We start from the raw sequence: 72089 nt of genomic DNA, 5'->3' as shown, positions 1-72089 counted from the left end.
ACTGGTCAGGAGGGTGTCCTCGTCTACTGGTCAGGAGAGGGTGTCCTAATGTACTGGTCAGGAGAGGGTGTCTTAGTCTACTGGTCAGGAGGGTGTCCTAATCTACTGGTCAGGAGGGGGTGTCCTAGTTTACTGGTCAGGAGGGGGTGTCCTAGTCTACTGGTCAGGAGGGTGTCCTAATCTACTGGTCAGGAGGGGGTGTCCTAGTTTACTGGTCAGGAGGGGGTGTCCTAGTCTACTGGTCTGGAGGGTGTCCTCGTCTACTGGTCAGGAGGGTGTCCTAATGTACTGGTCAGGAGAGGGTGTCCTAGTCTACTGGTCAGGAGGGTGTCCTAGTCTACTGGTCAGGAGGGTGTCCTAGTCTACTGGTCAGGAGAGGGTGTCCTAGTCTACTGGTCAGGAGGGTGTCCTCGTCTACTGGTCAGGAGAGGGTGTCCTAATGTACTGGTCAGGAGAGGGTGTCTTAGTCTACTGGTCAGGAGGGTGTCCTAATCTACTGGTCAGGAGGGGGTGTCCTAGTTTACTGGTCAGGAGGGGGTGTCCTAGTCTACTGGTCAGGAGGGTGTCCTAATCTACTGGTCAGGAGGGGGTGTCCTAGTTTACTGGTCAGGAGGGGGTGTCCTAGTCTACTGGTCTGGAGGCTGTCCTCGTCTACTGGTCAGGAGGGTGTCCTAATGTACTGGTCAGGAGAGGGTGTCTTAGTCTACTGGTCAGGAGGGTGTCCTAGTCTACTGGTCAGGAGGGGGTGTCCTAGTCTACTTACTCCGACTGGCCAGGAGGTCGTCCAGCGATTCAGCCCACTTATCAAGTTCTACCCGACTGAACTTGGCGTTGCTGTGGCCCACCTGACTCCACTGGTGCATCAACGGGAGGCGAGACCTCCGCTCTTTATCACTGTTAGGGAGGAGAGGGGGGAGAGGAAGGGTGAGAGAGATACAGAGGAGAGGAGGGGTAAGGAGAGAGACAGGAAGAGATAGGGGGTGAGGGAGGGAGATGGAGAGATAGGGAGACAGTTGGAGAGGGGTGAGAGGGAGAGACAGGGAGAGGGAGGGATAGGGAGAGGGAGGGAGAAATAGGGAGACAGGAGGAGAAAGGGAGAGAGGGGGGAGAGACGGAGACAAAGGGAGAGAGGAGACAGGCATCAGATTTCATGATAACACAACCCCTCATTTCCACAGCTGTTTGGTAAATGAGGTCCGGATGGGTATCGTTTCAAACGGAACTTCTTAGGATACGTCCCAAATGGCACCCCATTCCCTATGTAGTGCACTACTTTTTACCAGGGAAAGTACCTCATATTCCCTATTTAGTGCACTAATCTTTACCAGAGCCCAAAGGGCTACGTAGGGAATGGGATGCCATTTGGCCAGGGACTGCTTTAGACATCTCCCTCTTAGAATGCTACCTTGTCCACAGTCTATTGCCCACAGTCTATTACCCACAGTCTATTGTCCACAGTCTATTGTCCACAGTCTATTGCCCACAGTCTATTGTCCTCATTATATTGTCTACAGTCTATTGTCCTCATTATATTGTCTACAGTCTATTGTCCTCATTATATTGTCCACAGTCTATTGTCCACAGTCTATTGTCCAGTCTATTGTCCACAGTCTATTGTCCACAGTCTATTGCCCACAGTCTATTGTCCACAGTCTATTGTCCTCATTATATTGTCCACAGTCTATTGCCTACAGTCTATTGTCCACAGTCTATTGTCCACAGTCTATTGTCCAGTCTATTGTCCACAGTCTATTGTCCACAGTCTATTGCCCACAGTCTATTGCCCACAGTCTATTGTCCTCATTATATTGTCCACAGTCTATTGCCTACAGTCTATTGTCCACAGTCTATTGTCCACAGTCTATTGTCCACAGTCTATTACCCACAGTCTATTGTCCACAGTCTATTGTCCACAGTCTATTACCCACAGTCTATTGTCCACAGTCTATTGCCTACAGTCTATTGTCCACAGTCTATTGTCCACAGTCTATTGCCCACAGTCTATTGCCCACAGTCTATTGTCCACAGTCTATTGTCCACAGTCTATTGTCCACAGTCTATTGTCCACAGTCTATTGTCCACAGTCTATTGCCCACAGTCTATTGTCCACAGTCTATTACCCACAGTCTATTGTCCACAGTCTATTGTCCACAGTCTATTGTCCACAGTCTATTGCCCACAGTCTATTGCCCACAGTCTATTGCCCACAGTCTATTGTCCACAGTCTATTGTCCACAGTCTATTGTCCACAGTCTATTGTCCACAGTCTATTGTCCACAGTCTATTGTCCACAGTCTATTGCCCACAGTCTATTGCCCACAGTCTATTGCCCACAGTCTATTGCCCACAGTCTATTGTCCACAGTCTATTGACCACAGTCTATTGTCCACAGTCTATTGTCCACAGTCTATTGCCCACAGTCTATTGTCCACAGTCTATTGTCCATAGTCTATTGTCCACAGTCTATTGCCCACAGTCTATTGTCCACAGTCTATTGCCCACAGTCTATTGTCCTCATTATATTGTCCACAGTCTATTGCCTACAGTCTATTGTCCACAGTCTATTGTCCACAGTCTATTGTCCAGTCTATTACCCACAGTCTATTGTCCACAGTCTATTGTCCACAGTCTATTGCCCACAGTCTATTGTCCTCATTATATTGTCCACAGTCTATTGCCTACAGTCTATTGTCCACAGTCTATTGTCCACAGTCTATTGTCCACAGTCTATTGCCCACAGTCTATTGCCCACAGTCTATTGTCCACAGTCTATTGCCCACAGTCTATTGTCCACAGTCTATTGTCCACAGTCTATTACCCACAGTCTATTGTCCACAGTCTATTGCCCACAGTCTATTGCCCACAGTCTATTGCCCACAGTCTATTGTCCACAGTCTATTGTCCACAGTCTATTGTCCACAGTCTATTACCCACAGTCTATTGTCCACAGTCTATTGCCCACAGTCTATTGCCCACAGTCTATTGCCCACAGTCTATTGCCCACAGTCTATTGTCCACAGTCTATTGTCCACAGTCTATTGTCCACAGTCTATTGCCCACAGTCTATTGCCCACAGTCTATTGCCCACAGTCTATTGCCCACAGTCTATTGTCCACAGTCTATTGTCCACAGTCTATTGCCCACAGTCTATTGCCCACAGTCTATTGCCCACAGTTCCCACAGTCTATTGCCCACAGTCTATTGCCCACAGTCTATTGTCCACAGTCTATTGTCCACAGTCTATTGCCCACAGTCTATTGCCCACAGTCTATTGCCCACAGTCTATTGCCCACAGTCTATTGCCCACAGTCTATTGCCCACAGTCTATTGCCCACAGTCTATTACCCACAGTCTATTACCCACAGTCTATTACCCACAGTCTATTACCCACAGTCTATTACCCACAGTCTATTGCCCACAGTCTATTGCCCACAGTCTATTACCCACAGTCTATTACCCACAGTCTATTACCCACAGTCTATTACCCACAGTCTATTACCCACAGTCTATTGTCCACAGTCTATTGCCCACAGTCTATTACCCACAGTCTATTGCCCACAGTCGATGACCTCACCTGTCTCTCTGTTCTTTCTGTTCTGGGTTAAACAGGTTGGAATGTGATGAATGGGGACTCTGGAAATACAGACACAATTAGTTTGTTTCCAAGTTGAAATGATTGGCATGTGCCACTCCTACAGTCAACACACACACACACACACACACACACACACACACACACACACACACACACACACATATACAACATTTTTAAGAAGTTCTGTTTGAGCAATATTTTCCTGTATCGAGTCATTGTCGCCATTTAAAAAAAACATTCAACATTCCAAACCTAAAGCATTAAAACATGACGTAGTGGATGTCAATGTGGATGATATAGGAGAAATAGGAGAGGAGGGGGACTCGCTATTCATTGGTTTTGCCATTTGGCAGATGCTTTTATCTAAAAGAACAAAAGGAAAGACTAGATGAGTGTCTAATGAGTTACACAATGACAGGAATAATATGCATGTGTAACAGTATAACTTTAGACCGTTCCCCTCGCCCATACTCGGGCGCGAACCAGGGACCCTCTGCACACATCAACAACAGTCACCCACCGAAGTATCGTTGCCCATCGCTCCACAAAAGCAGCGGCCCTTGCAGAGCAAAGGGAACTACTACTTCAAGGTCTCAGAGGAAGGGGAACTACTACTTCAAGGTCTCAGAGGAAGGGGAACTACTACTTCAAGGTCTCAGAGCAAGTGACGTCACCGATTAAAACGCTATTTAGCGCGAACCACCGCTAACTAAGCTAGCCGTTTCACATCCGTGACAATATTTAAATCAAATTGAGAATATTTGAGGTAAATGTGTGCTGTTGAGCATGATTATTTAATCCTTTGTCAACTTAGTGTGACCTTGACATTAACAAAACCTCTTTATAAGTAACACTCTGTCAGATGAATCTCAAGGTTGGAATTACTACTGAGAGGAACCAGAAAGGGTGCATTTCTTTATTAGCTCATACACTTCCCTGATTGGAGTAGAGATTTCACAAGGTCCAATGGAATGGTCTGAAATGGTGCACCCGGAAATCTAGAACTAACGCACCTAGTCAAAACCCATCTAACACACACAGGCTATCCATTCCCATACTGCCAGTCCTAAAACACCCAATACCCTAAACACTGCCAGGGACCACTCCTCTAGTGATCCTGACCTCCCACATCCCCCTTTACCTGCCCAAACAGGCTCTTCAGGTGTAGCTTGGCTGCTGACAGCTTGGCTCTGGTGTGGGACCGTTGCTGTGACTTCAAGGACAAGGGGCTGAAGCCAGAGGTTGAGAGCGAGGGAGAGGGCGGTGGCAGGTTGTCGCTGCCCACGCTCTCTGTGCTGCGGCCCGTCGTCCCCGGCGCCAACTGCCCGTCACTATATGCCCTACATCCTTCATTGAGGTTCACCACTCCAAGAAATCCCTTACCCTCTAGCTTCCCCAGTTCTGTGAAGTTCTCCACACTGACGCTGTGGTCCCTGCTCAGCTCCCCCCTCCCGTGGCTGGCTCCAGGCTCCACGATGATAGGGGTAGGGGGGAAAGAGGTGGTTCGCCCATCCAATTCGTCACCTTCCAGGTCGGGGTTGCAGGTACCTGACTCCCCGTCCCGGCTGTGGTAGTTGTGGCCCTTCGCGGATACTTTCCTCCGTGGCAGGAAATCCATATCGAGTAGAGACCCCTCGGAGCTGTACCGTCGCATGATGGCAGTGGTGGAGTTAAGAGACCAGGAAGGATGGAGGGACTGATGTGCAGGTGGAGTTAAGAGACCAGGAAGGATGGAGGGACTGATGTGCAGGTGGAGTTAAGAGACCAGGAAGGATGGAGGGACTGATGTGCAGGTGGAGTTAAGAGACCAGGAAGGATGGAGGGACTGATGTGCAGGTGGAGTTAAGAGAGTGAAGGGAAAGGGAGGATGAAAGAGAGAAATAGTCTGGAGGGAGGACCCCAGAACAGCCTATAAAAGATGAAAACAGAGAGAGGGGGAATTGGACATGATAGATTTGGACAATCACAGAAAATGGGTGAAATGGGTCAATTCATCCGGACCACAGTGTGCTGTTCCATATCATTGGTACACTTTTACAGAGTGCAGCTGGTCGGACTCATGATCTGTGTCCCAAATGGCACCCTATTCCCTACATAGTGCCCTATTTTTTTGACCAGGGCCCATAGAGTAGTGCACCATGTAGGGAATAGGGTGCCATTTGGGATGTAGATCATGAGTCAGACCAGCTGCAGTATGTATGATAACAACTGCTATGTCCAATGCTGTCAAGTCCACTCTACATGCAATGTGGGTTAACGAGAAAGCTTTTTTTCTGATATTCATATGTGACATATTGAAACCACCTATTCGTTTTCAACTGACATGAGAGACATATTAACATTAATGTGTTGGCCCCTTGGCTGCAAAAATGTGATGAACTGTAGTCATTGAATTCAGCAGATTTTTACTGATTCGACTGACTTGAAATATTGATTTGAGTGAAATGGTCTTCCTGCAACTTGACCCACATCTAAATGACATATGACTGGTGTGAAGAGTAACATGTATTATCCATACTATCATATAACTGATTTAAACAGCAACATTTATTCTCCATACTATCATCAGTAACATTTATTCTCCATACTATCATATAACTGATTTAAACAGCAACATTTATTCTCCATACTATCATCAGCAACATTTATTCTCCATACTATCATCAGCAACATTTATTCTCCATACTATAATATAACTGATTTAAACAGCAACATGTATTCTCCATACTATCATCAGCAACATGTATTCTCCATACTATCATCAGCAACATGTATTCTCCATACTATCATATAACTGATTTAAACAGCAACATGTATTCTCCATACTATCATATAACTGATTTAAACAGCAACATGTATTCTCCATACTATCATATAACTGATTTAAACAGCAACATTTATTCTCCATACTATCATGTTTAATTATGTTTTTAACTTGGTGTTTTAATTGTGTATTAACGTGATAACCACACATGTCAGTGTTTATGCTGTGTATAACTCAAATGTTGAACTTGGGCTGTCTAGAAGACATTACATAACTGTTGAGACTGCCGATGAGAACTTTAAACAGAAGTATTATCTATGTCCCACAGGAGGGGAGCTGAATTCCTTGCAGTAAATCTAACAACAACAGAAAAGAGCCGGGGTAAAATGTATTACCTCGATGTCCTGCGGTTACTCTGCCACCTGTGCTTTCATGATTTTGGCTCCAAACAAAGAGTTCTCTGTCCCGGGAAGTATATCCACTGATTGAACCATAATCTATATATATATTCGTTTAGGCTTGCTTTAGTTGAGAGTCTCACTTGTGACGTCAGAGCATTGCCTGTTGTGTATTGTTAACTAGGAACCAAAACGGAAGCAAACGGAACGAAACGGGGAGAGACCTAGCTGGATTTGTCCAATATAAAGTCTCGTTTTAATGCGAAACGTTTTCGTTTGTAGTAAATGGTTCCGGTTGCAAAACGTTTTGTATTAATGATTACACCCGTGCCAAGACACGGAGTCGCGGATGCCCCCTCTCTCTCTCTCCACCGAGTGCTCTCAATAATCAACAGAGTCCTGACGCTGCATGTGTTACTGAATATCTATGAATACGTAGCAAGCATACAGACAGACGAAACGAAATCACTAGCACCAAGAAAGTTTCTCTGTCTCAAACTTCATTCAGACCTTTTTTAAATCTCACACTTGCATGAACCAGAAACGCCTATTGTCTGTGTTGCCACCCACAACTCCGTCTCAGCTTGCCGTGTTGTCTCTTGAAGCGCTCTGTACAATACAACATCATTCACATATTTTAGGTGTGTCGTGGAAAAACACTTCTGAACTCCCCGGGGTTAGGAAGCTTACTTTGAATGGAACTACCGAAGGGAGGAAACTTTTCTGTAGCTGCCTGAGCTATTTTAATAATGTCAGTGTCAGTGACGGAATGGAAGATCATTCAAAATAGGTTGTTTATATTGAATAAAATGTTCAAATTAACTTCAATAATTTGAAAAATGATCTTATTTTGTTATTTAAACAGTATGTTTTTATTATCCATATCTTTGGTTTTAACAACGTTGGCCAACAAAGGACTTTGCACATGGTGTCATGCCATCTCTGAACTGTACTCTAAATGTATTTTATTTATTTTATTTTACCTTTATTTAACCAGGTAGGCAAGTTGAGAACAAGTTCTCATTTACAATTGCGACCTGGCCAAGATAAAGCAAAGCAGTTCGACAGATAAAACGACACAGAGTTACACATGGAGTAAAAACAAACATACAGTCAATAATGCAGTATAAACAAGTCTATATACAATGTGAGCAAATGAGGTGAGAAGGGAGGTAAAGGCAAAAAAGGCCATGATGGCAAAGTAAATACAATATAGCAAGTAAAATACTGGAATGGTAGTTTTGCAATGGAAGAATGTGCAAAGTAGAAATAAAAAATAATGGGATGCAAAGGAGCAAAATAAATAAATAAATTAAAATTAAATACAGTTGGGAAAGAGGTAGTTGTTTGGGCTAAATTATAGGTGGGCTATGTACAGGTGCAGTAATCTGTGAGCTGCTCTGACAGTTGGTGCTTAAAGCTAGTGAGGGAGATAAGTGTTTCCAGTTTCAGAGATTTTTGTAGTTCGTTCCAGTCATTGGCAGCAGAGAACTGGAAGGAGAGGCGGCCAAAGAAAGAATTGGCTTTGGGGGTGACTAGAGAGATATACCTGCTGGAGCGTGTGCTACAGGTGGGAGATGCTATGGTGACCAGCGAGCTGAGATAAGGGGGGACTTTACCTAGCAGGGTCTTGTAGATGACATGGAGCCAGTGGGTTTGGCGACGAGTATGAAGCGAGGGCCAGCCAACGAGAGCGTACAGGTCGCAATGGTGGGTAGTATATGGGGCTTTGGTGATAAAACGGATTGCACTGTGATAGACTGCATCCAATTTGTTGAGTAGGGTATTGGAGGCTATTTTGTAAATGACATCGCCAAAGTCGAGGATTGGTAGGATGGTCAGTTTTACAAGGGTATGTTTGGCAGCATGAGTGAAGGATGCTTTGTTGCGAAATAGGAAGCCAATTCTAGATTTAACTTTGGATTGGAGATGTTTGATATGGGTCTGGAAGGAGAGTTTACAGTCTAACCAGACACCTAAGTATTTGTAGTTGTCCACGTATTCTAAGTCAGAGCCGTCCAGAGTAGTGATGTTGGACAGGCGGGTAGGTGCAGGTAGCGATCGGTTGAAGAGCATGCATTTAGTTTTACTTGTATTTAAGAGCAATTGGAGGCCACGGAAGGAGAGTTGTATGGCATTGAAGCTTGCCTGGAGGGTTGTTAACACAGTGTCCAAAGAAGGGCCGGAAGTATACAGAATGGTGTCATCTGCGTAGAGGTGGATCAGGGACTCACCAGCAGCAAGAGCGACCTCATTGATGTATACAGAGAAGAGAGTCGGTCCAAGAATTGAACCCTGTGGCACCCCCATAGAGACTGCCAGAGGTCCGGACAGCAGACCCTCCGATTTGACACACTGAACTCTATCAGAGAAGTAGTTGGTGAACCAGGCGAGGCAATCATTTGAGAAACCAAGGCTGTCGAGTCTGCCGATGAGGATATGGTGATTGACAGAGTCGAAAGCCTTGGCCAGATCAATGAATACGGCTGCACAGTAATGTTTCTTATCGATGGCGGTTAAGATATCGTTTAGGACCTTGAGCGTGGCTGAGGTGCACCCATGACCAGCTCTGAAACCGGATTGCATAGCAGAGAAGGTATGGTGAGATTCGAAATGGTCGGTAATCTGTTTGTTGACTTGGCTTTCGAAGACCTTAGAAAGGCACGGTAGGATATATATAGGTCTGTAGCAGTTTGGGTCAAGAGTGTCCCCCCCTTTGAAGAGGGGGATGACCGCAGCTGCAAATAACTGCACTGTACTGCATTACGCTGTTCATCACTCTGCATTTAGATATAGTCATACTGATACTGTAAATACACGGAATATCAACCATATACCTATTGGATATTAACTATATACCCACCATATATTAACCATATACCTATTGGATATCAACCATATACCCACTATATAGCCAGCAGCGTCCCACCCTGCATCCCACTCCTGGCTTGCTTCTGAAGCTAAGCAGGGTTGGTCCTGGTCAGTTCCTGGATGGGAGACCAGATGCTGCTGGAAGTGGTGTTGGGGGGACAGTAGGAGGCACTCTTTCCTCTGGTCTAAAAAAATATCCCAATGCCCCAGGGCAGTGATTGGGGACACTGCCCTGTGTAGAGTGCTGTCTTTCGGATGGGATGTTAAACAGGTGTCCTGACTCCCTGAGGTCGCTAAAGATATCTTAAGAGTAGGGGTATTAACCCTGATGTCCTGGCTAAATTCCCAATCTGGCCCTCAAACCATCACGGTCACCTAATAATCCCCAGTTTACAATTAGCTCATTCATCCTCCTCCTCTCCCCTGTAACTATACCCCAGGTCATTGCAGTAAATGAGAAGGTGTTCTCAGTCAACTTACTGGGTAAAATAATGGATAAATAAAGAAAAACATATCAACTATATACCCACTCTATCTGTTCATTCTCTTACAGATCTATGCTCACTCTAACTAGTTGTATATAATGTATGTAAACTTTGTTTAAACTCCTTTGCTTGTAGTCTGTCTCTAAATGTTGCCTATCACTAGCAGCACCATATCACCAGGTAACATTCTGAGTATATTGTCGATCACTAGCAGCACCATATCACCAGGTAACATTCTGAGTATGTTGAATAACAGCACCATATCACCAGGTAACATTCTGAGTATGTTGTCTAACAGCACCATATCACCAGGTAACATTCTGAGTATATTGTCGATCACTAGCAGCACCATATCATCAGGTAACATTCTGAGTATGTTGTCTATCACTAGCAGCACCATATCACCAGGTAACATTCTGAGTATATTGTCGATCACTAGCAGCACCATATCATCAGGTAACATTCTGAGTATTTTGTCTATCACTAGCAGCACCATATCACCAGGTAACATGCTGAGTATGTTGTCTAGCAGCACCATATCACCTGGTAACATTCTGAGTATGTTGTCTAACAGCACCATATCACCAGGTAACATTCTGAGTATGTTGTCTAACAGCACCATATCACCAGGTAACATTCTGAGTATGTTGTCTAACAGCACCATATCACCAGGTAACATTCTGAGTATGTTGTCTAACAGCACCATATCACCAGGTAACATTCTGAGGATGTTGTCTAGCAGCACCATATCACCAGGTAACATTCTGAGTATGTTGTCTAACAGCACCATATCACCAGGTAACATTCTGAGTATGTTGTCTAACAGCACCATATCACCAGGTAACATCCTGAGTATGTTTTCTATCACTATCGGCACCATATCACCAGGTAACATTCTGAGTATGTTGTCTAGCAGCACCATATCACCAGGTAACATTCTGAGTATGTTGTCTAACAGCACCATATCACCAGGTAACATTCTGAGTATGTTGTCTAACAGCACCATATCACCAGGTAACATTCTGAGTATGTTGTCTAACAGCACCATATCACCAGGTAACATTCTGAGTATGTTGTCTAACAGCACCATATCACCAGGTAACATTCTGAGTATGTTGTCTAGCAGCACCATATCACCAGGTAACAATCTGAGTATGTTGTCTAGCAGCACCATATCACCAGGTAACATTCTGAGTATGTTGTCTAGCAGCACCATATCACCAGGTAACATTCTGAGTATGTTGTCTAGCAGCACCATATCACCAGGAGACATTATCAGTATGTTGTCTAACAGCACCATATCACCAGGTAACATTCTGAGTATGTTGTCTAACAGCACCATATCACCAGGTAACAATCTGAGTATGTTGTCTAGCAGCACCATATCACCAGGTAACATTCTGAGTATGTTGTCTAGCAGCACCATATCACCAGGTAACATTCTGAGTATGTTGTCTAGCAGCACCACATCACCAGGTAACATTCTGAGGATGTTGTCTAACAGCACCATATCACCAGGTAACATTCTGAGTATGTTGTCTAGCAGCACCATATCACCAGGTAACATTCTGAGTATGTTGTCTAGCAGCACCATATCACCAGGTAACAATCTGAGTATGTTGTCTAGCAGCACCATATCACCAGGTAACATTCTGAGTATGTTGTCTAGCAGCACCATATCACCAGGTAACATTCTGAGTATGTTGTCTAGCAGCACCATATCACCAGGTAACATTCTGAGTATGTTGTCTAGCAGCACCATATCACCAGGTAACATTCTGAGTATGTTGTCTAGCAGCACCATATCACCAGGTAACATTCGGAGTATGTTGTCTAACAGCACCATATCACCAGGTAACATTCTGAGTATATTGTCGATCACTAGCAGCACCAGGTAACATTCTGAGTATATTGTTGATCACTAGCAGCACCATATCACCAGGTAACATTCTGAGTATGTTGTCTAACAGCACCATATCACCAGGTAACATTCTGAGTATGTTGTCTAACAGCACCATATCACCTGGTAACATTCTGAGTATGTTGTCTAACAGCACCATATCACCAGGTAACATTCTGAGGATGTTGTCTAGCAGCACCATATCACCAGGTAACATTCTGAGTATGTTGTCTAGCAGCACCATATCACCAGGTAACATTCCGAGGATGTTGTCTAACAGCACCATATCACCAGGTAACATTCTGAGTATGTTGTCTAGCAGCACCATATCACCAGGTAACATTCTGAGTATGTTGTCTAACAGCACCATATCACCAGGTAACATTCTGAGTATGTTGTCTAACAGCACCATATCACCAGGTAACATTCTGAGTATGTTGTCTAACAGCACCATATCACCAGGTAACATTCTGAGTATGTTGTCTAGCAGCACCATATCACCAGGTAACATTCTGAGTATGTTGTCTAGCAGCACCATATCACCAGGTAACATTCTGAGTATGTTGTCTAGCAGCACCATATCACCAGGAAACATTCTGAGGATGTTGTCTAACAGCACCATATCACCAGGTAACATTATGAGTATGTTGTCTAGCGGCACCATATCACCAGGTAACATTCTGAGTATGTTGTCTAACAGCACCATATCACCAGGTAACATTCTGAGTATGTTGTCTAACAGCACCATATCACCAGGTAACATTCTGAGTATGTTGTCTAGCAGCACCATATCACCAGGTAACATTCGGAGTATGTTGTCTAGCAGCACCATATCACCAGGTAACATTCGGAGTATGTTGTCTAACAGCACCATATCACCTGGTAACATTCTGAGTATGTTGTCTAACAGCACCATATCACCAGGTAACATTCTGAGTATATTGTCGATCACTAGCAGCACCAGGTAACATTCTGAGTATATTGTTGATCACTATCAGCACCATATCACCAGGTAACATTCTGAGTATGTTGTCTAACAGCACCATATCACCAGGTAACATTCTGAGTATGTTGTCTAACAGCACCATATCACCTGGTAACATTCTGAGTATGTTGTCTAACAGCACCATATCACCAGGTAACATTCTGAGTATATTGTCGATCACTAGCAGCACCAGGTAACATTCTGAGTATATTGTTGATCACTAGCAGCACCATATCACCAGGTAACATTCTGAGTATGTTGTCTAACAGCACCATATCACCAGGTAACATTCTGAGTATATTGTCGATCACTAGCAGCACCAGGTAACATTCTGAGTATATTGTTGATCACTAGCAGCACCATATCACCAGGTAACATTCTGAGTATGTTGAATAACAGCACCATATCACCAGGTAACATTCTGAGTATGTTGTCTAACAGCACCATATCACCAGGTAACATTCTGAGTATATTGTCGATCACTAGCAGCACCATATCATCAGGTAACATTCTGAGTTTTTTGTCTATCACTAGCAGCACCATATCACCAGGTAACATTCTGAGTATGTTGTCTAGCAGCACCATATCACCTGGTAACATTCTGAGTATGTTGTCTAACAGCACCATATCACCAGGTAACATTCTGAGTATGTTGTCTAACAGCACCATATCACCAGGTAACATTCTGAGTATGTTGTCTAACAGCACCATATCACCAGGTAACATTCTGAGTATGTTGTCTAACAGCACCATATCACCAGGTAACAATCTGAGTATGTTGTCTAGCAGCACCATATCACCAGGTAACATCCTGAGTATGTTGTCTAGCAGCACCATATCACCAGGTAACATTCTGAGTATGTTGTCTAGCAGCACCATATCACCAGGTAACATTCTGAGTATGTTGTCTAGCAGCACCATATCACCAGGTAACATTCCGAGGATGTTGTCTAGCAGCACCATATCACCAGGTAACATTCTGAGTATGTTGTCTAACAGCACCATATCACCAGGTAACATTCTGAGTATGTTGTCTAACAGCACCATATCACCAGGTAACATTCTGAGTATGTTGTCTATCACTAGCAGCACCATATCACCAGGTAACATTCTGAGTATATTGTCGATCACTAGCAGCACCATATCATCAGGTAACATTCTGAGTATTTTGTCTATCACTAGCAGCACAGCATAATCACCAGGTAACATTCTGAGTATGTTGTCTAACAGCACCATATCACAGGTAACATTCTGAGTATGTTGTCTAACAGCACCCTATCACCAGGTAACATTCTGAGTATGTTGTCTAACAGCACCATATCACCAGGTAACATTCTGAGGATGTTGTCTAGCAGCACCATATCACCAGGTAACATTCTGAGTATGTTGTCTAACAAGCACCATATCACCACGGTAACATTCTGGTATGTTGTCTAACAGCACCATATCACCAGGTAACATGCTGAGTATGTTTTCTATCACTATCGGCACCATATCACCAGGTAACATTCTGCGTATGTTGTCTAGCAGCACCATATCACCAGGTAACATGCTGAGTATGTTGTCTAAGAGCACCATATCACCAGGGTAACAATCTGAGTATGTTGTCTAACAGCACCATATCACCAGGTAACATTCTGAGTATGTTGTCTAACAGCACCATATCACCAGGTAACATTCTGAGTATGTTGTCTAGCAGCACCATATCACCAGGTAACAATCTGAGTATGTTGTCTAGCAGCACCATATCACCAGGTAACATTCTGAGTATGTTGTCTAGCAGCACCATATCACCAGGTGACATTCTGAGTATGTTGTCTAGCAGCACCATATCACCAGGTAACATTCTGAGGATGTTGTCTAACAGCACCATATCACCAGGTAACAATCTGAGTATGTTGTCTAGCAGCACCATATCACCAGGTAACATTCTGAGTATGTTGTCTAACAGCACCATATCACCAGGTAACATTCTGAGTATGTTGTCTAACAGCACCATATCACCAGGTAACATTCTGAGTATGTTGTCTAGCAGCACCATATCACCAGGTAACATTCTGAGTATGTTGTCTAACAGCACCATATCACCAGGTAACATTCTGAGTATGTTTTCTATCACTATCGGCACCATATCACCAGGTAACATTCTGAGTATGTTGTCTATCACTAGCAGCACCATATCACCAGGTAACATTCTGAGTATATTGTCGATCACTAGCAGCACCATATCATCAGGTAACATTCTGAGTATTTTGTCTATCACTAGCAGCACCATATCACCAGGTAACATCTGAGTATGTTGTCTAGCAGCACCATATCACCTGGTAACATTTTGAGTATGTTGTCTAACAGCAGCATATCACCAGGTAACATTCTGAGTATGTTGTCTAACAGCACCATATCACCAGGTAACATTCTGAGTATGTTGTCTAACAGCACCATATCACCAGGTAACATTCTGAGTATGTTGTCTAACAGCACCATATCACCAGGTAACATTCTGAGGATGTTGTCTAGCAGCACCATATCACCAGGTAACATTCTGAGTATGTTGTCTAACAGCACCATATCACCAGGTAACATTCTGAGTATGTTGTCTAACAGCACCATATCACCAGGTAACATGCTGAGTATGTTTTCTATCACTATCGGCACCATATCACCAGGTAACATTCTGCGTATGTTGTCTAGCAGCACCATATCACCAGGTAACATGTTGAGTATGTTGTCTAAGAGCACCATATCACCAGGTAACAATCTGAGTATGTTGTTTAACAGCACCATATCACCAGGTAACATTCTGAGTATGTTGTCTAACAGCACCATATCACCAGGTAACATTCTGAGTATGTTGTCTAGCAGCACCATATCACCAGGTAACAATCTGAGTATGTTGTCTAGCAGCACCATATCACCAGGTAACATTCTGAGTATGTTGTCTAGCAGCACCATATCACCAGGTAACATTCTGAGTATGTTGTCTAGCAGCACCATATCACCAGGTAACATTCTGAGGATGTTGTCTAACAGCACCATATCACCAGGTAACAATCTGAGTATGTTGTCTAGCAGCACCATATCACCAGGTAACATTCTGAGTATGTTGTCTAACAGCACCATATCACCAGGTAACATTCTGAGATTGTTGTCTAACAGCACCATATCACCAGGTAACATTCTGAGTATGTTGTCTAGCAGCACCATATCACCAGGTAACATTCTGAGTATGTTGTCTAGCAGCACCATATCACCAGGTAACATTCTGAGTATGTTGTCTAACAGCACCATATCACCAGGTAACATTCTGAGTATGTTGTCTAACAGCTCCATATCACCAGGTAACATTCTGAGTATGTTGTCTATCAGCACCATATCACCTGGTAACATTCTGAGTATGTTGTCTAACAGCACCATATCACCAGGTAACATTCTGAGTATGTTGTCTAACAGCACCATATCACCAGGTAACATTCTGAGTATGTTGTCTAACAGCACCATATCACCAGGTAACATTCTGAGTATGTTGTCTAACAGCACCATATCACCAGGTAACATTCTGAGTATGTTGTCTAACAGCACCATATCACCAGGTAACATTCTGAGTATGTTGTCTAACAGCACCATATCACCTGGTAACATTCTGAGTATGTTGTCTAACAGCACCATATCACCAGGTAACATTCTGAGTATGTTGTCTAGCAGCACCATATCACCCGGTAACATTCTGAGTATGTTGTCTAACAGCACCATATCACCAGGTAACATTCTGAGTATGTTGTCTAACAGCACCATATCACCAGGTAACAATCTGAGTATGTTGTCTAGCAGCACCATATCACCAGGTAACATTCTGAGTATGTTGTCTAGCAGCACCATATCACCAGGTAACATTCTGAGTATGTTGTCTAGCAGCACCATATCACCAGGTAACATGCTGAGGATGTTGTCTAACAGCACCATATCACCAGGTAACATTCTGAGTATGTTGTCTAGCAGCACCATATCACCAGGTAACATTCTGAGTATGTTGTCTAACAGCACCATATCACCAGGTAACATTCAGAGTATGTTGTCTAACAGCACCATATCACCAGGTAACATTCTGAGTATGTTGTCTAGCAGCACCATATCACCAGGTAACATTCTGAGTATGTTGTCTAACAGCACCATATCACCAGGTAACATTCTGAGTATGTTGTCTAACAGCACCATATCACCAGGTAACATTCTGAGTATGTTGTCTTACAGCATCATATCACCAGGTAACATTCTGAGTATGTTGTCTAACAGCACCATATCACCAGGTAACATTCTGAGTATGTTGTCTAGCAGCACCATATCACCAGGTAACATTCTGAGTATGTTGTCTAGAAGCACCATATCACCAGGTAACAATCTGAGTATGTTGTCTAGCAGCACCATATCAAATCTGAGAACCTCTGCATGTCACTGTTGTCTCTACGGGTGGGGCTGATGTCAAGGTAACATTCTGAGTATGTTGTCTAGCAGCACCATATCACCAGGTAACATTCTGAGTATGTTGTCTAACAGCACCATATCACCAGGTAACATTCCGAGTATGTTGTCTAACAGCACCATATCACCAGGTAACATTCTGAGTATGTTGTCTAGCAGCACCATATCACCAGGTAACAATCTGAGCATGTTGTCTAACAGCACCATATCACCAGGTAACATTCTGAGTATGTTGTCTAACAGCACCATATCACCTGGTAACATTCTGAGTATGTTGTCTAACAGCACCATATCACCAGGTAACAATCTGAGTATGTTGTCTAACATCACCATATCACCAGGTAACATTCTGAGTATGTTGTCTAACAGCACCATATCACCAGGTAAAATTCTGAGTATGTTGTCTAACAGCACCATATCACCAGGTAACATTCTGAGTATGTTGTCTAACAGCACCATATCACCAGGTAACATCCTGAGTATGTTGTCTAACAGCACCATATCAGCTGGTAACATTCTGAGTATGTTGTCTAACAGCACCATATCACCAGGTAACATCCTGAGTATGTTGTCTAGCAGCACCATATCACCAGGTAACATTCTGAGTATGTTGTCTAACAGCACCATATCACCAGGTAACATTCTGAGTATGTTGTGTAACAGCACCACATCACCAGGTAACATTCTGAGTATGTTGTCTAACAGCACCATATCACCAGGTAACATTCTGAGGATGTTGTCTAGCAGCACCATATCACCAGGTAACATTCTGAGTATGTTGTCTAACAGCACCATATCACCAGGTAACATTCTGAGTATGTTGTCTAACAGCACCATATCACCAGGTAACATTCTGAGTATGCTGTCTATCACCATCAGCACCATATCACCAGGTAACATGCTGAGTATGTTGTCTAGCAGCACCATATCACCAGGTAACATTCTGAGTATGTTGTCTAGCAGCACCATATCACCAGGTAACATTCTGAGTATGTTGTCTAGCAGCACCATATCACCAGGTAACATTCTGAGTATGTTGTCTAACAGCACCATATCATCAGGTAACATTCTGAGGATGTTGTCTAACAGCACCATATCACCAGGTAACATTCTGAGTATGTTGTCTAACAGCACCATATCACCAGGTAACATTCTGAGTATGTTTTCTATCACTATCGGCACCATATCACCAGGTAACATTCTGAGTATATTGTCGATCACTAGCAGCACCATATCATCAGGTAACATTCTGAGTATTTTGTCTATCACTAGCAGCACCATATCACCAGGTAACATTCTGAGTATGTTGTCTAACAGCAGCATATCACCAGGTAACATTCTGAGTATGTTGTCTAACAGCACCATATCACCAGGTAACATTCTGAGTATGTTGTCTAACAGCACCATATCACCAGGTAACATTCTGAGTATGTTGTCTAACAGCACCATATCACCAGGTAACATTCTGAGGATGTTGTCTAGCAGCACCATATCACCAGGTAACATTCTGAGTATGTTGTCTAACAGCACCATATCACCAGGTAACATTCTGAGTATGTTGTCTAACAGCACCATATCACCAGGTAACATGCTGAGTATGTTTTCTATCACTATCGGCACCATATCACCAGGTAACATTCTGCGTATGTTGTCTAGCAGCACCATATCACCAGGTAACATGCTGAGTATGTTGTCTAAGAGCACCATATCACCAGGTAACAATCTGAGTATGTTGTTTAACAGCACCATATCACCAGGTAACATTCTGAGTATGTTGTCTAACAGCACCATATCACCAGGTAACATTCTGAGTATGTTGTCTAGCAGCACCATATCACCAGGTAACAATCTGAGTATGTTGTCTAGCAGCACCATATCACCAGGTAACATTCTGAGTATGTTGTCTAGCAGCACCATATCACCAGGTAACATTCTGAGTATGTTGTCTAGCAGCACCATATCACCAGGTAACATTCTGAGGATGTTGTCTAACAGCACCATATCACCAGGTAACAATCTGAGTATGTTGTCTAGCAGCACCATATCACCAGGTAACATTCTGAGTATGTTGTCTAACAGCACCATATCACCAGGTAACATTCTGAGTATGTTGTCTAACAGCACCATATCACCAGGTAACATTCTGAGTATGTTGTCTAGCAGCACCATATCACCAGGTAACATTCTGAGTATGTTGTCTAGCAGCACCATATCACCAGGTAACATTCTGAGTATGTTGTCTAACAGCACCATATCACCAGGTAACATTCTGAGTATGTTGTCTAACAGCACCATATCACCAGGTAACAATCTGAGTATGTTGTCTAGCAGCACCATATCACCAGGTAACATTCTGAGTATGTTGTCTAGCAGCACCATATCACCAGGTAACATTCTGAGTATGTTGTCTAGCAGCACCATATCACCAGGTATCATTCTGAGGATGTTGTCTAACAGCACCATATCACCAGGTAACATTCTGAGTATGTTGTCTAGAAGCACCATATCACCAGGTAACATTCTGAGTATGTTGTCTAACAGCACCATATCACCAGGTAACATTCTGAGTATGTTGTCTAACAGCACCATATCACCAGGTAACATTCTGAGTATGTTGTCTAGCAGCACCATATCACCAGGTAACATTCTGAGTATGTTGTCTAACAGCACCATATCACCAGGTAACATTCTGAGTATGTTGTCTATCAGCACCATATCACCTGGTAACATTCTGAGTATGTTGTCTAACAGCACCATATCACCAGGTAACATTCTGAGTATGTTGTCTAACAGCACCATATCACCAGGTAACATTCTGAGTATGTTGTCTAACAGCACCATATCACCAGGTAACATTCTGAGTATGTTGTCTAACAGCACCATATCACCAGGTAACATTCTGAGTATGTTGTCTAACAGCACCATATCACCAGGTAACATTCTGAGTATGTTGTCTAACAGCACCATATCACCTGGTAACATTCTGAGTATGTTGTCTAACAGCACCATATCACCAGGTAACATTCTGAGTATGTTGTCTAGCAGCACCATATCACCAGGTAACATTCTGAGTATGTTGTCTAACAGCACCATATCACCAGGTAACATTCTGAGTATGTTGTCTAACAGCACCATATCACCAGGTAACAATCTGAGTATGTTGTCTAGCAGCACCATATCACCAGGTAACATTCTGAGTATGTTGTCTAGCAGCACCATATCACCAGGTAACATTCTGAGTATGTTGTCTAGCAGCACCATATCACCAGGTAACATGCTGAGGATGTTGTCTAACAGCACCATATCACCAGGTAACATTCTGAGTATGTTGTCTAGCAGCACCATATCACCAGGTAACATTCTGAGTATGTTGTCTAACAGCACCATATCACCAGGTAACATTCAGAGTATGTTGTCTAACAGCACCATATCACCAGGTAACATTCTGAGTATGTTGTCTAGCAGCACCATATCACCAGGTAACATTCTGAGTATGTTGTCTAACAGCACCATATCACCAGGTAACATTCTGAGTATGTTGTCTAGCAGCACCATATCACCAGGTAACATTCTGAGTATGTTGTCTAACAGCACCATATCACCAGTTAACATTCTGAGTATGTTGTCTAACAGCACCATATCACCAGGTAACATTCTGAGTATGTTGTCTTACAGCATCATATCACCAGGTAACATTCTGAGTATGTTGTCTAACAGCACCATATCACCAGGTAACATTCTGAGTATGTTGTCTAGCAGCACCATATCACCAGGTAACATTCTGAGTATGTTGTCTAGAAGCACCATATCACCAGGTAACAATCTGAGTATGTTGTCTAGCAGCACCATATCAAATCTGAGAACCTCTGCATGTCACTGTTGTCTCTACGGGTGGGGCTGATGTCAAGGTAACATTCTGAGTATGTTGTCTAGCAGCACCATATCACCAGGTAACATTCTGAGTATGTTGTCTAGCAGCACCATATCACCAGGTAACAATCTGAGCATGTTGTCTAACAGCACCATATCACCAGGTAACATTCTGAGTATGTTGTCTAACAGCACCATATCACCTGGTAACATTCTGAGTATGTTGTCTAACAGCACCATATCACCAGGTAACATTCTGAGTATGTTGTCTAACAGCACCATATCACCAGGTAAAATTCTGAGTATGTTGTCTAACAGCACCATATCACCAGGTAACATTCTGAGTATGTTGTCTAACAGCACCATATCACCAGGTAACATCCTGAGTATGTTGTCTAACAGCACCATATCAGCTGGTAACATTCTGAGTATGTTGTCTAACAGCACCATATCACCAGGTAACATTCTGAGTATGTTGTCTAGCAGCACCATATCACCAGGTAACATTCTGAGTATGTTGTCTAACAGCACCATATCACCAGGTAACATTCTGAGTATGTTGTGTAACAGCACCACATCACCAGGTAACATTCTGAGTATGTTGTCTAACAGCACCATATCACCAGGTAACATTCTGAGGATGTTGTCTAGCAGCACCATATCACCAGGTAACATTCTGAGTATGTTGTCTAACAGCACCATATCACCAGGTAACAAATCTGAGTATGTTGTCTAACAGCACCATATCACCAGGTAACATTCTGAGTATGCTGTCTATCACCATCAGCACCATATCACCAGGTAACATGCTGAGTATGTTGTCTAGCAGCACCATATCACCAGGTAACATTCTGAGTATGTTGTCTAGCAGCACCATATCACCAGGTAACATTCTGAGTATGTTGTCTAGCAGCACCATATCACCAGGTAACATTCTGAGTATGTTGTCTAACAGCACCATATCATCAGGTAACATTCTGAGGATGTTGTCTAACAGCACCATATCACCAGGTAACATTCTGAGTATGTTGTCTAACAGCACCATATCACCAGGTAACATTCTGAGTATGTTGTCTAACAGCACCATATCACCAGGTAACAATCTGAGTATGTTGTCTAACAGCAGCATATCACCAGGTAACATTCTGAGTACGTTGTCTAACAGCACCATATCACCAGGTAACATTCTGAGTGTGTTGTCTAACAGCACCATATCACCAGGTAACATTCTGAGTATGTTGTCTAACAGCACCATATCACCAGGTAACATTCTGAGTATGTTGTGTAACAGCACCACATCACCAGGTAACATTCTGAGTATGTTGTCTAACAGCACCATATCACCAGGTAACATTCTGAGTATGTTGTCTAGCAGCACCATATCACCAGGTAACATTCTGAGTATGTTGTCTAGCAGCACCATATCACCAGGTAACATTCTGAAGATGTGTAATTGTACTTGGCAAATAAAGGTGATTCTGATCAAAAATATTGTAGTGAACAGTGGGTCATGGAAGTGTGATGAGTCCTCAGATATCATGCTCATCCCACTAGGTGTCAATTCTCTGCCTCAATCAGTATTCTGCTGTTCCTAACCAAAATACCAGCAACAGTGTGTGAAAACCTTGTGAAGACTTACAGAAAACATTTGACCTCTGTCATTGCCAACAAAGGGTATATAACAAAGTATTGAGATAAACTTTTGTTATTGACCAAATACTTATTTTCCACCATAATTTGCAAATAAATGCATTAAAAAAATGCTACAATGTGATTTTCTGGATTTCTTTTTCTAATTCTGTCTGTCATAGTTGAAGTGTACCTATGATGAAAATTACAGGCCTCTCTCATCTTTTTAAGTGGGAGAACTTGCACAATTGGTGGCTGACTAAATACTTTTTTGCCCCACTGTATATACATAATATGACATTTGTAATGTCTTTATTGTTTTGAAACTTCTGTGTGTGTAATGTTTACTGTTCATTTTTATGGTTTATTTCACTTTTGTTTATTATCTACCTCACTTGCTTTGGCAATGTTAACACATGTTTCCAATGCCAATAATGCCCCTCGAATTGAATTGAATAATTAGATATAGATAGATTGTTAGTTAGTTAGATAGATAGATAGATAGATAGATAGATAGATAGATAGATAGATAGATAGATAGATAGATAGATAGATAGATAGATAGATAGATAGTCTCCCAAGTGAGGAAGGCTTTCACTTCAGCAGTAAAAAATTCATGAACTTCTTTGAGGAAAATATCATGATCATTAGAAAGCAAATCACAGACTCCTCTTTAAATATGCGTATTCCTCCAAAGCTCAGTTGTTCTGAGTCTGCACAACCCTGCCAGGACCAAGGATTAAGAGAGACACTAGGGTGTTTTAGTACTGTATCTCTTGACACAATGATGAAAATAATCATGGACTCTAAACCTTCAAGCTGTATACTGGACCCTATTCCAACTAAACTACTGAAAGAGCTGCTTCCTGTGCTTGGCCCTCCTATGTTGAACATAATAAACGTCTCTCTATCCACCGGATGTGTAACAAACTCACTAAAAGTGGCAGTAATAAAGCCTCTCTTGAAAAAGCCAAACCTTGACCCAGAAAATATAAAATATATAAATATATACAGTGCCATGCGAAAGTATTCGGCCCCCTTGAACTTTGCGACCTTTTGCCACATTTCAGGCTTCAAACATAAAGATATAAAACTGTATTTTTTTGTGACAAATCAACAACAAGTGGGACACAATCATGAAGTGGAACGACATTTATTGGATATTTCAAACTTTTTTAACAAATCAAAAACAGAAAAATTGGGCGTGCAAAATTATTCAGCCCCCTTAAGTTAATACTTTGTAGCGCCACCTTTTGCTGCGATTACAGCTGTAAGTCGCTTGGGGTATGTCTCTATCAGTTTTGCACATCGAGAGACTGACATTTTTTCCCATTCCTCCTTGCAAAACAGCTCGAGCTCAGTGAGGTTGGATGGAGAGCATTTGTGAACAGCAGTTTTCAGTTCTTTCCACAGATTCTCGATTGGATTCAGGTCTGGACTTTGACTTGGCCATTCTAACACCTGGATATGTTTATTTTTGAACCATTCCATTGTAGATTTTGCTTTATGTTTTGGATCATTGTCTTGTTGGAAGACAAATCTCCGTCCCAGTCTCAGGTCTTTTGCAGACTCCATCAGGTTTTCTTCCAGAATGGTCCTGTATTTGGCTCCATCCATCTTCCCATCAATTTTAACCATCTTCCCTGTCCCTGCTGAAGAAAAGCAGGCCCAAACCATGATGGTGCCACCATCATGTTTGACAGTGGGGATGGTGTGTTCAGGGTGATGAGCTGTGTTGCTTTTACGCCAAACATAACGTTTTGCATTGTTGCCAAAAAGTTCAATTTTGGTTTCATCTGACCAGAGCACCTTCTTCCACATGTTTGGTGTGTCTCCCAGGTGGCTTGTGGCAAACTTTAAACAACACTTTTTATGGATATCTTTAAGAAATGGCTTTCTTCTTTGCCACTCTTCCATAAAGGCCAGATTTGTGCAATATACGACTGATTGTTGTCCTATGGACAGAGTCTCCCACCTCAGCTGTAGATCTCTGCAGTTCATCCAGAGTGATCATGGACCTCTTGGCTGCATCTCTGATCAGTCTTCTCCTTGTATGAGCTGAAAGTTTAGAGGGACGGCCAGGTCTTGGTAGATTTGCAGTGGTCTGATACTCCTTCCATTTCAATATTATCGCTTGCACAGTGCTCCTTGGGATGTTTAAAGCTTGGGAAATCTTTTTGTACAAAAAATACAGTTTTATATCTTTATGTTTGAAGCCTGAAATGTGGCAAAAGGTCGCAAAGTTCAAGGGGGCCGAATACTTTCGCAAGGCACTGTATAAAAAACTATCGGCCTATATCGAATCTTCCATTCCTCAAATTTTTTTTTGAAAAAGCTTGTGCTCAGCAACTCACTGCCTTCCTGAAGACAAACAATGTATACAAAATGCTTCAGTCTGGTTTTAGACCCCATCATAGCACTGAGACTGCACTTGTTAAGGTGGTAAATGACCTTTTAATGGCGTCAGACTGAGGCTCTGCATCTGTCCTCGTGCTCCTAGAGCTTAGTCCTGCTTTTGAGACCATCGATCACCACATTCTTTTGGAGAGATTGGAAACCCATATTGCTCTAAACGGAGAAGTTCTGCCCTGGTTTAGATCTTATCTGTCGGAAAGACATCGGTTTGTCTCTGTGAATGGTTTGTCCTCTGACAAATCAACTGTAAATTTCGGTGTTCCTCAAGGTTCCGTTTTAGGACCACTATTGTTTTCACTATATATTTTACCTCTTGGGAATGTCATTAGAAAACATCATGCTAGCTTTCACTGCTATGTGGATGACACACAGCTGTACATTTCAATGAAACATGGTGAAGCCCCAAAATTTCCCTCGGTAGAAGCCTGTGTTTCAGACATAAGGAAGTGGATGGCTGCAAAAGTTCTACTTTTAAACTCGGACAAAACAGAGATGCTTGTTTTATGTCCCAAGAAACAAAGAGATCTTCTGTTGAATCTGACAATTAATCTTGATGGTTGTGCAGTTGTCTCAAATAAAACTGTGAAGGACCTCGGCGTTACTCTGGACCCTGATCTCTCTTTTGACGAATATATCAAGACCATTTTAAGCAGCTTTTTTCCATCTCCGTAACATTGCAAAAAATAAAAAACTTTCTGTCCAAAAACGATGCAGAAAAATGTATCCATGCTTTTGTTACTTCTAGGTTAGACTACTGCAATGCTCTACTTTCTGGTTACCTGGATAAAGCACTAAATAAACTTCAGTTAGTGCTAAATACAGCTGCTAGAATCCTGACTAGAAACAACAAATTTGATCATATTACTCCAGTGCCTCCCTACACTGGCTTCCTGTTAAGACAAGGGCTGATTTCAAGGTTTTACTGCTAACCTACAAAGCATTACATGGGCTTGCTCCTACCTATCTTTCTGATTTGGTCCTGCCGTACATACCTACACGTACGCTACGGTCACAAGACGCAGGCCTCCTAATTGTCCCTAGAATTTCTAAGCAAACAGCTGGAGGCAGGGCTTTCTCCTATAGAGCTCAATTTTTATGGAAGGGTCTGCCTACCCGTGTGAGAAACGCAGACTCGGTCTCAACCTTTAAGTCTTTACTGAAGACTCATGTCTTCAGTGGGTCATAGGATTGAGTGTAGTCTGCCCAGAAGTGTGAAGGTGAACGGAAGCTCTGGAGCCATTGCTGTCTCTTCCTGGCCGGTTCCCCTCTCTCCACTGGGATTCTCTGCCTCTAACCCTATTACAGGGGCTGAGTCACTGGCTTACTGGTGCTCTTTCATGCCGTCCCTAGGAGGGGTGCGTCACTTGAGTGGGTTGAGTCAGTGACGTGATCTTCCTGTCTGGGTTGGCGACACCCCTTGGGTTGTGCCGTGGCGGAGATCTTTGTGGGCTATACTCGGCCTTGTCTCAGGACGGTAAGTTGGGGGTTGAAGATATCCCTCTAGTGTTGTGGGGGCTGTGCTTTGGCAAAGTGGGTGGGGTTATCTTTCCTGTTTGGCCCTGTCCGGGGGTATCATCGGATGGGGCCACAGTGTCTCCTGACCCCTCCTGTCTCAGCCTCCAGCCAGTGTCCTGTGTGAATTTAAGTATGCTCTCTCTAATTCTTTCTCTCTTTCGCTCTTTCTTTCTCTCTCTCGGAGGACCTGAGCCCTAGTACCATGCCTCAGGACTACCTGGCATGATGACTCCTTGCTGTCCCCAGTCCACCTGGCCGTGCTGCTGCTCCAGTTTCAACTGTTCTGCCTGCGGCTATGGAACCCTGACCTGTTCACCGGATGTGCTACCTGTCCCAGACCTGCTGTTTTCAACTCTCTAGAGACAGCAGGAGCGGTAGAGATACTCTTAATGATCGGCTATGAAAAGCCAACTGACATTTACTCCTGATGTGCTGACCTGTTGCACCATCGACAACCACACCATGCTGGTCATTTATGAACATTTGAACATCTTGGTCATGTTCTGTTATAATCTCCACCCGGCACAGCCAGAAGAGGACTGGCCACCTCTCAGAGCCTGGTTCCTCTCTAGGTTTCTTCCTAGGTTTTTGCCTTTCTAGGGAGTTTTTCCTAGCCACTGTGCTTCTACACCTGCATTGCTTGCTGTTTGGGGTTTTAGGCTGGGTTTCTGTACAGCACTTTGAGATATCAGCTGATGTAAGAAGGGCTATATAAATACATTTGATTTGAGATATATAGTTAATTAGTTAGATAGATCGATAGATAGATAGATAGATTGATAGTTAGTTAGTTAGATAGATAGATAGTTAGTTAGTTAGTTAGATAGATAGATGGAGTTATATACACATTTACAACTGTGTGTGTGTGTGTGTGGGGGGGGGGGTTAAGAGTCCATTAGGGAATGTCCATAAGGGGAGCAGCAGGGAGGGGGGTGGGGGGATGAATGAAACGTAAAAAATTGAATAGAAATAAAGAATACTTTATTTCTGGGGGGGGGGGGGGGGGGCAGGCGGAGCAGGCTATTCAGCAGCCTTATGGTCTCGGGGTAAAAAGTTATTGGCCAGTCTGTCATGACGCTCTGAGTGAAGGAAGCGGGAAGAACAGGCCATGGCTCGCGTGGCTGGGAGTCCCTGATGATCTTCCTCTATCTTCCTCTATCTTCTGACAGTGTTTATTCAACAACACAGCTCTGATGCTCCTTATCCAAATGTTACCCAACACTAATCAGTGTTTCACTCAATAGAATACAATGTCATTTAAATGCTTAACACGTTTTCCCTCAGGGAAACTGTATATCCCTCAGGGAAACTGTATATCTCAGTTTTTGTGCAGGTGGCTGAGTATAAGGAACCTCAGGCTGTAGCTACAGTCCCTGAGAGTATTTCAACATCGCCCGCAGGCAACACCACATACAGTGTTCACAGCATCTATAATCTATAATAAAGTCTATAATCATTGTACTTGTGGTTAAATTTCCATATCAGACAGGTTCTCTTGACGTTATACACTGGGTGTACAAAAAATTAGGAACACCTGCTCCTTCCATGACATAGACTGACCAAGGTGAATCCAGGTGAACTCTATGATCCCTTGTTGATGTCACTTGTTAAATCCACTTCAACAGTGTAGATGAAGGGGAGGAGACAGGTTAAAGAAGGCTTTTAAAGCCTTGAGACAATTGAGACATGGATTGTGTATGTATGTGTGACGTTCAGGGGGTCAATGGGCAGGGCAAAAGATGTATGTGCCTTTGAACGGGATATGGTAGTGGGTGGCATGGCAACCGTCTCGAGTAACTCAAGAACTGCAACGCTGCTGGGTTTTTCATGCTCAACAGTTTCCTCTTGTGTATCAAGAATGGTCTACCAGCCACCTGGATATAACTGTGGGAAGCATTGGAGTCAATATGGGCAAGCATCCCTGTGTCACCGTGTAGAGTCCATGCCCCGGCATATTGGATTTGTTCTGAGGGCAAAAGGAGTTGTAACTCAATATTGGATGGTGTTCCTAATGTTTTTGTACACTCACTGACATTTATGGGGATGGCGCGCCCTCTAGTGGTGGATTTACCACTCTACACCCTGGAATTGCGACGTCAGAAGGAGCCCTGTTGTGTGTAAGCGCACTCTGTACTACAGCTCTTGGAGGTCTGCATCATCCTGCTTGCCTTGTAATCATTGGTGGTTCAAGCCCCACTGTTTATTACAGAGTCTGTAAGGATAGTGTGTGTAGCTAAAATTATATCAAGATCATCATGTGAATTGAATCTAGCAAACTAACCAGCTAGCTAAGTTAGTTATCTTCATCTGAGTGTTTTGCTTCATTAGCTTGTCAGCTAGCTAGCAATAGTTATCTTCATTAGCTTGTCAGCTAGCTAGCAATAGTTACCTTCATTAGCTTGTCAGCTAGCTAGCAATAGTTATCTTCATTAGCTTGTCAGCTAGCTAGCAATAGTTATCTTCATTAGCTTGTCAGCTAGCTAGCAATAGTTATCTTCATTAGCTTGTCAGCTAGCTAGCAATAGTTATCTTCATTAGCTTGTCAGGTAGCTAGTATTAGCTAGCTGGCTTGCTAGTTCAAATGAAGCATAACTGACAACGGTGTGACTATTATAAACTTGTATTCATCATAAACATTACGGGGTCAAAAGGATTTTGACAAATTAACAACAACAAAAATTAGGTAGGACACTATTTGTCATAATAATTGTAAATTTTATCTTACACGAAGAAGAAAAAACACCAATGATATTAGGCAAAGCTAAGCAAGTTAATAAAATATGACCCTGAGAGCCAACTTATAATAGCAACACATCTGCAGTCATTGGCCCACTTCACATTTGGTTCAATATTTTGCTAGCTGGGTAGGCATGTAACTATACGCAAGTATATTAGCTGAATTTCTAATTATATAAGATGCATTAGTATTTGTCAATAACGTTCAGTCATGTTTATATCATGACATGTCTGATGAAGTTCAGAACATATAGGTTAAAGGTTAGTACATTTAGTTTATTTCTGTCACCATCTCTCCACCCCAGTGAGGATTGGGTTCTGCTCAGCAGGGCAGTCCCTGGTCTCCGGAGCCACCCGTAGTTTCTGCCAGAAGACCCCGGTGTACTCCCCAGCTCTGGGCAAGCTGAGGTAGGTTTGTCTCTTCAGCAGCCTCCTCATTCGGTGGTAGGGAGAGAGCTGCTGCTCTGCGATCTCCCCCAGAAACACCAGGATCAACACATCCTTCTGCTCGTCAAACAGACGGAAGCTGGAGAGTAAAGTAGAAAGTCTTTATGAAGTACAGTGTGTGTATGTGTACTGTGTTAGCAGTTGATGTTACTCTTCAATAACACAAACTCCAAAGCAAATCAGGGGGAGAAAAAAAGATTTATTTTAGAAGGACAAATCATACATGTTATACTGGGAGGTAGATATTCAGTCTCCCCTGTCCTCAGCTATTCTCTTCAGAACAAATGGACAGGATACCATTTTATAACCCCCCACCCTAGCATGGGGTTTAGTCCTTGCAGTACAACTGGGCCAATGGCCAAATAACAAGTATCCTGCTCCAGACTCAATATACAGAACGTAGCACACGTAGCTCTGAGTTCAGGACTGACATTCCACAGTTTCTAAACAGCTGTTTAACGGAAACCCAACTCATATTTACAATTCCCTATTGAACATTAGTACTCTAGTTTTTAGTCCTTCCATCCTCTGCGTTGTGTATTTATCGTCAACATATTCTTATAACTGTAATTGAAGATTGTTAGACCCACCTGGCCACCTGTATCTCTCTGGAGCACCACTCACTCTCCAGACAGAGACGGCTGATCACACAGATGGTCTTGCGGCTCCCGTAGATGGCATCTGTGATGTTTTCTATGATGGGTTTGCGTGGCTGGAAGTCCCGGTGTTGCAGACACAGCTTCCAGCCCTACTGCCCCTCCAGCTCTGGCAGAAGCTCCCTCGGGACCCAGGGCTCATCGTGGGTGTTGTAGGAGACGAAGGCATCATACTGATAAGATGCACGCCTGTTCCTCCGCTTGGTGTCGTAGAGAAATGCCACAAAGAAGAAGAAGAAGGAATAGACAACTTGCCGTCTCAGGAGATGGTAGATGATGGACCCCAGCAGGGTGAGGAGGACCAGAGAAGTGGTGGACAGGAAGTAGAAGAAGCCTACGTCTACTGAACACGGACGGGTGTCAAGGTCCAACAGTTTAGTGCCCCTCAGATGGTCTGGATAGCTGCAGTTATAGTCATGGGCTTCACCAACTTGTGTTTGGTTTATTGTCCTACACCCACTGGATGAACCAAGCATTTCTACAGTCACATATGAAAGGGTTATTATTCATTTTCAAGGACGTTACGGCAGGGAGAGAACGTATCTCATTGATCTCTCTAATCTGGTTGTTTTCCAACAGCAGAAATGCAACTTGAGATAGATTGGCTAGTATGAGGAAATCCAAAGACTGAAGTTGAGATTTGGACAGATATAGTCTGCTGATTTGATTGGCATTGGAAGAAACAGCTCTGGAGTGAGGGTTGAGAACACATTATTGCTGATGTCAAGGTACCTCAATTGGGGGGTGTGAATGAATGTGTCTGAGTGCAGAGACTTAATATTCAGATACCCTGCCCTGAATTCTGATAAACATTCCAGACCCTCAAGAAAGTTTGATGGTTTATTATCCATCCGTTGGCTGAAGACATATAGAATCTTGAGTGATGTCAAGTGAAAGAAGGGTGGAGGGTTGAGTTTATCATGTGTTTGATGTGATTGGAAGACATACTGAGGCTGGTTAAGCCTGTTCATCCTCTGAACAACCGGTCTCTAGTTTCAGTTTGACTGATTCTATTTGCTGAAAGAGTAAGGCTTCTAAAGGTTGACCATCACCTCAAATGCCGACATCTTCTAAGCTGCTAATTAGATTTGTTTAATAAAAGCAATTCCTTGAGTGATTGTAAGCTGTTAAAGTCTTCTTTTCTGACAGAACTTAGTTTATTGCCTCGCAAATCCAAGATCTCAAGTTTTTGAAAACCATTATTGAAAGCATCACTCAAGGCCAGCATTTGGTTTGTTCCAATGTTTAGGACCTTTAAGGACATCACATCCTGGAAAACACAGCTTTCAAATTGAGGGATTTTGTTTTTGTGAAGGAAGAGTTATGTGAGTCCAGTTTTATTGGCAAAATCTGAGCATTCTAGTTGATTGATTCTATTGAAGCTGAGATCCAGGACATCCCAGGTGGGGAGATTGCTTGTGCCTTTTAGCACAGGTGAAAGCATGTTGTGTTCCAATTCCAGTTTTCGCAGCTGCTTCATTTGCCAGAATGAAGAGTCAGACAGATCAATCATATTATTATATTGCATTCCCAGACCTGTCATCTGGGTGCAGGACTGCAGGAGTTCCTCAGAAACAAAACTGATGTTGTTATATCTAAATTGGAGTATTCTCAACGTAGGTATGTGGCAATATTGGCGATGACTTTTGTATAGGCAGACGTCTCTATTCCTAAATGAGTGTCAGAGATTCTAACAGGGAGTCGAAGCTCCGCAGCAACATGCTCATAACCTCCAGAGACATGTGGAAACTACTCATGTCAAGACTCGACACGTTCCTCAAGAAAGACCTGTCTGCCACATCCCATTGCACGCTTCCATTACGGCCACAGTAGGCTAAGTTTAACTTCTGAAGGTTTGGAAAAACACTTCCTGTGACGACGGAGATGTCCAACGGATTCCCAGACACATCAAGCACTCTCAACCCTATGGACTTGTTTGATACCTGTCGCAATTATACCTGTCGCAATTATACCTGTCGCAATTATACCTGTCGCAATTATACCTGTCGCTATTATACCTGTCGCTATTATACCTGTCGCAATTATTCCTGTCGCAATTATACCTGTCGCAATTATACCTGTCGCAATTATACCTGTCGCAATTATACCTGTCGCTATTATTCCTGTCGCAATTATACCTGTCGCAATTATACCTGTCGCAATTATACCTGTCGCAATTATACCTGTCGCAATTATTCCTGTCGCAATTATACCTGTCGCAATTATACCTGTCGCAATTATACCTGTCGCAATTATTCCTGTCGCAATTATTCCTGTCGCAATTATACCTGTCGCAATTATACCTGTCGCAATTATACCTGTCGCAATTATTCCTGTCGCAATTATTCCTGTCGCAATTATACCTGTTGCAATTATTCCTGTCGCAATTATTCCTGTCGCAATTATACCTGTCGCAATTATATCTGTCGCAATTATACCTGTCGCAATTATTCCTGTCGCAATTATTCCTGTCGCAATTATTCCTGTCGCAATTATACCTGTCGCAATTATACCTGTCGCTATTATTCCTGTCGCAATTATACCTGTCGCAATTATACCTGTCGCTATTATACCTGTCGCAATTATACCTGTCGCTATTATACCTGTCGCTATTATACCTGTCGCAATTATACCTGTCGCAATTATACCTGTCGCAATTATTCCTGTCGCTATTATACCTGTCGCAATTATACCTGTCGCAATTATACCTGTCGCTATTATACCTGTCGCAATTATACCTGTCGCAATTATACCTGTCGCTATTATTCCTGTCGCAATTATACCTGTCGCAATTATTCCTGTCGCAATTATTCCTGTCGCAATTATTCCTGTCGCAATTATACCTGTCGCAATTATTCCTGTCGCAATTATACCTGTCGCAATTATACCTGTCGCAATTATACCTGTCGCAATTATACCTGTCGCAATTATACCTGTCGCAATTATTCCTGTCGCAATTATTCCTGTCGCAATTATAAGTCAGATTCAAAATCTCAGATAGTAATATTATTTTATAAAACAAAGATTTATTATAAAAACAAGATAATACTATGGTATACAATGACAGATTATCAAATGATCAGCTAAGGAAGTAGTTAGCCAGGGGTAGTGGCAGGTAGTGGTCTCCTGGTATCCGCCAAACCCAGATTCATCCATCGGACTGCCAGATGGTGATGAAGCGTGATTCATCACTCCAGAGAATGCGTTTCCACTGCTCTGGAGTCCAATGGCAACAAGCTTTACACCACTCCAGCTGACGCTTGGCATTGCACATGGTGATATTAGGCTTGTGTACGGCTGCCAGGTGCCATGGAAACGAACAGTTCTTGTGCTGACATTGCTTCTAGAGGCAGTTTGGAACTTGGTAGTGAGTGTTTCAACCGAGGACAGATGATTTTTATGCGCTTCAGCACTCGGCGGTGCCGTTCTGTGAGCTTGTGTGGCCTACCACTTCAGGGCCTACCACTTGTGTGGCCTACCACATGTGTGGCCTACCACTTTGTGTGGCCTACCACTTGTGTGGCCTACCACTTTGTTGCTCCTAGATGTTTCCACTTCACAATAACAGCACTTACAGTTGACCGGGGAAGATCCAGAAGGGAAGAAGTTTGACAGAACTGACATGCTGGAAAGGTGGCGCATTGAAAGTCACTGAGATCTTCAGTAAGGTAATTTTACTGCCAGTGTTTGTCTATGGAGATTGCATGGCTTTGTGCTCGATTTTATACACCTGTCGGCAATGAGTGTGGCTGAAAATAGAAAAAATCCACTAATTTGAAGGGGTGTCCACATACTTTTGTAAATATATATATAGTGTGCAAAACATGACATGTTCTCCTGTTCTCCTTTAAAGAGAGAAGTTACACAATTTAACATTTCTACAGCGCAGAATGATCATCAGTACTCTTTTTGCCTCCCGGCCCAGATCCTTACGTAAAGGTTATTGGTGTTAACAAGAATGTCCTCCTGATTCCACATGACTAGTCTGGATTCTGTCCTTTAAGAGCAGAGAGCGAGAGCCATTTGGCGGGCACCCTAGCTGTCACGGTGCCATCCTGTCCTGGATAGAACATTTATAAGTGGATGTTCTGCCGTTTAAGGGCCCTCTGGAGTGTTATCTTGTGTGCTGGGAAAGGGGAAGTGGCTGGGATGTGCCAGGGTCTTTTTCATCTCTACCGTTGTCATGCCGATCGGCGAGTAGATGTGTATCGGGTACGGTCTGCCACTTGGAATTGGCCTTGGTCTTTAGTCAGAGCGACGACCCTACAATCCCAAATGGCACCCTATTCTCTACATGGTGTACTGCTTAGGGTTCTGATCACTGTGGGCCCCGGTCAAAACTAGTGTACTATATAGGGAATACTGTAGGTTGCCATTTGGGAGGCCAAACAGCTAGTGTACACAGAAGAAAAACTGCATTAACTATAACCATGCGATAATTACCTCAAATTCCTTGAGCCGACTCTCCCCCCATATATCCTACAATGATGAAGCAGAAGGGACACATGCCTGGCATGGGGGGACTCTACACAGAGGCCTTCATTTAGATAAGTGCAGTCACTTACCTAATGTGCAAAAGTAAAGTTAATATGCAAAACACTGTAGGGGGCCAAGCAAGCATCCTTGACTCTCACTGTTCATTGTAAGGTGACAGAACAACGTTCATTGAAGGCGACAGTTTTCTAATGATGATTGTGAGTAAAAATACGGTATATTTTTATACATATGTCATTTATCAGATGACATACATCAGTTTTGTCAATATCTATTGTCATTTGTGCATATATTTTATGTACGGGTGGTCCCCGGAATCAACACACTATCCTGGCATTGCAAGAGCCATTCTCTACCAACTGAGCTAGAGAGGACCATGTCTACTAATTGAGCTAGAGAGGACCATGTCTACTAACTGAACTACAGAGGACCATGTTCTACTAATTGAGCTAGAGAGGACCATGTTCTACTAACTGAACTACAGAGGACCATGTTCTACTAACTGAACTACAGAGGACCATGTTCTACTAACTGAACTACAGAGGACCATGTTCTACTAACTGAACTACAGGGGACCATGTTCTACTAACTAAACCACAGAGGACCATGTTCTACTAACTTAACTACAGAGGACCATGCTCTACTAACTGAACTACAGAGGACCATGTTCTACTAACTGAACTACAGAGGACCATGTTCTACTAACTGAACTACAGGGGACCATGTTCTACTAACTGAACTACAGAGGACCATGTTCTACTAACTGAACTACAGGGGACCATGTTCTACTAACTAAACCACAGAGGACCATGTTCTACTAACTTAACTACAGAGGACCATGCTCTACTAACTGAACTACAGAGGACCATGTTCTACTAACTGAACTACAGAGGACCATGTTCTACTAACTGAACTACAGGGGACCATGTTCTACTAACTGAACTACAGAGGACCATGTTCTACTAACTGAACTACAGGGGACCATGTTCTACTAACTGAACTACAGAGGACCACGTTCTACTAACTGAACTACAGAGGACCATGTTCTACTAACTGAACCACAGGGGACCATGTTCTACTAACTGAACTACAGGGGACCATGTTCTACTAACTGAACTACAGAGGACCATGTTCTACTAACTGAACTACAGAGGACCATGTTCTACTAACTGAACTACAGGGGACCATGTTCTACTAACTGAACTACAGGGGACCATGTTCTACTAATTGAACTACAGAGGACCATGCTCTACTAACTAAACCACAGAGGACCATGTTCTACTAACTGAACTACAGAGGACCATGCTCTACTAACTGAACCACAGAGGACCATGTTCTACTAACTGAACAACAGAGAACCATGTTCTACTAACTAAACCACAGAGGACCATGTTCTACTAACTGAACTACAGAGGACCATGCTCTACTAACTGAACTACAGAGGACCATGTTCTACTAACTGAACTACAGAGGACCATGTTCTACTAACTGAACTACAGGGGACCATGTTCTACTAACTGAACTACAGAGGACCATGTTCTACTAACTGAACTACAGAGGACCATGTTCTACTAACTGAAGTACAGGGGACCATGTTCTACTAACTGAACTACAGAGGACCATGTTCTACTAACTGAACTACAGAGGACCATGTTCTACTAACTGAACTACAGAGGACCATGTTCTACTAACTGAACTACAGAGGACCATGTTCTACTAACTGAACTACAGAGGACCATGTTCTAGTAACTGAACTACAGAGGACCATGTTATACTAACTGAACTACAGAGGACCATGTTATACTAACTGAACTACAGAGAACCATGTTTTACTAACTGAACTACAGAGGACCATGTTCTACTAACTGAACTACAGAGGACCATGTTATACTAACTGAACTACAGAGAACCATGTTTTACTAACTGAACTACAGAGGACCATGTTCTACTAACTGAACTACAGAGGACCATGTTCTACTAACTGAACTACAGAGAACCATGTTCTACTAACTGAACTACAGGGGACCATGTTCTACTAACTGAAGTGTATTTATCCCTGTGTTTCCTGTCTCTCTGTACCAGTGTATTTATCCCTGTGTTTCCTGTCTCTCTGTGCCAGTGTATTTATCCCTGTGTTTCCTGTCTCTCTGTGGCAGTTCTTCTTCTATGTTTAGTCAAGTCAACCAGCGTTTTTTCCCCGTACTCCTTTTCTATTGATAGTCTTCCTGGTTTTGACCTCTGACCTTGAATCTGCCTGTTCATCCTGCCTGACACTGGACTACTTTCCCTCCTGCCTGTTCATCCTGCCTGCCTGTTCATCCTGCCTGACACTGGACTACTTTCCCTCCTGCCTGTTCATCCTGCCTGACACTGGACTACTTTCCCTCCTGCCTGTTCATCCTGCCTGACACTGGACTACTTTCCCTCCTGCCTGTTCATCCTGCCTGACACTGGACTACTTTCCCTCCTGCCTGTTCATCCTGCCTGACACTGGACTACTCTCCCTCCTGCCTGTTCATCCTGCCTGACACTGGACTACTTTCCCTCCTGCCTGTTCATCCTGCCTGACACTGGACTACTTTCCCTCCTGCCTGTTCATCCTGCCTGACACTGGACTACTTTCCCTCCTGCCTGTTCATCCTGCCTGACACTGGACTACTTGCCCTCCTGCCTGTTCATCCTGCCTGACACTGGACTACTTGCCCTCCTGCCTGTTCATCCTGCCTGACACTGGACTACTTTCCTGCCTGCCTGTTCATCCTGCCTGACACTGGACTACTTTCCTACCTGCCTGTTCATCCTGCCTGCCCTGACCTTGAATCTGCCTGACACTGGACTACTTTCCTGCCTGCCTGTTCATCCTGCCTGCCTGTTCATCTTGCCTGCCCTGACCTTGAATCTGCCTGACACTGGACTACTTTCCCTTCTGCCTGTTCATCCTGCCTGCCCTGACCTTGAATCTGCCTGCCTGTTCATCCTGCCTGCCTGTTCATCCTGCCTGCCCTGACATTGAATCTGCCTGCCTGTTCATCCTGCCTGCCCTGACATTGAATATGCCTGCCTGTTCATCCTGCCTGCCTTTTCATCCTGCCTGCCCTGACATTGAATATGCCTGCCTGTTCATCCTGCCTGCCTGTTCATCCTGCCTGCCCTGACATTGAATATGCCTGCCTGTTCATCCTGCCTGCCTGTTCATCCTGCCTGCCCTTCGGTACCTATTGGACTCTGAACTGGTTTTGACCTCTTGCCGGTCATAAACATTGTAAAACTCCCACCATCTGCCTCCTGTGTCTGCATCTAGATCTCGCCTTGTTCCTTGATAGTTTGTGCATGAGAAACAAGGACATTTTCCAGATTGACTGACCATGACTTAAAGTAATGATGGACTGTCGTTTCTCTTTGCTTATTTGAGCTGTTCTTGCCATAATATGGACTTGGTCTTTCACCAAACAGGGCTATCTTCTGTATACCACCCCTACCTTGTCACAACACAACTGATTGGCTCAAACGCATTAAGAAGGAAAGAAATATCACAAATTAACTTTTCATTTGTGGAATTTAACTTTTGAAAATATATTTTGATTTGTTTAACACTTCTTTTGGTTGCTACATGATTCCATATGTGTTATTTCATTGTTCTGCTGTCTCCACTATTATAGGAAAATTAAAATAAACCATGGAATGAATAAGTGTGTCCAAACTTTTCACTGGTACTGTATGTAATTCAAAGTTTCATTTAAGTTATGCTACATTTACTGGCGTCTCCCTCATGTCAGCATTGATTGGGACACAAGGCTGTAGCCAAACTGCATATTTCCTACACTTTGACGTGTAGGCTGCGTTATTTATGTACTATTCCAATGTTGGCATCACTGATCCGATTCTGATCTGAGAAAGTGTTTGACATTGCGATATACAGTCTTATCCTAAATGTTTTTCACTTGTCCCGGACAAGTGTGAACGTCGAGACCTGAGTCAGTATTCAGTAGTCAGTAGTCATCAGTCAGTAGTCAGTATTCAGTAGTCAGTATTCAGTAGTCAGTAGTCAGTAGTCAGTAGTCAGTAGTCAGTAGAACATCAGTAATTCAACTCCAGGGAAAGTTTGCAGATCAGAGGTTTATTCAGCAGACAACCGTTTGCTCCACTCCAATTCTCACATAAAGGTATACCACACAGGTATATACTATAGTATACCACACAGGTATATACTATACAGGTATATACTATAGTATACCACACAGGTATATACTATACAGGTATACTATACAGGTATATACTATAGTATACCACACAGGTATATACTATACAGGTATATACTATAGTATACCACACAGGTATATACTATACAGGTATACCACACAGGTATATACTATACAGGTATATACTATAGTATACCACACAGGTATATACTATACAGGTATATACTATAGTATACCACACAGGTATATACTATACAGGTACATACTATACAGGTATACTATACAGGTATACTATTCAGATATACAATACAGGTATATACAATGCAGGTAACTATAGGTATATACTATGCAGGTATATACTATACAGGTATACTATACAGGTATATACTATACAGGTATATACCACACATGTATACTATGCAGGTATATACCATACAGATATACTATACAGGTATATACTATGCAGGTATACTATACTGGTATATACTATACAGATATATACCATACAGGTATACTATACAGGTATATACTATGCAGGTATACTATACAGGTATATACCATACAGGTATACCATACAGGTATATACCATACAGGTATACTATACAGGTATATACTATGCAGGTATATACCATACAGGTCTACTATACAGGTATACTATGCATGTATATACTATACAGGTATATACCATACAGGTATACTATACAGGTATATACTATGTAGGTATATACTATACAGTTATATACCATACAGGTATACTATACAGGTATATACTATGCAGGTATCCTATATAGGTATATACTATACAGATATATACTATGCAGGTATAATATGCAGGTATATACAATACAGGTATATACCATACATGTATACTATACAGGTATATACTATGCAGGTATATACCATACAGGTATACTATACAGGTATACTATACAGGTATATACGATACAGGTATATAGTATACAGGTATACTATACAGGTATATACTATACAGGTATAAACTATGCATGTATATCCTATACAGGTATATACTATACAGGTATACACCATACAGGTATACTATACAGGTATACTATACAGGTATATACTATACAGGTATATACCATACATGTATACTATGCAGCTATAATATACAGGTATATACTCTACAGGTATATACTATACAGGTATACACCATACAGGTATACTATACAGGTATATACTATACAGGTATACACCATACAGGTATACGATACAGGTATATACTATACAGGTATATACCATACATGTATACTATGCAGCTATACTATACAGGTATATACTATACTACACCTATTCACTTCACTCAACATCATGATCGTTTGAAATGTTAACAAGGTTCCTCACCACAGTTGAACTTAGACACTTCACACAGGCTGTATCTCAATGTGCTTCAGCTGTTTCCTTTCCTCATCTCCTTCCCTTCATCTACACTACATCGATAAAGAATTGGACGAGTGTAAGCAAGTTCCCAGTACGCTTTCCCTTACATTGCTTCTACCTGTTCATGCGTTCACGTCAGTGCATTGATGGACATGGACATGCATTGATGGCCAATAAGAGCTTGGAATAAATTGACCAATTAGAGAGAAGGTTGTTGGTTCGGTGCGTGAGTACAGGAGTACAGGTAATGGGTATAATGCTCAATGGGGCCGGTGTGTTTACGCATGTGAGTAAACACATCCACTGTAAATCATGTGATAATATAGTATATATATATATATATATATATATATATATATATATATATATATATATATATACAGTATATTCATGTATGCATTGTATGTAGTCAATTCCACACGGATTGCTTTACCCAACACACAATTCATCTTAGGAGAAAAAGTGCTGTTGAATTGAGTAAAATTGGTCCTCCAATTTGTTCTAAAATGACATGAGAAAAGTCCATTTGTTATATTTTACAACAGTGAGGTGGAACACGATGCAAAAATCATTGACGAGTAAATTCAAAGAACAAATGTATGAGAGTTGTACCAAATCACTCCTTATCAAGACCACCATTCAAATAGCTTATAGACTTTTCAACATGTGTGACCATTATCTAAATAGCTTATAGACTTTTCAACATGTGTGATTTGACTAAATTCAGCTCATTTTAAAAGAGGACACATGTGCACCACATAAAGACCTTTTAAACCCTATGGGGATTCTCTTCCTGATGGCTGGACCGTTTCCACTTTGGTCAGGGTGCCAGGCACCTTACCCTTCCCTGCTCCAGGGGCCTTCATAACAGCCGTCCCCATCTCCCCCTGTCCTCCTCCCTGTGCCCCCCCCTCTATCCCTCCCTTCTTTCCACACTCCACCCCTCCCTTCTTCTCTCTCCGATATAGCCTCTCCTTCAATCGGCTCCTGGAGAAGGACCAGAAAAGGAGGCCCGCCACGGTCAGACCCGTTCCCAGGCAGGTGAGACCGATCCCGGCCGCCACGCAGTGATGCAGACCCCTGTTAAAACTGACAGCCTGGGTGTCTATGAAGAGGAGGTCCCCCTCCCCGAAGGACTCGATCCTGGTGGGGCCGGAGTAACCCGCGGACAGACTGACCAGACCAGAGGTCACCATCAGGAGACCAAGGGCCAGAGAGACCTGAGAGAGAGGGAGAGAGAGAGAGGGGGAGTAGAGAGAGGGGGAGTAGAGAGAGAGAGAGAGAGAGAGAGAGAGAGAGAGAGAGATAAAAGTGAGTGAGTTACGAAGGGACAAGAAAGGAAGATAGGGAGACAGAGAGTGACCAGATGAGGTAGAGAAAGAGGGTAGAGACAGAGGGTAGAGACAGAGGGTAAAGAAAGAGGGTAGAGACAGAGGGTAAAGAAAGAGGGTAGAGACAGAGAGAGACAGAGAGAGACACAGAGAGAGAGACAGAGGGTAGAGAAAGAGGGTAGAGAAAGAGGGTAGAGACAGAGAGAGAGAGAGAGAGAGAGAGAGAGAGAGAGAGAGAGAGAGAGAGAGAGAGAGAGAGAGAGAGAGAGAGAGAGAGAGAGAGAGAGACAGACAGACAGACAGACAAGACAGACAGACAGACAGACAGACAGACAGACAGACACGACAGACAGACAGACAGACAGACAGACAGACAGACAGACAGACCGACAGACAGACAGACAGACAGACAGACAGACAGACAGACAGACAGACAGACAGACAGACAGACAGACAGACAGACAGACAGACAGACAGACAGACAGACAGACAGACAGACGACAGACAGACAGACGACAGAGAGCAGACAGCAGACCGACAGACAGACAGACCAGACAGACAGACAGACAGACAGACAGACAGACAGACAGACAGACAGACAGACAGACAGACAGACAGACAGACAGACAGACAGACAGACAGACAGACAGACAGACAGACAGACAGACAGACAGACAGACAGACAGACAGACAGACAGACAGACAGACAGACAGACAGACAGAACAGACAGACAGACAGACAGACAGACAGACAGACAGACAGACAGACAGACAGACAGACAGACAGACAGACAGACAGACAGACAGACAGACAGACAGACAGACAGACAGACAGAGAGAGAGAGAGAGAGAGAGAGAGAGAGAGAGAGAGAGAGAGAGAGAGAGAGAGAGAGAGAGAGAGAGAGAGAGAGAGAGAGAGAGAGAGAGAGAGAGAGAGAGAGAGAGAGAGAGAGAGATAAGGTCAGTCATTGACAGTGCATTAGTTGTCTACCTTCCAGAGTGCTGAGCTCCACCTCAGGGGTGATCTCAAGGTCTGGACGTCCCCCACTCCCTCAGGGTCTCTCGCCCACCCTGATGCAGTGCTGCACCCCTCATAGAAATGGTGCAGGTAGGAACGCACCCCAAACTGCGGACAGGCACAGCTAGAACCTACCTGTGGGAGGGAACCATAGAAATAGAAGACGTAGAATGGTTATTCCCATTCAAACATCATTGAGTAATCTTGGCATCCTGAACCAAATAATAAATACCAGTGTATAAATGTTCAAAGTAAGATTCTATTGAAAGCAGATTAGTAAGATCTCACCTCACAGCCTGAGGACCCTGCCCCACATCCAGACCCTGAGTTACAGGCCTCAGAGCACGACGCCATCACACCTCATACACCTGGAGAGACACACACACGCACGCACACACGCACACACACACACACACACACACACACACACACACACACACACACACACACACACACACACACACACACACACACACACACACACACACACACACACACACACACACACACACACACACACACAGAGAGAGACATGAGGACGCACACACTCTCAATTGTGGTTGACTTTCCCTAACTGTTTCCAAGGCCTACAGACGTACATCAAACTGTCTCATCTCCTGCTTTAGACTGTAAAATACAATAATATATAAACCCGAGATTGCTGATGCTATGTATTGGCCATTGAGAGGCTTTGAAGCCACTGGTCAGCCATATTGGCTCTCCCCAGTAGAAGAAGTCCTCCATAGGAATGAATGAAATTCTACAGTATTTCAATTCAATGTATCAAAGACAAAATTACACATATTTGAGTATAATATTTTTTATTATAGTGGGAACAGTAACATTAGTAATCCAAAAAATATATACTTTAAGGATTTTTAAAAACATTTTATTTATTTATTTATGTTTAGCTCACATAATATAATGATAAAGTATGCATTAAGGTGTCTGTAGAATAATACATCTGGCGAAAACTAATGTAGACATTAATATAAAGGTATTTCTATAACTACCAAAATTGTGTAGGAGTGACAAGATGGAGGCGCAGTGGGTGGCTTAAGCACAGCGTCCCTTTCCAATCATCTAGTGTATATATAAATCATTAACAGACTGTAGACAACCAACAGCAACTGTCTCCTTGTCTCCTACTTTAGACTGTAGACTACCAGTGAAGCCTCCTCAGAGGAAGAAGGGGAGAACCATCCTCCTCAGTGAATTTCAGAAAAATGGTGAAAGTTACCATTTTTAGATAAAACTATACTAAATATATTCACGTCACCAAATAATTGATTAAAACACACACTGTTACGCAATGAAGGTCTACAGTAGCCTCAGCCGCACTCTGTAGGGTAGCACCATGGTGTAGCCGAAGGACAAATATTTTCCGTCCTCCTCTGGGTACATTGACTTCAATACAAAACCTAGGAGGCTCATGGTTCTCACCCCCTTCCATAGACTTAAACAGCAAATAATGACAACTTCCGGAGGACGTCCTCCAACCTATCAGAGCTCTTGCAGCATGAACTGACATGTTGTGCACCCAATCAAAGGAACAGAGAATGAATCTAGTACTGAAAGCATACACTACAGCTAGCTAGCACTGCAGTGCATAAAATGTGGGGAGTAGTTGACTCAAAGAAAGAGAAAGACAATAGTTGAACAAATTAAATTTTTCCAAAATGGAGACGCAAGAGAGCGAGAGAGAGAAAAACAAATAAAGCCCATTGAATAAAGCCCCTTGAATTGAATTGAGAGAGAGCCAGCTATATTTTGTTGTATTTAAAAAAAAAACATTCACTTTCACTTAATTAGCTAGCGAATGCAGCTAGCTAGTTTAGCCTACTCAAACACCTGGCTCAAACAGAGAGGGTTGCTATGTTAGCTAGCTGGCTATGGCTATCCAACAGACAGGGATGCTATGTAAGCTAGCGGGCTATGGCTATCCAACAGAGAGGGATGCTATGTTAGCTAGCTGGCTATGGCTATTCAACAGACAGGGATGCTATGTAAGCTAGCGGGCTATGGCTATCCAACAGAGAGGGATGCTATGTTAGCTAGCTGGCTATGGCTATCCAATAGAGAGGGATGCTATGTTAGCTAGCTGGCTATGGCTATCAAATAGAGAGGGATGCTATGTAAGCTAGCGGGCTATGGCTATCCAACAGAGAGGGATGCTATGCTAGCTAGTGGGCTATGATTTTTGGCAGTTTGCTTTTAATAATATTTATTCATTATAAAAGTATTAAAAATATTAAAAACATTCCACCCATGAGGCCACTAGAGTGAGATTTGGTCATTTTACTGCAGGAAAGATATTTCAAAAGTTCATAAGAAAAACATGAAATCTTAATTATATTGTTGAGGAGTTGCACCTACTAGGTAACACGGTCACCACCGATAAATCCATGATTATCGAAAACTTCAACAAGCATTTCTCAACAGCTGGCCATGCCTTCCACCTGGCTACTCCAACCTCGGCCAACAGCTCCGCCCCCCCCCGCAGCTACTGGCCCAAGCCTCTCCAGGTTCTCCTTTACCCAAATCCAGATAGCAGATGTTCTGAAAGAGCTGCAAAACCTGGACCCGTACAAATCAGCTGGGCTTGACAATCTGGACCCTCTATTTCTGAAACTATCCGCCGCCATTGTCGCAACCCCTATTACCAGCCTGTTCAACCTCTCTTTCATATCGTCTGAGATCCCCAAGGACTGGAAAGCTGCCGCAGTCATCCCCCTCTTCAAAGGGGGAGACACCCTGGACCCAAACTTTTACAGACCTATATCCATCCTGCCCTGCCTATCTAAGGTCTTCGAAAGCCAAGTCAAAAAACAGGTCACTGACCATCTCGAATCCCACTGTACATTCTCCGCTGTGCAATCTGGTTTCCGAGCCGGTCACGGGTGCACCTCAGCCACGCTCAAGGTACTAAACGATATCATAACCGCCATCGATAAAAGACAGTACTGTGCAGCTGTCTTCATCGACCTTGCCAAGGCTTTCGACTCTGTCAATCACCATATTCTTATCGGCAGACTCAGTAGCCTCGGTTTTTCGGATGACTGCCTTGCCTGGTTCACCAATTACTTTGTAGACAGAGTTCAGTGTGTCAAATCGGAGGGCATGCTGTCCGGTCCTCTGGCAGTCTCTATGGGGGTGCCACAGGGTTCAATCCTCGGGCCGACTCTTTTCTCTGTATATATCAATGATGTCGCTCTTGCTGCGGGCGATTCCCTGATCCACCTCTACGCAGACGACATCATTCTATATACTTCCGGCCCGTCCTTGGACACTGTGCTATCTAACCTCCAAACGAGCTTCAATGCCATACAATACTCCTTCCGTGGCCTCCAACTGCTCTTAAACGCTAGTAAAACCAAATGCATGCTTTTCAACCGTTCGCTGCCTGCACCTGCACGCCTGACCAGCATCACCACCCTGGATGGTTCCGACCTTGAATATGTGGACATCTATAAGTACCTAGGTGTCTGGCTAGACTGTAAACTCTCCTTCCAGACTCATATCAAACATCTCCAATCGAAAATCAAATCAAGAGTCGGCTTTCTATTCCGCAACAAAGCCTCCTTCACTCACGCCGCCAAACTTACCTTAGTAAAACTGACTATCCTACCGATCCTCGACTTCGGCGATGTCATCTACAAAATTGCTTCCTACACTCTACTCAGCAAACTGGATGCAGTTTATCACAGTGCCATCTGTTTTGTCACTAAAGCACCTTATACCACCCACCACTGCGACTTGTATGCTCTAGTCGGCTGGCCCTCGCTACATATTCGTTGCCAGACCCACTGGCTCCAGGTCATCTACAAGTCCATGCTAGGTAAAGCTCCGCCTTATCTCAGTTCACTGGTCACGATGGCAACACCCATCTGTAGCACGCGCTCCAGCAGGTGTATCTCACTGATCATCCCGAAAGCCAACACCTCATTTGGCCGCCTTTCGTTCCAGTTCTCTGCTGCCTGTGACTGGAACGAATTGCAAAAATCGCTGAAGTTGGAGACTTTTATCTCCCTCACCAACTTCAAACATCTGCTATCTGAGCAGCTAACCGATCGCTGCAGCTGTACATAGTCTATCGGTAAATAGCCCACCCATTTTTACCTACCTCATCCCCATACTGTTTTTATTTATTTACTTTTCTGCTCTTTTGCACACCAATATCTCTAGCTGTACATGACCATCTGATCATTTATCACTCCAGTGTTAATCTGCAAAATTGTAATTATTCGGGGCCCTGTTGCTTCAGTATTCCCTGGGTGTCTCCTTCGCCTCAGTTTCATCAAGCAACGTTAGAAGGTTAGAGCTCTGTCTGTGTAGGATGATGCCATGACGCCAAGGCCCAAGGGTTGATAGCCACCCACGGATGAGTCACTCACACGCACTCACACACACACACACACACACACACACCGAGTCTATAAGGAGCTATTGTCTTGTTACTTGAATAGCTTTAGTGAGAACAGAAATGGCTACACTAGAGACTTACTCATAACACTTGACAAGATGCGCTGTGTGCAACACTGTCAAATAACTAGCTTATCTATTATTATCACTGAACTGAGGTGCATGATGTGTCAAGAATAGAGAGAGACGTGCGACACAACATATTTAATGTATCACATTTAGATACCCGACTGGTTCTCGTCAGCTAATTCCTCAGCTTCTTTTTTCCACATTTTTTGTTCAGATTAAAGACTGCAAGACTAAATGTCGGTAAATAGATCGATTTTGCAGCAGTGAATTAGTTTTCCGTTGCTGTGCTGAAAACAGACCAAACTCTCCCCACAGCGGTAGACAGAAGATAATGTTGGTAGACAGAAGATAATGTAGGTAGACAGAAGATAATGTAGGATAGACAGAAGATAATGTAGGCAGACAGAAGATAATGTAGGTAGACAGAAGATAATGCAGGCAGACAGAAGATAATGTAGGTAGACAGAAGATAATGTAGGTAGACAGAAGATAATGTCTCAACTCATTCCTCCTCATTGTCCAATTACGTGCTACAAAATGCCGTTTTCACAACTCTAGACAAACTCTTTGCAAAACATGTATTTGAGCCTCTTCATTAGAGGCTGTTTTCTTCTCCTGCTCATTTTCTAATCTTACCTTGTCCGGAGTGCTCGCTTCCGCGCCACGGTCTTACTCGAGTCCCATTGCAGAACGAGCTCTCAGAACCAGCGAATCTACACTTGACATCAACACTCAATTTGCAATAAAGAGCCTGTGCGCAGGTGCACAGCTCCAACACATTTGTTATCAGAGGAACCCGGTTGTCACTAGTTACCAACAACCATGGCTACACCCTGCCTATTTCTTCAATTTATCTGTTTCCTTCAATAGCCTAGATTTTCAATAATGAGATTTCCTCCTAAAACTTACCTCGACACTCCGGCAAGTGCCTTTCAGTGACCGTGCCTGTAGCACATGGAGTTGGGCAGTGATGGTTTAGTGGAAATCAAATGACAAAGGGGAGTTGAGTTCCACAGGATGTATCGAATATCCAACTCCAAACCTTCAAGTGTCGAGACAAGTCTCCTGACCACAGAATACCTAACATACTATTTTGGAGGGGCAGATTTCTACACATTCGTTTCCGTTAGGCTATTCAGTTCTGTAATTCTACACATCCTATGCAATGGTAATAAGATGTGATGGGGAGTGAAGTCGAACACGCACACTGAGTCACATCCTGATTATGTGGGTTATGTAAATATTTAATTTGGTCCTGGCCATGTATAATTCATACGGTATGTAATATCCTAAACCAGTGACACGACACGTCCTACAGGAATAAAAACAACAAAACATCACCTGTGCTTCCCAAATGGCAGCATATTCCCTACGTAGTGCACTACGGAATAGGGTGCTGCTTGGGATATAGACCCTCCTTTAGGGCAACACGATAAAAGGAGAATAAGGGAAGTTGCCTTGTGTAACAGTATAACTTTAGACCGTTCCCTCGCCCTTACCCGGGCGCGAACCAGGGACCCTCTGCACACATCAACAACAGTCACCCACGAAGCATCGTTACCCATCGCTCCACAAAAGCCACGGCCCTTGCAGAGCAAGGGGAACCACTACTTCAAGGTCTCAGAGCAAGGGGAACCACTACTTCAAGGTCTCAGAGCAAGTGACATCACCGATTGAAACGCTATTTAGCGCGCCCCACCGCTAACTAAGCTAGCCGTTTCACATCCGTTACACTTGGTTACCGGATTGTTTCTGCATTCAACAAATTCAACTCTTCATTGTCATGCCAAGCCAAACACATTTAGTTCATTTCTTTATCTAACTGTTTATTCAGTTGATTATTGGTCTCGATCCCAACTGTACTAATGCGTTTTCAATGTGCTATACACATAGGATCTGAATTTTTGCATTGTAATTTCAGGAAATGTCGCTAATATATCTGGCTCTAATAGAGTGGAATGATGAGCGTTTCACTCACAGTGTTGTGATTGGCTGTGATGCTCGCCTATTGATTTCCACCTGCCTGAGCGACATCTGTTGTCAAACTGAGAAAGCTGTTCTGACTTTGTGGGCGTGTTCAATTTCAGCTTTTTTTGTGAGAAAACGAGCACTGAATAGTGTAGTAAAACCATTGTACCATCTAAATTGCTGTGAAACATCTTTTCAATAACAACAAATAATGTTTTTACAGCTTTGAAGCTGGTGGACCAAAAGCTAAAGTTGTTTTCTCACGTAAACTGAAATTGAGAAACAGTGTAGAATTGTATGGACAATTCAATAAAAAATCCTATGTGGAACACCTTTAAAATCGTGTGATCGTTGTGACTCAAGACCATCTGATCCCACTGGTAGTGAACACAGTGGACCCCTATCAGATAGTAGGATATTTACAGAGGGAACACAGTGTACCCATATCAGATAGCAGGATATTTACAGAGGGAACACAGTGTACCCATATCAGATAGTAGGATATTTACAGAGGGGACACAGTGTACCCCTATTGGATAGTAGGATATTTACAGAGGGGACACAGTGTACCCCTATTGGATAGCAGGATATTTACAGAGGGAACACAGTGTACCCATATCAGATAGTAGGATATTTACAGAGGGGACACAGTGTACCCCTATTGGATAGTAGGATATTTACAGAGGGGACACAGTGTACCCCTATTGGATAGCAGGATATTTACAGAGGGAACACAGTGTACCCATATCAGATAGTAGGATATTTACAGAGGGGACACAGTGTACCCCTATTGGATAGCAGGATATTTACAGAGGGAACACAGTGTACCCATATCGGATAGTAGGATATTTACAGAGGGAACACAGTGTACCCCTATTGGATAGTAGGATATTTACAGAGGGAACACAGTGTACCCATATCCTAGTATTGATTTTAGTAATGAACATTGTCAGTGAGCATGTCACCAAGGGGACGCAACACACACCTCTCTCTCTCTCTCTCCTTCTCCCTCACATATATATATATATCTCTCTCTCTCTCTCTCTCTCTCTCTCTCTCTCTCTCTCACTCTCTCTCTCTCCCTCACATCTCTCTCTCTCTCCCTCACATCTCTCTCCCTCTCATCTCTCTCTCTCTCCCTCACATCTCTCTCTCTCTCTCTCTCTCTCTCTCTCTCTCTCTCTCTCTCTCTCAACACTCTGGATAAAGTCTCCTGTTATATGACCATATTATGGCCTGCTGCTCTGGGTGTGTATTTTCTACAGACAGTGGCTGTCACCAATCACCCCACACAGACAGGCCAACCACTGAGGCTCTGTGTAGGGACTGCAGAGTAAATCCATTCCGTCATTATGGAATGAAGAAGCTACCGAGGCAGAACCACTATCATTACAGTTTCTCTCTCTTTCTCCTCTCCCCCCTGCTCTCTCTCCTCACTCTCTCTCTCAAATCAATTTCAATTCAATTTAAGGGCTTTATTGGCTTGGGAAACATTGTCAAAGCAAGTGAAATAGATAATAATAAAATAGCAGATTAACAGTAAACATTACACTCACAAAAGTTCCACAAGTAAACAACATTTCCAATGTCATACCACGTCTTTATATACAGTGTTGTAATGATGTGCAAATAGTTAAAGTACACATAGGTTGTATTTACAATGGTGTTTGTTCTTCACTGGTTGCGCTTTTCTCGTGGCAACAGGTCACAAATCTTGCTGTGATGTCACACTGTGGAATTTCACCCAGTAGATATGGGAGTTTATCAAAAATTTGATTTGTTTTCGAATCCTTTGTGGATCTGTGTAATCTGAAGGAAATATGTCTCTCTAATGTGGTCATACATTTGGCAGGAGGTTGGAAAGTGCAGATCAGTTTCCACCTCATTTTGTGGGCAGTGTGCACATAGCCTGTCTTCTCTTGAGAGCCAGGTCTGCCTACGGCGACCTTTCTCAATAGCAAGGCTATGCTCACTGAGTCTGTACATAGTCAAATATTTACTTAATTTTGGGTCAGTCACAGTGATCAGGTATTCTGCCAATGTGTACTCTCTGTTTAGGGCCAAATAGCATTCTAGGTTTTTGTAAATTCTTTCCAATGTGTCAAGTAATTATCTTTTTGTTTTCTCGTGATTTGGTTGGGTCTAATTGTGTTGCTGTCCTGGGGCTCTGTGGGATGTGTTTGTGTTTGTGAACAGGACCAGGACCAGCTTGCTTAGGGGACTCTTCTCCAGGTTCATCTCTCTGTAGGTGATGGCTTTGTTATGGAAGGTTTGGGAATTGCTTCCTTTTAGGTGGTTGTAGAATTTAACGGCTCTTTTCTGGATGTTGATCATTAGCGGGTATCAGTCTAATTCTGCTCTGCATGCATTATTTGGTGTTTTATGTTGTACACTGTGGATATTTATGTCACGACTTCCACCGAAGGTGGCTCCTCTCCCTGTTCAGGCGGTGCTCGGCGCTCGTCGTCGCCGGTCTAATAGCTTCCACCGAAGGTGGCTCCTCTCCCTGTTCAGGCAGTGCTCGGCGCTCGTCGTCGCCGGTCTAATAGCTTCCACCGAAGGTGGCTCCTCTCCCTGTTCAGGCGGTGCTCGGCGCTCGTCGTCGCCGGTCTAATAGCTTCCACCGAAGGTGGCTCCTCTCCCTGTTCAGGCGGTGCTCTGCGCTCGTCGTCGCCGGTCTAATAGCTTCCACCGAAGGTGGCTCCTATCCCTGTTCAGGCGGTGCTCGGTGCTCGGTCGTCGCCAGTCTAATAGCTTCCACCGAAGGTGGCTCCTCTCCCTGTTCAGGCGGTGCTCGGTCGTCGCCAGTCTAATAGCTTCCACCGATCCTTTTTTTCCTTTCATTTGGTCTGTCTTATGTGTCACCTGTGTTCTATTTTGGGTAATTAGTGTGGGTATTTAAATCTCGCCATTTCTTCTGGGTTTTGTGTGGGATTGTTTCGTTTGCTGTCGTTCAGTTCTGGGTTACGTTTTAAGGTTCTGTTGTACAGGTGGTTTGAGGCTACTGTTCTGGGTTACGTTTTAAGGTTCTGTTGTACAGGTGGTTTGAGGCTACTGTTCTGGGTTACGTTTTAAGGTTCTGTTGTACAGGTGGTTTGAGGCTACTGTTCTGGGTTACGTTTAAGGTTCTGTTGTACAGGTGGTTTGAGGCTACTGTTCTGGGTTACGTTTTAAGGTTCTGTTGTACAGGTGGTTTGAGGCTACTGTTCTGGGTTACGTTTTAAGGTTCTGTTGTACAGGTGGTTTGAGGCTACTGTTCTGGGTTACGTTTTAAGGTTCTGTTGTACAGGTGGTTTGAGGCTACTGTTCTGGGTTACGTTTTAAGGTTCTGTTGTACAGGTGGTTTGAGGCTACTGTTCTGGGTTACGTTTTAAGGTTCTGTTGTACAGGTGGTTTGAGGCTACTGTTCTGGGTTACGTTTTAAGGTTCTGTTGTACAGGTGGTTTGAGGCTACTGTTCTGGGTTAAGGTTCTGTTGTACAGGTGGTTTGAGGCTACTGTTCTGGGTTACGTTTTAAGGTTCTGTTGTACAGGTGGTTTGAGGCTACTGTTCTGGGTTACGTTTTAAGGTTCTGTTGTACAGGTGGTTTGAGGCTACTGTTCTGGGTTACGTTTTAAGGTTCTGTTGTACAGGTGGTTTGAGGCTACTGTTCTGGGTTACGTTTTAAGGTTCTGTTGTACAGGTGGTTTGAGGCTACTGTTCTGGGTTACGTTTTAAGGTTCTGTTGTACAGGTGGTTTGAGGCTACTGTTCTGGGTTACGTTTTAAGGTTCTGTTGTACAGGTGGTTTCAGGCTACTGTTCTGGGTTACGTTTTAAGGTTCTGTTGTACAGGTGGTTTGAGGCTACTGTTCTGGGTTACGTTTTAAGGTTCTGTTGTACAGGTGGTTTGAGGCTACTGTTCTGGGTTACGTTTTAAGGTTCTGTTGTACAGGTGGTTTGAGGCTACTGTTCTGGGTTACGTTTTAAGGTTCTGTTGTACAGGTGGTTTGAGGCTACTGTTCTGGGTTACGTTTTAAGGTTCTGTTGTACAGGTGGTTTGAGGCTACTGTTCTGGGTTACGTTTTAAGGTTCTGTTGTACAGGTGGTTTGAGGCTACTGTTCTGGGTTACGTTTTAAGGTTCTGTTGTACAGGTGGTTTGAGGCTACTGTTCTGGGTTACGTTTTAAGGTTCTGTTGTACAGGTGGTTTGAGGCTACTGTTCTGGGTTACGTTTTAAGGTTCTGTTGTACAGGTGGTTTGAGGCTACTGTTCTGGGTTACGTTTTAAGGTTCTGTTGTACAGGTGGTTTGAGGCTACTGTTCTGGGTTACGTTTTAAGGTTCTGTTGTACAGGTGGTTTGAGGCTACTGTTCTGGGTTACGTTTAAGGTTGTGTTGTACAGGTGGTTTGAGGCTACTGTTCTGGGTTACGTTTTAAGGTTCTGTTGTACAGGTGGTTTGAGGCTACTGTTCTGGGTTACGTTTTAAGGTTCTGTTGTACAGGTGGTTTGAGGCTACTGTTCTGGGTTACGTTTTAAGGTTCTGTTGTACAGGTGGTTTGAGGCTACTGTTCTGGGTTACGTTTTAAGGTTCTGTTGTACAGGTGGTTTGAGGCTACTGTTCTGGGTTACGTTTTAAGGTTCTGTTGTACAGGTGGTTTGAGGCTACTGTTCTGGGTTACGTTTTAAGGTTCTGTTGTACAGGTGGTTTGAGGCTACTGTTCTGGGTTACGTTTTAAGGTTCTGTTGTACAGGTGGTTTGAGGCTACTGTTCTGGGTTAAGGTTCTGTTGTACAGGTGGTTTGAGGCTACTGTTCTGGGTTACGTTTTAAGGTTCTGTTGTACAGGTGGTTTGAGGCTACTGTTCTGGGTTACGTTTTAAGGTTCTGTTGTACAGGTGGTTTGAGGCTACTGTTCTGAGTTAAGGTTCTGTTGTACAGGTGGTTTGAGGCTACTGTTCTGGGTTACGTTTTAAGGTTCTGTTGTACAGGTGGTTTGAGGCTACTGTTCTGGGTTACGTTTTAAGGTTCTGTTGTACAGGTGGTTTGAGGCTACTGTTCTGGGTTACGTTTAAGGTTCTGTTGTACAGGTGGTTTGAGGCTACTGTTCTGGGTTACGTTTTAAGGTTCTGTTGTACAGGTGGTTTGAGGCTACTGTTCTGGGTTACGTTTTAAGGTTCTGTTGTACAGGTGGTTTGAGGCTACTGTTCTGGGTTACGTTTTAAGGTTCTGTTGTACAGGTGGTTTGAGGCTACTGTTCTGGGTTACGTTTTAAGGTTCTGTTGTACAGGTGGTTTGAGGCTACTGTTCTGGGTTACGTTTTAAGGTTCTGTTGTACAGGTGGTTTGAGGCTACTGTTCTGGGTTACGTTTTAAGGTTCTGTTGTACAGGTGGTTTGAGGCTACTGTTCTGGGTTACGTTTTAAGGTTCTGTTGTACAGGTGGTTTGAGGCTACTGTTCTGGGTTACGTTTTAAGGTTCTGTTGTACAGGTGGTTTGAGGCTACTGTTCTGGGTTACGTTTTAAGGTTCTGTTGTACAGGTGGTTTGAGGCTACTGTTCTGGGTTACGTTTTAAGGTTCTGTTGTACAGGTGGTTTGAGGCTACTGTTCTGGGTTACGTTTTAAGGTTCTGTTGTACAGGTGGTTTGAGGCTACTGTTCTGGGTTACGTTTTAAGGTTCTGTTGTACAGGTGGTTTGAGGCTACTGTTCTGGGTTACGTTTTAAGGTTCTGTTGTACAGGTGGTTTGAGGCTACTGTTCTGGGTTACGTTTTAAGGTTCTGTTGTACAGGTGGTTTGAGGCTACTGTTCTGGGTTACGTTTTAAGGTTCTGTTGTACAGGTGGTTTGAGGCTACTGTTCTGGGTTACGTTTTAAGGTTCTGTTGTACAGGTGGTTTGAGGCTACTGTTCTGGGTTACGTTTTAAGGTTCTGTTGTACAGGTGGTTTGAGGCTACTGTTCTGGGTTACGTTTTAAGGTTCTGTTGTACAGGTGGTTTGAGGCTACTGTTCTGGGTTAGGTTTTAAGGTTGTGTTGTACAGGTGGTTTGAGGCTACTGTTCTGGGTTACGTTTTAAGGTTCTGTTGTACAGGTGGTTTGAGGCTACTGTTCTGGGTTACGTTTTAAGGTTCTGTTGTACAGGTGGTTTGAGGCTACTGTTCTGGGTTACGTTTTAAGGTTCTGTTGTACAGGTGGTTTGAGGCTACTGTTCTGGGTTACGTTTTAAGGTTCTGTTGTACAGGTGGTTTGAGGCTACTGTTCTGGGTTAAGGTTCTGTTGTACAGGTGGTTTGAGGCTACTGTTCTGGGTTACGTTTTAAGGTTCTGTTGTACAGGTGGTTTGAGGCTACTGTTCTGGGTTACGTTTTAAGGTTCTGTTGTACAGGTGGTTTGAGGCTACTGTTCTGAGTTAAGGTTCTGTTGTACAGGTGGTTTGAGGCTACTGTTCTGGGTTACGTTTTAAGGTTCTGTTGTACAGGTGGTTTGAGGCTACTGTTCTGGGTTACGTTTTAAGGTTCTGTTGTACAGGTGGTTTGAGGCTACTGTTCTGGGTTACGTTTAAGGTTCTGTTGTACAGGTGGTTTGAGGCTACTGTTCTGGGTTACGTTTTAAGGTTCTGTTGTACAGGTGGTTTGAGGCTACTGTTCTGGGTTACGTTTTAAGGTTCTGTTGTACAGGTGGTTTGAGGCTACTGTTCTGGGTTACGTTTTAAGGTTCTGTTGTACAGGTGGTTTGAGGCTACTGTTCTGGGTTACGTTTTAAGGTTCTGTTGTACAGGTGGTTTGAGGCTACTGTTCTGAGTTAAGGTTCTGTTGTACAGGTGGTTTGAGGCTACTGTTCTGGGTTACGTTTTAAGGTTCTGTTGTACAGGTGGTTTGAGGCTACTGTTCTGGGTTACGTTTTAAGGTTCTGTTGTACAGGTGGTTTGAGGCTACTGTTCTGGGTTACGTTTAAGGTTCTGTTGTACAGGTGGTTTGAGGCTACTGTTCTGGGTTACGTTTTAAGGTTCTGTTGTACAGGTGGTTTGAGGCTACTGTTCTGGGTTACGTTTTAAGGTTCTGTTGTACAGGTGGTTTGAGGCTACTGTTCTGGGTTACGTTTTAAGGTTCTGTTGTACAGGTGGTTTGAGGCTACTGTTCTGGGTTACGTTTTAAGGTTCTGTTGTACAGGTGGTTTGAGGCTACTGTTCTGGGTTACGTTTTAAGGTTCTGTTGTACAGGTGGTTTGAGGCTACTGTTCTGGGTTACGTTTAAGGTTCTGTTGTACAGGTGGTTTGAGGCTACTGTTCTGGGTTACGTTTTAAGGTTCTGTTGTACAGGTGGTTTGAGGCTACTGTTCTGGGTTACGTTATAAGGTTCTGTTGTACAGGTGGTTTGAGGCTACTGTTCTGGGTTACGTTTTAAGGTTCTGTTGTACAGGTGGTTTGAGGCTACTGTTCTGGGTTACGTTTTAAGGTTCTGTTGTACAGGTGGTTTGAGGCTACTGTTCTGGGTTACGTTTTAAGGTTCTGTTGTGCAGGTGGTTTGAGGCTACTGTTCTGGGTTACGTTTTAAGGTTCTGTTGTACAGGTGGTTTGAGACTACTGTTCTGGGTTACGTTTTAAGGTTCTGTTGTACAGGTGGTTTGAGGCTACTGTTCTGGGTTAAGATTCTGTTGTACAGGTGGTTTGAGGCTACTGTTCTGGGTTACGTTTTAAGGTTCTGTTGTACAGGTGGTTTGAGGCTACTGTTCTGGGTTATGTTTTAAGGTTATGTTGTACAGGTGGTTTGAGGCTACTGTTCTGGGTTAAGGTTCTGTTGTACAGGTGGTTTGAGGCTACTGTTCTGGGTTACGTTTTAAGGTTCTGTTGTACAGGTGGTTTGAGGCTACTGTTCTGGGTTACGTTTTAAGTTTCTGTTGTACAGGTGCTTTGAGGCTACTGTTCTGGGTTAAGGTTCTGTTGTACAGGTGGTTTGAGGCTACTGTTCTGGGTTACATTTAAGGTTCTGTTGTACAGGTGGTTTGAGGCTACTGTTCTGGGTTACGTTTTAAGGTTCTGTTGTACAGGTGGTTTGAGGCTACTGTTCTGGGTTACGTTTTAAGGTTCTGTTGTACAGGTGGTTTGAGGCTACTGTTCTGGGTTACGTTTTAAGGTTCTGTTGTACAGGTGGTTTGAGGCTACTGTTCTGGGTTAAGGTTCTGTTGTACAGGTGGTTTGAGGCTACTGTTCTGGGTTACGTTTTAAGGTTCTGTTGTACAGGTGGTTTGAGGCTACTGTTCTGGGTTACGTTTTAAGGTTCTGTTGTACAGGTGGTTGAGGCTACTGTTCTGGGTTAAGGTTCTGTTGTACAGGCGGTTTGAGGCTACTGTTCTGGGTTACGTTTTAAGGTTCTGTTGTACAGGTGGTTTGAGGCTACTGTTCTGGGTTACGTTTTAAGGTTCTGTTGTACAGGTGGTTTGAGGCTACTGTTCTGGGTTAAGGTTCTGTTGTACAGGTGGTTTGAGGCTACTGTTCTGGGTTACGTTTTAAGGTTCTGTTGTACAGGTGGTTTGAGGCTACTGTTCTGGGTTACGTTTTAAGGTTCTGTTGTACAGGTGGTTTGAGGCTACTGTTCTGGGTTAAGGTTCTGTTGTACAGGTGGTTTGAGGCTACTGTTCTGGGTTACGTTTTAAGGTTCTGTTGTACAGGTGGTTTGAGGCTACTGTTCTGGGTTACGTTTTAAGGTTCTGTTGTACAGGTGGTTTGAGGCTACTGTTCTGGGTTACGTTTTAAGGTTCTGTTGTACAGGTGGTTTGAGGCTACTGTTCTGGGTTACGTTTTAAGGTTCTGTTGTACAGGTGGTTTGAGGCTACTGTTCTGGGTTACGTTTTAAGGTTCTGTTGTACAGGTGGTTTGAGGCTACTGTTCTGGGTTACGTTTTAAGGTTCTGTTGTACAGGTGGTTTGAGGCTACTGTTCTGGGTTACGTTTTAAGGTTCTGTTGTACAGGTGGTTTGAGGCTACTGTTCTGGGTTAAGATTCTGTTGTACAGGTGGTTTGAGGCTACTGTTCTGGGTTACGTTTTAAGGTTCTGTTGTACAGGTGGTTTGAGGCTACTGTTCTGGGTTATGTTTTAAGGTTCTGTTGTACAGGTGGTTTGAGGCTACTGTTCTGGGTTAAGGTTCTGTTGTACAGGTGGTTTGAGGCTACTGTTCTGGGTTACGTTTTAAGGTTCTGTTGTACAGGTGGTTTGAGGCTACTGTTCTTGTTTACATTTTAAGGTTCTGTTGTACAGGTGCTTTGAGGCTACTGTTCTGGGTTAAGGTTCTGTTGTACAGGTGGTTTGAGGCTACTGTTCTGGGTTACATTTAAGGTTCTGTTGTACAGGTGGTTTGAGGCTACTGTTCTGGGTTACGTTTTAAGGTTCTGTTGTACAGGTGGTTTGAGGCTACTGTTCTGGGTTACGTTTTAAGGTTCTGTTGTACAGGTGGTTTGAGGCTACTGTTCTGGGTTACGTTTTAAGGTTCTGTTGTACAGGTGGTTTGAGGCTACTGTTCTGGGTTAAGGTTCTGTTGTACAGGTGGTTTGAGGCTACTGTTCTGGGTTACGTTTTAAGGTTCTGTTGTACAGGTGGTTTGAGGCTACTGTTCTGGGTTAAGGTTCTGTTGTACAGGCGGTTTGAGGCTACTGTTCTGGGTTACGTTTTAAGGTTCTGTTGTACAGGTGGTTTGAGGCTACTGTTCTGGGTTACGTTTTAAGGTTCTGTTGTACAGGTGGTTTGAGGCTACTGTTCTGGGTTAAGGTTCTGTTGTACAGGTGGTTTGAGGCTACTGTTTCTGGGTTACGTTTTAAGGTTCTGTTGTACAGGTGGTTTGAGGCTACTGTTCTGGGTTACGTTTTAAGGTTCTGTTGTACAGGTGGTTTGAGGCTACTGTTCTGGGTTACGTTTTAAGGTTCTGTTGTACAGGTGGTTTGAGGCTACTGTTCTGGGTTACGTTTTAAGGTTCTGTTGTACAGGTGGTTTGAGGCTACTGTTCTGGGTTACGTTTTAAGGTTCTGTTGTACAGGTGGTTTGAGGTTACTGTTCTGGGTTACGTTTTAAGGTTCTGTTGTACAGGTGGTTTGAGGCTAATGTTCTGGGTTACGTTTTAAGGTTCTGTTGTACAGGTGGTTTGAGGCTACTGTTCTGGGTTACGTTTTAAGGTTCTGTTGTACAGGTGGTTTGAGGCTACTGTTCTGGGTTACGTTTTAAGGTTCTGTTTTACAGGTGGTTTGAGGCTACTGTTCTGGGTTACGTTTTAAGGTTCTGTTGTACAGGTGGTTTGAGGATACTGTTCTGGGTTACGTTTTAAGGTTCTGTTGTACAGGTGGTTTGGGGCTACTGTTCTGGGTTACGTTTTAAGGTTCTGTTGTACAGGTGGTTTGAGGCTACTGTTCTGGGTTACGTTTTAAGGTTCTGTTGTACAGGTGGTTTGGGGCTACTGTTCTGGGTTACGTTTTAAGGTTCTGTTGTACAGGTGGTTTGAGGCTACTGTTCTGGGTTACGTTTTAAGGTTCTGTTGTACAGGTGGTTTGAGGCTACTGTTCTGGGTTACGTTTTAAGGTTCTGTTGTACAGGTGGTTTGAGGCTACTGTTCTGGGTTAAGGTTCTGCTGTACAGGTGGTTTGAGGCTACTGTTCTGGGTTACGTTTTAAGGTTCTGTTGTACAGGTGGTTTGAGGCTACTGTTCTGGGTTACGTTTTAAGGTTCTGTTGTACAGGTGGTTTGAGGCTACTGTTCTGGGTTACGTTTTAAGGTCCTGTTGTACAGGTGGTTTAAGGCTATTGTTCTGGGTTACGTTTTAAGGTTCTGTTGTACAGGTGGTTTGAGGCTACTGTTCTGGGTTACGTTTAAGGTTCTGTTGTACAGGTGGTTTGAGGCTACTGTTCTGGGTTACGTTTTAAGGTTCTGTTTTACAGGTGGTTTGAGGCTACTGTTCTGGGTTACGTTTTAAGGTTCTGTTGTACAGGTGGTTTGAGGCTACTGTTCTGGGTTACGTTTTAAGGTTCTGTTGTACAGGTGGTTTGGGGCTACTGTTCTGGGTTACGTTTTAAGGTTCTGTTGTACAGGTGGTTTGAGGCTACTGTTCTGGGTTACGTTTTAAGGTTCTGTTGTACAGGTGGTTTGAGGCTACTGTTCTGGGTTACGTTTTAAGGTTCTGTTGTACAGGTGGTTTGAGGCTACTGTTCTGGGTTACGTTTTAAGGTTCTGTTGTACAGGTGGTTTGAGGCTACTGTTCTGGGTTACGTTTTAAGGTTCTGTTGTACAGGTGGTTTGAGGCTACTGTTCTGGGTTAAGGTTCTGTTGTACAGGTGGTTTGAGGCTACTGTTCTGGGTTACGTTTTAAGGTTCTGTTGTACAGGTGGTTTGAGGCTACTGTTCTGGGTTACGTTTAAGGTTCTGTTGTACAGGTGGTTTGAGGCTACTGTTCTGGGTTACGTTTTAAGGTTCTGTTGTACAGGTGGTTTAAGGCTATTGTTCTGGGTTACGTTTTAAGGTTCTGTTGTACAGGTGGTTTGAGGCTACTGTTCTGGGTTACGTTTTAAGGTTCTGTTGTACAGGTGGTTTGAGGCTACTGTTCTGGGTTACGTTTTAAGGTTCTGTTGTACAGGTGGTTTGAGGCTACTGTTCTGGGTTACGTTTTAAGGTTCTGTTGTACAGGTGGTTTGGGGCTACTGTTCTGGGTTACGTTTTAAGGTTCTGTTGTACAGGTGGTTGAGGCTACTGTTCTGGGTTACGTTTTAAGGTTCTGTTGTACAGGTGGTTTGAGGCTACTGTTCTGGGTTACGTTTTAAGGTTCTGTTGTACAGGTGGTTTGAGGCTACTGTTCTGGGTTAAGGTTCTGTTGTACAGGTGGTTTGAGGCTACTGTTCTGGGTTACGTTTTAAGGTTCTGTTGTACAGGTGGTTTGAGGCTACTGTTCTGGGTTACGTTTTAAGGTTCTGTTGTACAGGTGGTTTGAGGCTACTGTTCTGGGTTAAGGTTCTGTTGTACAGGTGGTTTGAGGCTACTGTTCTGGGTTACGTTTTAAGGTTCTGTTGTACAGGTGGTTTGAGGCTACTGTTCTGGGTTACGTTTTAAGGTTCTGTTGTACAGGTGGTTTGAGGCTACTGTTCTGGGTTACGTTTTAAGGTTCTGTTGTACAGGTGGTTTGAGGCTACTGTTCTGGGTTACGTTTTAAGGTTCTGTTGTACAGGTGGTTTGAGGCTACTGTTCTGGGTTACGTTTTAAGGTTCTGTTGTACGGGTGGTTTGAGGCTACTGTTCTGGGTTACGTTTTAAGGTTCTGTTGTACAGGTGGTTTGAGGCTACTGTTCTGGGTTACGTTTTAAGGTTCTGTTGTACAGGTGGTTTGAGGCTACTGTTCTGGGTTACGTTTTAAGGTTCTGTTGTACAGGTGGTTTGAGGCTACTGTTCTGGGTTACGTTTTAAGGTTCTGTTGTACAGGTGCTTTGAGGCTACTGTTCTGGGTTAAGGTTCTGTTGTACAGGTGGTTTGAGGCTACTGTTCTGGGTTACGATTAAGGTTCTGTTGTACAGGTGGTTTGAGGCTACTGTTCTGGGTTACGTTTTAAGGTTCTGTTGTACAGGTGGTTTGAGGCTACTGTTCTGGGTTACGTTTTAAGGTTCTGTTGTACAGGTGGTTTGAGGCTACTGTTCTGGGTTACGTTTAAGGTTCTGTTGTACAGGTGGTTTGAGGCTACTGTTCTGGGTTAAGGTTCTGTTGTACAGGTGGTTTGAGGCTACTGTTCTGGGTTACGTTTTAAGGTTCTGTTGTACAGGTGGTTGAGGCTACTGTTCTGGGTTACGTTTTAAGGTTCTGTTGTACAGGTGGTTTGAGGCTACTGTTCTGGGTTAAGGTTCTGTTGTACAGGCGGTTTGAGGCTACTGTTCTGGGTTACGTTTTAAGGTTCTGTTGTACAGGTGGTTTGAGGCTACTGTTCTGGGTTACGTTTTAAGGTTCTGTTGTACAGGTGGTTTGAGGCTACTGTTCTGGGTTAAGGTTCTGTTGTACAGGTGGTTTGAGGCTACTGTTCTGGGTTACGTTTTAAGGTTCTGTTGTACAGGTGGTTTGAGGCTACTGTTCTGGGTTACGTTTTAAGGTTCTGTTGTACAGGTGGTTTGAGGCTACTGTTCTGGGTTACGTTTTAAGGTTCTGTTGTACAGGTGGTTTGAGGCTACTGTTCTGGGTTACGTTTTAAGGTTCTGTTGTACAGGTGGTTTGAGGCTACTGTTCTGGGTTACGTTTTAAGGTTCTGTTGTACAGGTGGTTTGAGGCTACTGTTCTGGGTTACGTTTTAAGGTTCTGTTGTACAGGTGGTTTGAGGCTAATGTTCTGGGTTACGTTTTAAGGTTCTGTTGTACAGGTGGTTTGAGGCTACTGTTCTGGGTTACGTTTTAAGGTTCTGTTGTACAGTTGGTTTGAGGCTACTGTTCTGGGTTACGTTTTAAGGTTCTGTTTTACAGGTGGTTTGAGGCTACTGTTCTGGGTTACGTTTTAAGGTTCTGTTGTACAGGTGGTTTGAGGCTACTGTTCTGGGTTACGTTTTAAGGTTCTGTTGTACAGGTGGTTTGGGGCTACTGTTCTGGGTTATGTTTTAAGGTTCTGTTGTACAGGTGGTTTGAGGCTACTGTTCTGGGTTACGTTTTAAGGTTCTGTTGTACAGGTGGTTTGAGGCTACTGTTCTGGGTTACGTTTTAAGGTTCTGTTGTCAGGTGGTTTGAGGCTACTGTTCTGGGTTACGTTTTAAGGTTCTGTTGTACAGGTGGTTTGAGGCTACTGTTCTGGGTTACGTTTTAAGGTTCTGTTGTACAGGTGGTTTGAGGCTACTGTTCTGGGTTAAGGTTCTGTTGTACAGGTGGTTTGAGGCTACTGTTCTGGGTTACGTTTTAAGGTTCTGTTGTACAGGTGGTTTGAGGCTACTGTTCTGGGTTACGTTTTAAGGTTCTGTTGTACAGGTGGTTTAAGGCTATTGTTCTGGGTTACGTTTTAAGGTTCTGTTGTACAGGTGGTTTGAGGCTACTGTTCTGGGTTACGTTTTAAGGTTCTGTTGTACAGGTGGTTTGAGGCTACTGTTCTGGGTTACGTTTTAAGGTTCTGTTTTACAGGTGGTTTGAGGCTACTGTTCTGGGTTACGTTTTAAGGTTCTGTTGTACAGGTGGTTTGAGGCTACTGTTCTGGGTTACGTTTTAAGGTTCTGTTGTACAGGTGGTTTGGGGCTACTGTTCTGGGTTACGTTTTAAGGTTCTGTTGTACAGGTGGTTTGAGGCTACTGTTCTGGGTTACGTTTTAAGGTTCTGTTGTACAGGTGGTTTGAGGCTACTGTTCTGGGTTACGTTTTAAGGTTCTGTTGTACAGGTGGTTTGAGGCTACTGTTCTGGGTTACGTTTTAAGGTTCTGTTGTACAGGTGGTTTGAGGCTACTGTTCTGGGTTACGTTTTAAGGTTCTGTTGTACAGGTGGTTTGAGGCTACTGTTCTGGGTTAAGGTTCTGTTGTACAGGTGGTTTGAGGCTACTGTTCTGGGTTACGTTTTAAGGTTCTGTTGTACAGGTGGTTTGAGGCTACTGTTCTGGGTTACGTTTTAAGGTTCTGTTGTACAGGTGGTTTGAGGCTACTGTTCTGGGTTACGTTTTAAGGTTCTGTTGTACAGGTGGTTTAAGGCTATTGTTCTGGGTTACGTTTTAAGGTTCTGTTGTACAGGTGGTTTGAGGCTACTGTTCTGGGTTACGTTTTAAGGTTCTGTTGTACAGGTGGTTTGAGGCTACTGTTCTGGGTTACGTTTTAAGGTTCTGTTGTACAGGTGGTTTGAGGCTACTGTTCTGGGTTACGTTTTAAGGTTCTGTTGTACAGGTGGTTTGGGGCTACTGTTCTGGGTTACGTTTTAAGGTTCTGTTGTACAGGTGATTTGAGGCTACTGTTCTGGGTTACGTTTTAAGGTTCTGTTGTACAGGTGCTTTGAGGCTACTGTTCTGGGTTAAGGTTCTGTTGTACAGGTGGTTTGAGGCTACTGTTCTGGGTTACGTTTAAGGTTCTGTTGTACAGGTGGTTTGAGGCTACTGTTCTGGGTTACGTTTTAAGGTTCTGTTGTACAGGTGGTTTGAGGCTACTGTTCTGGGTTACGTTTTAAGGTTCTGTTGTACAGGTGGTTTGAGGCTACTGTTCTGGGTTACGTTTTAAGGTTCTGTTGTACAGGTGGTTTGAGGCTACTGTTCTGGGTTAAGGTTCTGTTGTACAGGTGGTTTGAGGCTACTGTTCTGGGTTACGTTTTAAGGTTCTGTTGTACAGGTGGTTTGAGGCTACTGTTCTGGGTTACGTTTTAAGGTTCTGTTGTACAGGTGGTTTGAGGCTACTGTTCTGGGTTAAGGTTCTGTTGTACAGGCGGTTTGAGGCTACTGTTCTGGGTTACGTTTTAAGGTTCTGTTGTACAGGTGGTTTGAGGCTACTGTTCTGGGTTACGTTTCAAGGTTCTGTTGTACAGGTGGTTTGAGGCTACTGTTCTGGGTTAAGGTTCTGTTGTACAGGTGGTTTGAGGCTACTGTTCTGGGTTACGTTTTAAGGTTCTGTTGTACAGGTGGTTTGAGGCTACTGTTCTGGGTTACGTTTTAAGGTTCTGTTGTACAGGTGGTTTGAGGCTACTGTTCTGGGTTACGTTTTAAGGTTCTGTTGTACAGGTGGTTTGAGGCTACTGTTCTGGGTTACGTTTTAAGGTTCTGTTGTACAGGTGGTTTGAGGCTACTGTTCTGGGTTACGTTTTAAGGTTCTGTTGTACAGGTGGTTTGAGGCTAATGTTCTGGGTTACGTTTTAAGGTTCTGTTGTACAGGTGGTTTGAGGCTACTGTTCTGGGTTACGTTTTAAGGTTCTGTTGTACAGGTGGTTTGAGGCTACTGTTCTGGGTTACGTTTTAAGGTTCTGTTTTACAGGTGGTTTGGGGCTACTGTTCTGGGTTACATTTTAAGGTTCTGTTGTACAGGTGGTTTGAGGCTACTGTTCTGGGTTACGTTTTAAGGTTCTGTTGTACAGGTGGTTTGGGGCTACTGTTCTGGGTTACGTTTTAAGGTTCTGTTGTACAGGTGGTTTGAGGCTACTGTTCTGGGTTACGTTTTAAGGTTCTGTTGTACAGGTGGTTTGAGGCTACTGTTCTGGGTTACGTTTTAAGGTTCTGTTGTACAGGTGGTTTGAGGCTACTGTTCTGGGTTACGTTTTAAGGTTCTGTTGTACAGGTGGTTTGAGGCTACTGTTCTGGGTTACGTTTTAAGGTTCTGTTGTACAGGTGGTTTGAGGCTACTGTTCTGGGTTACGTTTTAAGGTTCTGTTGTACAGGTGGTTTGAGGCTACTGTTCTGGGTTACGTTTTAAGGTTCTGTTGTACAGGTGGTTTGAGGCTACTGTGTTAGTCCTGTTTTTCCTGTTCTTCGGACCTTGTTTATTAAACGCCCCTTTTCGGAAACTTGCTTTCTCCTGCGCCTGACTCCACACGCACATCTCTTTTTGGAGATATCTGACAATTTTGGGGTGCTTGTCCCCATTTTGTTAATTCCAGGTTGGTGAGCGGACCCCAGACCTCACAGGGCAATGGGTTCTATAACTGATTCAAGTATTTTTTTGCCAAATCCTAATTGGTTTGTTGAATTTTATGTTCCTTTTGAGGGCATAGAAGGACCTTCCTGCCTTGTCTCTCAGATCGTTCACAGCTTTGTGGAAGTTACCTGTGGCGCTGATGTTTAGGCCGAGGTATGTATATTTTTTTGTGAGCTCTAGGGTAACGATGTCTAGATGGAATTTGTATTTGTGGTTCTGTCAACTGGACCTTTTTTGGAACACCATTATTTTTGTCTCACTAATATTTGCTGTCAGGTCCCGTGACTGATATAATCTGTGCAGAAGATCTAGGTGTTGCTGTAGGCCCTTCTTGGTTAGGGATAGAAGCATCAGATCATTAGCAAACAGTAGACATTTGACTTTTGTGCAGAGTGAATAGGTGATCTATCGTATGGTAATTTGGTAAAAGGTAAATTTGACATTGGCTCAGTACATTGTTTTTGTTGATGAAATGTACGAGTCTGCTGTTAATGATAATGCGGAGGATTTTCCCAAGGTTGCTATTGACGCATATTCCACGGTAGTTATGGAGGTCAGATTTGTCTACACTTTTATGGACTGGGGTGATAGGTCCTTGGTTCCAAATATTGGGGAATATTGTAGAGCTGAGGATGATGTTAAAGAGTTTAAGTATAGTCGTTTGGAATGTGTGGTCTGTATATTTTATCATTTCATTTAGGATACCATCAACCCCACAGGCCTTTCTGGGTTGGAGGGTTTGTGGAGGGTTTGTATTTTGTCCTTCCTTTCGTTCAATGTAATTGGAGAATCCAGTGTGTTCTGGTCGTCTTTAATAATTGATCCTAAGATTTATATTTTATCATGTAGTTTTTGCTGTTTGTTCGTTGTTACAGAGACACAAATATTGGAGAAGTGGTTTATCCATACATCTTTGTTTTGGATAGATAACTCTTCGTGTTGTTGTTTGTTTTCCGATTTTTCCAGAAGTGATTAGATTCTATGGATTCTTCAGTTATATTGAGCTGATTTTCAAATGTGCTGCTCCTTCTTTCTCCGTAATGTATTAGTAGTGTATTTCTGTATTGTTTTAGTGATTCACCATAGTGAAGGCGTAGACTCAGGTTTTCTGGGTATCTATGTTTTAGGTTGGATAGATTTCTCAATTTATTTCTTAGGTTTTTGTATTCTTCATCAAACCATTTGTCGTTGTTGTTAATTTTCTTAGGTTGTCTGCTTAAAAATGTTTAGATTTGATAGGGAAGCTGAGAGATCAAATATACAGTACCTGTCAAAAGTTTGGACAAAGCATTTCGTCCAGGCAATTGTCTAGAAGGGATTGAATTTGTTGTTGTCTAATTGTTTTTTGGAAGATTTCCACACTACTTTCCTTCCATCTGTAGCATTTCTTAATATTATTCAGTTTCTTTGTCTTTGATGCCTCATGGTTGAGTATTGCTCTGTTCAAGTAGAATGTGATTTTGCTGTAAACTGAAAGGGGTCTCAGTGGACTGACTGTGAACACTCTGAGAGACTCTGGGTTGAGGTCAGTGATAAAGTAATCTACAGTATTACTGCCAAGGGATGAGCTGTAGGTGTACCTACCATAATAAGAGTCCTCTCGAAGCCTACCGTTGACTATGTACCGACCCAGCGTCTGACAGAGCTGCAGGAGTTGTGACCCATTTTTGTTGGTTATGTTGTTGTAGTTGTGTCTAGGCAGGCATATGGGGGAAGGAATGCTGTCACCTCCAGGTAGGTGTTTGTCCCCTGTGTGCTGAGGGTGTCAGGTTCTTGTCCAGTTCTGGTATTTAGGTCGCCACAGACTAGTACATGTCCCTGGGCCTGGAAATTGTTCATCTCCCCCTCTATTTTTCTCAGTTGTGATAATTTCCTTATTAATTTCTGAGTCTCTTCCCTGTTCACACCTGGTAGTTTGGTTAATGGGACTACCAGCGCTCTGTAACCTAGAGGGCAACCATTGGGGCCATCTCCTTTATCTTCTTTGGGCTCATTGGGACGCTAGCGTCACCTCGACAACATACAAATTCAAATTACAAAAATAGTAATAATAAATATACATGAAAATAAAAGTGTTATACATAGGTTAAAAGATGAATTTCTTGATAATCCAAATGTTTTTTCAGATTTCTAAAAGACTTTACGGCGAAAGCATACCATGCGATTATCTGAGGACAGCGATAAAATGAATCACCTACCTTTGAAGATCTTCCTCTGTTGGCAATCCAAAGGGTCCCAGCTACACAATAAATGGTCATTTTGTTTGATAAAATCCATCTTTATATCCCAAAAACTTACGTTTGTTCACTGGCTCAAAGGCGGTCCAAACATGCAGATGAATACATCCCAATAGTACCGGTAAAGTTCGTTGAAACATGTCAAATGATGTTTATAATTAATCCTCAGGTTGTCAATTATCCAAATAATCGATAACATTTCAACCGGACAATAGCGTATTCAATAGAAAGGAAAAAGAACGAAGAGTGCACACAGTCACGCGCGCAAACCAGTACTGCATGAATCCATAGACCACTTACCAAAAGGTCTTATTCTTCTTAGTTTTTCAGAAAACATGTCTGAAACCATGTCTAAAGACTGTTGACATCTAGTGGAAGCCATAGGAACTGTAATCTGGGCCCTAACCCCTTATATAGTCAATAGGCTTTCAATGGAAAACCACTCACATCAAAACATATCCCATTTCCTGGATGGATTTTCCTCGGTTTTCGCATGCCATATCAGTTCTGTTACACTCAGTTTTATTTGAACAGTTTTAGAAACTTCAGAGTGTTTTCTTTCCAACGCTTACAATTATGCATATCCTAGCTTCTGGGCCTGAGTAAAAGGCAGTTTAGTCATCTGAAATTCTGAATACTGCCCTTAAACAATGTTTCTTGTATGATGACAATGTCTATATTTCCAATTTCTTTGATGACGTCTGGGTTCCTGCTCTTTAGGCCAAAGGCAGATGACCTCAGACCTTGTATATTCCAGGATGAGATAGTAAAAGCTTTGTGTTCCGTATTGTCTAGTGTTGTTTTGTTGTGGTTTAGGCCTGGACCATCACAGTAGGTGGGCGCAGAGCATGTTGAGCATCAGATACATAACTCTTAGGTCTCAGGATGGTGCTGGGGGTAATAATGGGGATTGGGACTGTTGCTCTGCTCACGGCCTGGGCATATGTCCTGCTGTCATGTTGAGGTCCTTGCCACAGGTGCGGGGGGGCATGGGATGAGCAGATAGGGCATATATCTAGAATGGGGAGGTCTATAAAGGGTGTGGCCAGGGTTTGCTTGGGGTGGTCTTAGCTGGTTGGGTGTGGCTGGTGATGCTGTGGTCTGGGTGTAGGTCCTCCTGGCATGGGTTCTCTCGGTGCAGGTCCTTCAGTAAGGGGGTCTTGCAGGTCTGGGAGGGGTGACGTCCTTCAGGGTCCTGGCAAAGGTTGGGATTGCTGCCTTGTAGAGAGAGCGGAATCATCATGTTGTTCTAGAATCCCTCAGAGCCCTATAGCACAAGCTGTTCAAGTCTAGGGTGGAGTGGTGGGCCAGGTAGATATTAGGGATTGAGGCACAGTCTCTCAAAATATGCTTACATTCACCAGCTGTATGGTGGCAAGGTGAAAGTATTTTCCTGGTAGCAGGGTGGAGATAACAACTTGTGCGTTGGTGAAAGTGGAAGTTGTTGTTGTTGTGCTGGTCAGTTTTGTGGGTTTTTTCTGTCTTGAGTTTGTGGACGAGCTCTCTGAGCACCATGTCTTTCTCCAGCTCTGTGAATTTATCCCTCACAATGATGGAGGAGAAGTTGTGGGACCTGGGTGTGTTCAGTGCTGGGGGAACGGGGGTGAGGTGAGTTTGAAGAGGTGAGATCAGACTCACTCAGGATGGAGGAGATGTCACAGAGAAAGAGCTTTTTCCTGATGTGCTCTCTTTCTCTCTCTCTCTCTCTCTCTCTCTCTCTCTCTCTCTCTCTCTCTCTCTCTTTCTTTCTCTGTCTCTGCCTCTGTCTCTCTCTCTCTCTGTCTCTCTCTCGCTCTCTCTCTCTCTCTCTGCCTCTCTCTGTCTCGCTCTGTCTCTTTCTGTCTCTCTCTCACCCCCCCCCCCACCCCCCCCAGCTGCTCCCTGGCGTAACATGAGGAGTTCAGTTCACAAAGTCAATAGACTCGTCTTCAGGATCAGCAGACGGCGCTTGGTCGGCGAGCCGAGAGATTGTGGCACCTCATGCAGAGCGAAGGATCATGGCACATCAAGATGAATAATGCAGCTGCATGTTGACAAGCTGAGAGAAACCCAGAGAGAGATAATGGTGTATAAAGACCTCATATACCACAGAGCAGTAGCCTAGAAGGTAATGACATTCCAGATGTCATATCTTCAGATAGAGAGTCTGAAATACATTAAAAGTGAGAGTGGTGCACCTACGTTATGTATGTTATAGGGGTGGTGATGTCATTATGTATGTTATAGGGGTGGTGATGTCATTATGTATGTTATAGGGGTGGTGATGTCATTATGTATCTTATAGGGGTGGTGATGTCATTATGTATGTTATAGGGGTGGTGATGTCATTATGTCTGTTATAGGGGTGGTGATGTCATTATGTATGTTATAGGGGTGGTGATGTCATTATGTATGTTATAGGGGTGGTGATGTCATTATGTATGTTATAGGGGTGGTGATGTCATTGTGAATGTTATAGGGGTGGTGATGTCATTGTGAATGTTATAGGGGTGGTGATGTCATTATGTATGTTATAGGGGTGGTGATGTCATTATGTATGTTATAGGGGTGGTGATGTCATTATGTATGTTATAGGGGTGGTGATGTCATTGTGAATGTTATAGGGGTGGTGATGTCATTATGTATGTTATAGGGGTGGTGATGTCATTGTGAATGTTATAGGGGTGGTGATGTCATTATGTATGTTATAGGGGTGGTGATGTCATTGTGAATGTTATAGGGGTGGTGATGACATTATGTATGTTATAGGGGTGGTGATGTCATTATGTCTGTTATAGGGGTGGTGATGTCATTATGTCTGTTATAGGGGTGGTGATGTCATTGTGTATCTTATAGGGGTGGTGATGCCATTATGTATCTTATAGGGGTGGTGATGTCATTATGTATCTTATAGGGGTGGTGATGTCATTATGTATGTTATAGGGGTGGTGATGTCATTATGTATGTTATAGGGGTGGTGATGTCATTGTGAATGTTATAGGGGTGGTGATGTCATTATGTATGTTATAGGGGTGGTGATGTCATTGTGTATGTTATAGGGGTGGTGATGTCATTATGTATGTTATAGGGGTGGTGATGTCATTATGTATGTTCAAGGGGTGGTGATGTCATTATGTATGTTATAGGGGTGGTGATGTCATTATGTATGTTATAGGGGTGGTCATGTCATTATGTATCTTATAGGGGTGGTAATGTCATTATGTATGTTATAGGGGTGGTGATGTCATTATGGATGTTATAGGGGTGGTGATGTCATGATGTATGTTATAGCCTGGTGATGTCATTATGTATGTTATAGAGGTGGTGATGTCATTATGTATGTTATAGATCAAATCAAATGTATTTATATAGCCCTTCTTACATCAGCTAATATCTCAAAGTGCTGTACAGAAAACCAGCCTAAAACCCCAAACAGCAAGCAATGCAGGTGTAGAAGCACAGTGGCCAAGAAAAAATTCCCTAGGAATGCCAAAACCTAGGAAGAAACCTAGAGAGGAACCAGGCTGTGAGGGGTGGCCAGTCATCTTCAGGCTGTGCCGGGTGGACATTATAACAGAACATGGCCAAGATGTTCAAATGTTCATAAATGACCAGCATGGTCGAATAATAATCACATAGTTGTCGAGGGTGCAACAGTTCAGCACATCAGGAGTAAATGTCA

The 72089-nt window shown here is 43.3% G+C and overlaps 2 protein-coding genes and 2 pseudogenes across 3 annotated transcripts in view; all 4 read right to left on the bottom strand.

Annotated features, from left to right (window-relative positions):
- The window catches only part of LOC109882166 (regulator of G-protein signaling 3-like), a 27716-nt gene extending 20292 nt beyond the window's left edge, over nt 1-7424 (bottom strand). The window contains exons 1-4 of the mRNA XM_031795045.1: nt 6755-7424; nt 4737-5504; nt 3575-3633; nt 764-894 (exon numbers count right to left, since the gene is read on the bottom strand). Coding sequence (XP_031650905.1) covers nt 764-894; nt 3575-3633; nt 4737-5249 — 703 coding nt within the window. The 5' untranslated portion in view covers nt 5250-5504; nt 6755-7424. The remainder of the gene's footprint in view (nt 1-763; nt 895-3574; nt 3634-4736; nt 5505-6754) is intronic.
- Nucleotides 7425-29924: 22500 nt separating this feature from the next.
- Nucleotides 29925-31593, bottom strand: LOC109878622 (toll-like receptor 13; annotated as a pseudogene).
- Nucleotides 31594-31820: 227 nt separating this feature from the next.
- On the bottom strand, nt 31821-34053 carry LOC116354481 (leucine-rich repeats and immunoglobulin-like domains protein 3; annotated as a pseudogene).
- Nucleotides 34054-39333: 5280 nt separating this feature from the next.
- On the bottom strand, nt 39334-48835 carry LOC109878621 (neurensin-1). 2 transcript variants are annotated; one of them, XM_031793534.1, is made up of 4 exons: nt 48583-48835; nt 43471-43550; nt 43156-43317; nt 39334-42053 (listed from the first exon to the last, which is right to left on the bottom strand). In XM_031793534.1, the coding sequence occupies exons 2-4, from the start codon at nt 43534-43536 to the stop codon at nt 41610-41612; spliced, it is 672 nt and encodes a 223-aa protein (XP_031649394.1). In that variant the 5' UTR covers nt 43537-43550; nt 48583-48835; the 3' UTR covers nt 39334-41609. The 2 variants fall into 2 exon arrangements, with proteins under 2 accessions (XP_031649394.1, XP_020326427.2); XM_020470838.2 differs by lacking the exon at nt 48583-48835 and adding an exon at nt 48310-48511.
- Nucleotides 48836-72089: the final 23254 nt, after the last annotated feature.

Source organism: Oncorhynchus kisutch, linkage group LG17 (assembly GCF_002021735.2).
Source record: "Oncorhynchus kisutch isolate 150728-3 linkage group LG17, Okis_V2, whole genome shotgun sequence".
NCBI classification, from domain to species: domain Eukaryota; kingdom Metazoa; phylum Chordata; class Actinopteri; order Salmoniformes; family Salmonidae; genus Oncorhynchus; species Oncorhynchus kisutch.
This window is presented reverse-complemented; position numbering and strand designations above follow the sequence as displayed.

What these genes read in the sequence shown, in the direction of transcription:
- LOC109878621 (XM_031793534.1), bottom strand. Translation starts at nt 43,536, where the DNA reads ATGGCGTCGTGCTCTGAGGCCTGTAACTCAGGGTCTGGATGTGGGGCA. An exon ending in CAGGGTCCTCAGGCTGTGAG is followed by an intron (nt 43,318 to 43,470) that starts GTGAGATCTTAC and finishes TCCCTCCCACAG; the next exon opens with GTAGGTTCTAGCTGTGCCTG. An exon ending in GGAGCTCAGCACTCTGGAAG is followed by an intron (nt 42,054 to 43,155) that starts GTAGACAACTAA and finishes CCTCTCTCTCAG; the next exon opens with GTCTCTCTGGCCCTTGGTCT.